This window comes from Vipera ursinii, assembly GCF_947247035.1.
Source record: "Vipera ursinii genome assembly, chromosome: 3".
Classification (NCBI taxonomy): domain Eukaryota; kingdom Metazoa; phylum Chordata; class Lepidosauria; order Squamata; family Viperidae; genus Vipera; species Vipera ursinii.
The window spans coordinates 117,083,994-117,135,170 of record NC_139516.1 but is presented as its reverse complement, the minus strand read 5'-3'; the positions used below and the strand labels follow the sequence as shown (position 1 = coordinate 117,135,170).

The following is a 51,177-nucleotide window of genomic DNA, read 5'->3' as shown; positions in this document are numbered from 1 at the left end:
TTCCAGGAGACCAATTATACCCTATTTTTTAAAAAAATGTTAAAGATTAACAGACTGGATGTTGTCAAATGTGCAAGAAGGCTGATGGAGAGTCCCAAAGCATGCCGTGTTCCTTTTGCTACATTAAGACACGTGAAAGACTGGTAAACTTGCCTTATGGTACCTTATGGTATCTTGCCATATATTTCAACACTTCTGCCCCCTCGTCCTATCAAGATATTTGATAAACTGAAATCAGAATACAGAATAAGAATTGGAAGGGACCTTGGGAGATTTTCTAATCTAACCTCAAGTAGGAGACCCTATATACCATTTTGGATACGTGGCTGTCCAAACTCTTCTTAAAAATCTCCAGTGATGGAGCACCCACAACTTCTGGAGGCAAGCCATTCTACTAATTAATTGTTCTCACTGTCAGAAAATTTCTCATTTCTAAGTTGGATTTCTCTTTGATAAGTTTCCATCTGTTATTTCTTGTTCTGATCTCAGATACTTTGGAGAATAGGTGGAGCCCCTCTTTGTGACAGCCCCTCAAATGCTAGAAGACTGCTATCATCACCCCTAGTCTTTCTCTTCATTAGACTGGGCATACCTAGTTCCTGCAACCTTTCATATTTCAGTCTCCAGTTCCCTAATTATCTTTGTTGTTCTTCTGTACACTTTTTCTAGAGGCTCAACATTTTTTGTTGTACTGTGATGATTAAAAGATGCAGTATTCCAAGTGTGGTTCTATCAAAATAGTACAACATGGCACTATCTCTTCAGGTGACCTTGATACTATCCTGTTGATGCAGCCTTGGACTGCATTGGCTTTTCTGGCAACTGCAGCCCACTGCTAGCTCATACTTAAGTGGTTCTCCACTAGGACTCCTAAATCCCTCTCACAATTACCACTGTTGAGCCATGTACAACCTATAGCTGTCTTTTGATTTTTCTTGCCTAAATGTAGGACCTTACTTTTCTCACCTCTGAATTGCATTTTGTTGGATAGGGCTCAGTGTTCAAGTCTGTCAAGCAAATTCGTGAGGAATAAATGGGATAACAGGAAATATTATAGGCATTACTCTTATTCTTAAATGTTCTATAATATTCTATCCTGTAAAACCATTCCTAGGCCTTTTAGAAAAATAACATGGGCAGTGTAATTTTTTTTAATTATTGGTTAGTGACAAATAGCAATTCCAAGTTCTGTAGTTTTCTCCCACTTGATGTAAATTTCAAAACACCTAATGTCAAGGGGTCTTCCAACTTGGCCCTTTTATGACTTGTGGACTTCAGCTCCCAGAATTCCTCAGCCAGGATGCCTGGCTGAGGAATTCTGGGAGTTGAAGTCCACAAGTCATAAAAAGAGCCAAGCCGGAAGACCCCTGCCTTATGTACTTGAAAAAAACAGTACATATACACCCAAAAAGAACATGCACAGGTGTATGGTAGCAACGTGGTATGTTTATAGTGCGGTTCTACATTCTTCTATAATCCCAAAGCCTGCGAAATCGACCCGAAGAAACATTAAGTTAGAATTGTGACATAACAAAAACCCGTATCTGCATGGATCAAAATCGGCAGCAATAGTTTCTCCACTGCTCAATGCTGCATAAGTGATACCTGCATTCTCTATTGCAGGGGTCTTCAAACTCGGCCCTTTTATGACTCATGGACTTCAACTCCCAGAATTCCTCACCCAGGTACGCTGGCTGAGGAATTCTGGGAGTTGAAGTCCATGAGTCATAAAAGGGCCGAGTTTGAAGACCCCTGCTCTATTGGAATGACGAGGCTCATCTGCGCAAACCGTTTGGGGTAAGAGGTGGAGAGAAGGGCATTGCCTGGCAGAATACTATGTGGGGCCGGCGCGCCAACCCGCGACTTTGACTGGAAGCAGGAGACTTGTGAGGCCAAGCCAACAAATCTTCCCGGACTAGATACCCTGAAGCAGAGAGACTATGGCGGGGGACAGCGAGCAGCAACCCCAGCGCTGTCGCGAGTTCGTCGGTGGAAAAAAGCCTTTCCTCATTGGAGTTAGCGGGGGAACAGGTAGCGGCAAGGTGAGCAGTTCCACTGCAAGGTGGATAATAAAAATGCAGCAATATTCCAGAAGTGGGCAGCGCGCCTCTTAAGACCCGCTAAAGTTCCTCTCCCAGATGTTGACATTACTGACATTAAGCACTAGGCTTGGGATTAAATATAGCTGCTCCCGTGGGTGAATAGTATTTTTTTTACACTGTGTGTGCGTGCGTGCGTGCAGTGCTTCTACCACGTGCGCAAAATAATTTAGTTCTCAAATTAATCCCGTGCACGTGGGGAACAAGACGCGAGTAGACCAAGTACATCGCGATTTTGCGCTTCGCAATCGCTCGAGAGATTCCCGAGAATATTCGGTGCAGGAAGGGGCGCAAAGAAGATCCAACTGCCCTTGAGATCCTGCAAGGCGACTCCATCCCAAAACGTGCCTTCGAGTTTTCACCGACACTTGGTTCTCTTACAATTTCCCTTTTTTTAAAAAAATATGTTTTATTATTTTATTTTTTTTACATAATCACCTTAATATTTGGTAAACATCGTGTTGTCTGGGTTTCTATTTAAAAAACAATAACAATTAGTTTCTATAATTCTATAGTCCACAGAATAGCTTTGCTTGTTCTCTTCTTCCAAAAATGTTCTCTTTTGCCAATCCTGAATTAATACAATTGTTATAATTTAAGTAAATAACAATTAAATATAGACATTTTTCTAATATTCCTGCCAATAATAACCACATTGATATAAAGCTTTTCTAACTGATCATCTTGATTTCCCTATCATAGATCCTGTTTAAAATTCTTATTTAAGTTTGTTTTTCCCACAATATTAGAAACATTCTTGCTGGTTAAAGTTTTCATACTAGTATTTAAGTCTTTTTCCTCATACAGGCCATCCCAACACTTTTCTCATATCTTAAAAAAATTAAAAAAGAAAGGAAAAGAAATAAGATAGTATACTTACTACTTAAAATACACATATATCCCTCATAGACTAAAGTACATTTATATCCAGAATTTTTCTCTTCTTTTTAACCATGTTCAAGCATGTTTAATCTTTAAGAGTTCCATTTAATAAATCCAATTATCTAATCCTTTAGATCTAATCAAAACATTTTTATCCATTCACAGTTTTCTCAAGATCAATTTCACTTGAGTATCTAAAACATTTCCTTCATATGGACCATCCCAACATTTTTATATTTCTCCTGTCCAAAAACCAAAACACAAAGGAAAAAAGAAGAAATACTATATTACTTGAGGGGCTCATCCCTCTTAAACTAAAATTCATTTATATCCAAAATCTTTCTTTAACCATATTCAAACAGATGTTTAATTTTCAAATATTCCCTCTGATAGATCCCATTATCTAATTTCTTGATTCTCACTTTAGCCTTTTTTCCCCAGACATCTTTCCTGATCAATATGTTTCTCTCTTCCCATAGTCTTATATATGTTGTTGTAGGTGCAAAGGGCAAATCAGGTGAGATGTTTTTATAGGAAGTTTTCGCCCCTTCTTATTCATTGAAATTCTTTTCCTTTCTTTCTCTCTTAATTTCTCTTATCATTTTTGTCTCTTAAATTCTGTAACCCATTTTGTCAAATCCTTTTTCTTGTCCTTAGACTTATTTTGTGATCTCAGAGTATAAATTATCTTTTCCATGTCCATTATTTCCTGTAAGTTTTTTTCCACCTGAGTTGAGTCATACTTCCTTTCATTGTTAGGTTCCATCTTTAAATCTCTCTCCTCTGGTTCATCAGTTGTCTGTTTTATCTGCTCACTGTTTATTTTTATTTTCTGAGAGGATTTTTGTTGTAAAGTTAAATTGAAGATGTATTCATTTATATTTTCAAAGTTATTTTTAATTTCCTCATGGTTTGGGATCATACTTTCCTCCTGGAAAGTATTTGTTTTTTCTTAGTTTATTCTTTCTGCAGATCTGTTTTTCCATGATAGCCAAAAATCAGGGTTTTCCTTTGTCTGTAGACAGCTTTAAAGTCACAGTTGAATAAGTATTTGTAATCCAGAAAGGTCAATTTTTTCTTCTAAAGTTTATAATTCTCGCTTTGTAGGTAGCCCAAGATGTTTTTTTCTTTTTTTTTGTCACAGCTGTTCTCTGTTTTTAAGACATTGAAGGTCACCACCAACCAGTTATCTTTTCCTGGGCTTTGCCAATTCCTATATTAAAGTAATTACAATATTTTCATCCACCACTAGATGTCAGCACTAGTTTGGTTTTCAGTTTTCAAAATAAACAGTTATTTTCTTCTATTTTCACGATTTAAAAAAGAAATCTTAAACATTCCACCAATCTCAAACTTATCCAGATTTAGGTCTTATATTCATTTCATTTCAGTATATTTCTGTCCCCACTTAAAGGTTTAATTTGCCGCTTCTGTCTGCAGGAGGGTGGGACAAAGATCTCCCTCCTTCTCACTTTTTTAAAATTTTATTTTATTCAAATACAAATAATACAAACATAATACATATAAATCTAAATAAAAAACAGTATAAAAATACAAATACTACAGTGCACCCATACCCCTGGAGAACATTTTTATTACCTATATTTCTTCTCATATAACAACTAACAATATACAATATATTTTAATTGTGCCCTTATCCCCTCCAAAACAGCATATATTCTTCAGCAGGTTTATTCCCTTTGCTTTCCACCAAGACTGTTTTTATAAAATCACCCCATATTTCATTATAATTATTTACTTTAATCATCCCTTTTTAAATTTAATTTCTGTTGTTAATTTATCATTTATTTATATTCTTCAGCAGGTTTATTCCCTTTGCTTTCCACCAAGACTGTTTTTATAAAATCACCCCATATTTCATTATAATTATTTACTTTAATCATCCCTTTTTAAATTTAATTTCTGTTGTTAATTTATCATTTATTGCCATATTCCATATTTCATTATACCACTCATTTCTTTGAATAACCCAATTCCGTCTCCAATATTTAACCATCACTAATATAGCTGCCATTATCAGATTTACAATCAAATTCATTTTTTGCTTCGTTTATATCTTGTTTTTCTACCAGTAACAGTAATGCAGCCCTTGGTGACATATCTAAATTTACCTTCAAAAGTTCTCTAATTTCCCTAAACACCATATCCCATATCTTTTGTGCACTATCACAATCCTACCACGTATGTTTATATGTTCCAATCTCTTTCTCGCAGCTCCAGCAAATATTTGTATATTTAACATCAATTTGATTTAATTTACGTGGTGTTAGGTACCACCTCCATATCACTTTATATCCATTTTCTTATATACTCTTCTGTTCCAAATATTTTTCCAATCTTTATCATCTATTTCTCCTAAATCTGTTTCCCAGATTAATTTTAAACCTTTTGCTTGATCTTCTAGGTCAGTTAATATTCTGTATATTTTCCCAGTTCTTCCTTTACCTATATATTCTTCATTTTCCTCACTTTCTTTTGTAATCATTTCAAATTTTGTTTTGTCTATCTTTCACCTCGAATTTTTCTTCCATTTTTCTCCATTTCTCTAACTGTATTCAACTGTATTCAACCAGTTAAATTTAGTATCTGATAAAACATTGTTTAATTGTATTATATTTTTTATCTTGTTCTTTCAGTCTTCCCATTTATATATATGATTTTTTTAAAAATTTTTTTAAATAAAGAGCCTTGGTGGAGCAGTGGGCTAATGGCTCCTTAGGTAACACCAGCTGCCTGCAATTAGTGCAGGTTCGAGTCCCACCAGGCTCAAGGTTGACTCAGCCTTCCATCCTTCCGAGGTAGGTAAAATGAAGACCCAGATTGTTGGGGGCAATAAGCTGACTTTGTAATAATGCCACTGGGGGGGGGCAAAAGCCCTAATAAGCAGGCATATACATAGAATGAAGGCTATTGCTAAGCACTTTGATTTATGCTTAGATTGTAAGCCGCCCTGAGTCTTCGGAGAAGGGCAGGATATAAATGGGATTAAAAAAAATTTACTAATCCAATCTTAGAATCCAATCTTAGAGAAATTCTCCATTTCTACCACTGGTGTTAAAGGAGAAATTCCTGGCATTAACTGATATCTCCATTTATTCCATAATTCTATCAAATTTTTTAAAAAGGGATTTTGAATTCTCTTAACAATTTTTTAAATATCCTTTTTAAACCAATATGTTTCTATAGGATTGCCTATTTCCCTTAATTCCTTCAATTTTATATCGCTCCATAATAAATCTGTATTTACTGCTATAATATCTGAGACCACGCCTTCTCACTTTTGAGGCTTTTTGCTTCTTGGGTTTCCCCCCCCCCCCTAGGAAATCAATTATCAAGTAGAAGAGAGAAAATCACTGTTCTTACTCAGTTCCAAGCACGTTGTTTACAATCAGCTTAAAATAGTACTTTGGGGATTTGGCTGCTTGTAGCTTGGGCTAGACTCTGAAATTAAGCTAGCCTTTTTCCTGTTGGTTTCTGGAGGGCTTTTCCCAGACCAATCGGATCAACCACCATCTCTCTGCACTTGGTGGGACTTCCCTCCTTCTTTATTGCCTCTATGTGGTTACCAGGCCTATTTAGGCCCTAATGGGCCCTAACAGACAGAAATTGGCCGTAGGATGCAAATCCCCGTGATCCCTCGGCTGCTGCACTACCGCACAAAACTAGAAGCCTCTCTTACAATTTCTGTAATTGTTAACTAATACTGATATCTCAAATGCTTTGAATCAAGTCAAGACTTGATTTTTCTTTTCTTTTCCCACGGAGGATTTTGTATTCATTTTGAAAAATGTAAATGGACTTCGGATTTGGATGATACAAACCAGGGAGCAGACTCTTTAAGAATTTGTGGGGTTTCTCCCATTCTTTCTCATGGACTAGTTTTCTCCCACAACTTCAAGTAATGAGCTTCTAAGTCTACGGCTGAAAAGATTCTAGTTTTGAGAAGTTATTAGTCATTATTAGTTACTGGGAAAGAAGGCAGAATATACTCCAGTCACAACTAGGACTACCAAATATTGATTGCAAAAATAAGGAGAACTACTAGATTTTTCCAGATTTTTGAAGCTCATTGCTGGTAGCCTTAGTCATCAGGAAAAGGCATTATGAAAAGGGGTGTTTCAGAATTTATTCTGAATGCAGTCTCTTGGATATTTATATGAGAATTTCACACACTGAGATATTCCAAACAAATGATGGTTCTGATGTGAAAACATTACTATTTAACTTGAAGGACACAATATCACAATTAGAGAAAAATAAAAAGTTTATAATCAGTAAATATAATAAAAGATATGAGTTCTGAATTCTCATTCAAAGTTTTGCACAAAGAATTGGAAATTTGTTAATAAGTTCATCATTGTCTTTGTTAAGCTTTGTACAGAACTATCTCCTCATGCGTCTGTAACATTTGGAGTTATGGGTTTTTCATCTACAAGTGGTATTGTATTATCTTTTGCTTAGACATCTTGCTGAATTGAGAACTACAGGCTCGCTGAATTTGTGTGCTCCTCTGGTTCACCATTTTTATTTTGTGACTTTACAATTTTCCACAGGAGCTTCTTGAAGCCAACAGACAAACTGATTCTGGAGAGTTAGAGAGTTGCCAACTGTGGTACAGATTTTCTTTCTTCATGTAACCATGCCAAAGTCTTTGCTCATCCTCTCTTCCTTATATTTTTTACAGTCCTCTGTTTGTGCCAAAATTATTCAACTGCTGGGACAGAATGAAGTAAACCTCCATCAGAAACAAGTTGTGATTCTAAGCCAGGACAGTTTTTATCGTGTACTCACCACAGAGCAGAAAGCAAAAGCCCTCAAAGGCCATTTCAACTTTAACCATCCAGGTGACTTGTCACTGATTGATAAGGGAATGGATAAACATAGACACATCTTGTCTTTTAATTTTCTCAAGACAGACTTGGAAAATTGAAATGTTACAATTCTATAATCTGCTTTCTAAAAATACAACTCTGTTGAGAAGTGGCCCAACCATGAAAAGCAGCTACCTGGGCTAGAAGACTATGGATGGCTTTAAAGACTATCATATATTAAAATTAAATAGAAAGAAAAATACACAAAATTATGAATAATCAGATAAAAACTCACAGGACAAAACAGGCACATTTCCAGCCTTCAATTGTTCCAAAGCAGTAAATGGAGACATGGGAGGTTTGGGGCTGTGTGTACTGTTATAAAGTTGTAAGCATTTCCATTTAATACCATTTTCAATGACTCATTCCCCTGAGGAAAGGCATTAGTATTTCCTTTCCCTCTGCAAGAAAGTGGGATAAGTAGTAGGCACCGTTTTCATGGCAGCTAAAGATCTGCGAAGACTACATAAATTTAAGGAGGCTCAGTATAAAATAGATAATTTACCTGGATGCTAGCTCTCCATCAGAAGGTCAGTCACACATTGAAAGCCCAACAGCTTATATGTTAATTACATCTTTACATATTATCTGTGATTCTCTTTACAGATGCCTTTGACAATGAACTAATTGTCCAAACACTTAAAAAGATCATGGATGGGAAGGCAGTTCAAATACCTGTTTATGACTTCATTTCTCATTCTCGGTAAGTTTGCTTTTTGCACATCCCATTTCACAGCTCAGTACTTGCGATATAAAACATTGTTCTTAAGATGCTCTGCCCACTAGCAACAGAGAATGCCACTGAGCACTTAGTGGAGATTTTGCATCTTGTTTAAGCCCGCCCTTCCTTCTGGCTTTTGGCTCAGCTGGTGATAATCCAGCTGTTCCTCTGTGCTATTTAGCATGAATAAAAGATCATTTGGGAATTGGTTTCAGTAGCCTCATGAGCTTAAGTGTTTATCTCACCATAGGAAAGCTTTCAAGATTTCTGAATCGCCTGTGTGGCTTGATAATGTTGAACAAAATGAACTGGAACAGGCTGTGCTAGTATTTTATGTAGTGAAATAAATGCAGAAGAAATTTTGAACTTAGCAATATTTGGCTTTAGATAGGTTGCCTTTTTCTAAAAAAAATAGGATTATATCTTGATTGTGGGGATTCATTCAATTTTTAAGGTTGATATGCTAGTTGTATCCTTTCTTAGCTAAAAGATATTTGTTCACAGTCACATATATAATGCCATGTTGACATTAGGTTACAGTATATTTGAAACTCTTCAGGTTCACTTATGAAAATTATCACTGGCATATTTTCTTCCACTAATTAGTAGTATTGTGGCCACAAAGAAGTTGATCACTGCTGTTTTCTGTGTTAAGAGTCACAGCTCCTCCTAAGTAAACTTTTTTGAAGATTATAGTCCTGGATAATACTTTATATTGGCCGTCTTGGCTATCTCTTGAAAAGTAAGATATATACTATACATACAATGCTATTTCTAATTGTTGCCATTTTTTTCTTCATCACTTCTTTGCCAGAAACCATGGGACTATAATTTGGTCTTAAAGGGAAAAAGGTACTTTGAAACACATGATTGTACTCATGTTGGCAATTTCTTAAAGCAGATGCATTTTCCATGGGATTCTCTGTACCTGCCATGCAATCCTGCAAAAAGATGCATTCAGTTTAAGAATTGCCAGCATGAGCACAGTCGCATGCTCCCTTCAAATCCAAAGTGTTGTCTATGGAGATTCTTAGTCATCCAGATCACGGTTGCCAAAAGGGGCTTTTTCCAAAAGGCATTTGGATTTTCTTGTTTTTTTTTCCTTTGAAAATGTTTCACTTCTTATCCAAGAAGCTTCTTCAGAACTGCAGTCAGTAGAGAAGCCAGCAGTTAAATTGCAAGTCACAATCATGTGATGTCTCATTTAACCAAAACGGGTGACTTGCTTGATGCTGTGGAACTGACAGATCTGATCTGGTCATAAGAGGTCTCACAATCCTGACCATTTTGGCTCTGTTCCTGCAGGCCACCAAAGGAGTTCCTTCTATGCATGGAGGGGAGTTGAACTCTGAATTCTTTCAGCCAACCCGTAGACCAGAGGTAGGCAACCTTGGCTCTTTTATGACCTGTGGACTTCAACTCCCAGAATTCCTGAGCCAGCACAGCTGGCTCAGGAAATCTGGGAACTGAAGTCCACGAGTCATAAAAGAGCCAAGGTTGCCTACCCCTGCCCTAGACACAAGCGGAGCTGAGTAGAGGGTATAGAAGTCAGCACAGTAAGGTATACAGCATGTACAGGTTGTCCTCAACTTACAATAGTTCATTTAGTGACCGTTCAAAGTTACAACAGCACTGAAAAATGTAACTTGTTATGACCATTTTTCACACAACCCTTAAGGCATCCCCCTGACCATGTGATCAAACTTCAGATGCTTGGCAAATGGTATGGCATATGTATGACCATTTCTGGGTCCCAGGGTCATGTGATCACATTTTTCAACCTTTTGACAAGCAAAACCAATGGGGAAGCCAGATTCTCCTAACAGCCGTGTTACTAGCTTAACCACTGCAGTGACTCACTTAACAACTGTGGCAGGAAAAGTCATAAAATGGGGCAAAACTCACTTAACAAATGACTACCTGTAGTGCCTCAGGCAGTTGGGGGAGACTTTGGGAGGTCCAGTACAAGCCATGTCAGTATCTCTCCATTCAAAGGCTGAAAATCCTGCTTGGATTCCAGCAGGGAGAATTTTCAGCTCCTGAGTGGATCCTCTCAAGGCTCCCACATGCCGTGAGGCACCCCACGTTCCTTACCTCAGGGTCGGACTCTGTTCACCTAACAACTTGTGAAGTTGCTTAACTATCTCAAATGAGATTGTTAGGATTGCAGACATTGAGCAAAGTAGGCAGTCTAGGCTTTACTCAACAATAGAGATTCCAATCCCAATTGTGGTTGAATGTCAAGGATCACCTATACCTATATTATTAAGAAAAGTACTTCTAAACCTTTTTGGTGATTCCAAATTTTGATTTAAGTGTGAATTATTAAAGTTTCTTACCATTTATTACTGCCTTCCTTCTGTTTTGTAAGTAGAGACCTGTCATTTGCCTCTCTAGAACATTATCAAGTGCCATATAAATTGGCTATGACTAAAAATTTTAATAGGAAATGTATAATATTATTTTACAATCAAGTCAGATCACAATTTTACTATGGACATAGACCAGCATATTGTTTGACATTAATAAGTTGGACAGCCAATAAATGTAAATAAAAAAACCCTAAGTACTTTGATACTATAATCTTAGAGCTATTTATTTTACTTATAAGCCACTACATCAGTACAAATGCATGGCAGTTTACAAAATAATCAAATAACTGTTAAAACATCAGCAAGCATAAATGTTAAAATAACCAAATTAACAATATTAGCTTGATTATAGAAATATTAAAACATCAAATTTTAAAATAAAAAAATAATAAAATACATAATTTTTTAATAAAACCAAAGGAAATAATAATAAAGATGGCAATAACAAAATATTCCATAAAATGGTCGTTAGAAAACTTTAATTTTCAGTAGTTGTTGGAACAAGGATGGAATGAGCAAGCCTTCATTCCAAGGAAGAGGGTATTGGGGAAGGCTAGAGCAGCAACTCAGGAAAGACACTTCTTAGCTTGCATTCCCCTTACTCCATGAAAGTGGGGTATGATCAGAAGCTTCTCTCAGAAAGAATGCAGTGGCTAGACAAATTCAGGAAGAAGGAAGTCTTGTAAGGTATCTTGGTGCCAAGGCATATACGGGTTATAAATAAAAAGCAGCACTCTGAATTATATCTGGAAATCTTTTGTGAACAAATGTTACAAAACACAGTTGTAATGTTCTTTTGGTGGATAATACCTACTGGTAAAGAGGATGCTGCATTGTACACCACTTTCAGTTAACCTCCATCTACTATGATACTGCACCCTGACCAATGGATGTCTTCTGGGGTCTTTATGTTAAAGGACAGAACACCACACACATTAAAAACTACAGTATAAGGATGATCTTTATTGCCCAGTCAGTACCCCTGACCAATAGAGAGAAAAATGACTAAGATAGTGTCTCCAACTCTCAACCCCTACAAGCAATCGAGTAGATTGATTGATTTGAACTTACTGTATATAACCACTCATCTCACAAGAAGTGACTCTGAGGAACATACAACAATCAGTATTATGCTTAATGTTATTAAAAAGTGCTGAGAGGTTTAGTAGGACCACAAGATGTATAGTACCTCAGTCTAGGTTCTGACAGAGGTCAACCACCACTGCAATCAATGCCATTTCTCTTCCAGACCCAGGCCTGGATGCTGACTGGAAGACATCCTGATAATCCATTTCTTCTAGCGCATTCTATATTTGAAATCCTTGCTCAACAATTTTCCAGGAATGGTTGGAGATTGGACAATAATGTTTAAATATGAACAGTTCTAGGAAGGGCCTCTTTAGGAGGGGTGCACTATCCAGATCCTTGAGGAGCCTAGGGTGATTCATCCAAATTGTACTGTTTGCCCTCAGAAGATTCAGATTGCAGTCATCTCATCTAGAACAGAAAATGTTTGACCACTGCAAAGGGCTAGATGTCATCCAGTTCACATCCAGATCATCCTGCAACCAGAGCAAAAGCAAGGCCCAGTGTGTAGCTGCCTTCACGTTGGCCTCACATTTCTGGGTATGCCTATGATTGCCAGGGAGCTCAGGAAATGCCAGGTCCTCATGGACATGGAGATTGAAGTACCCAACACCAGCCCCAAGACTAGGTCCAGCAACCTGGACAGGGATCCTATGGAGCATCAGCGTTGCCAGTTCAGTGGTAGGGTCTCTAATTTGTCTCTACAACCCAACTTAATGCACATGCATGCTGTACTACCGTAAGGGCAAAGCCCTTGTTTACAGCAAGTCCTGTTTATACAGTAGTGTCAGATTTCTTTCAGGGTGTCTTGTTATCCTTGCCAGGTTAGGTCTTTGTAACAGACAAGATTTGGCTTTAAATGGAGGTGGCATTTTCCCTTCTATACTGAAAAGAACGGGGAAGGGAAGGGATGGTGTTCTGGTACAGGCAATTGTATTGCGAATATAATTCCTTGTTAAGACACTTATTGGTCTGTTTAAGTGAATTTAGTCACATTTAACGGCCCTTTCCAGACACTGAACTCATAAAGCACCTGGTTCATCTGAAATACCTTTATTTTGCATGTAGAAGGTGGTTACAGCAGAGAAGGTGTGGTCAGGTGAATCTGGTCGGTGCTTTAAGGTCGAAAGACAGTAACAGGATTACTGTCTGCATGGCTTGTGTTCAGATGTTACAATGGAGGATGGAACACAAGGGAGCAAGGAGAAGGAGGAAGTCCAACCCAGAAGGGGTGGATCCTAGTACAGCATCATGAGCAGGATGCACAAAGGGGGAAGGTACTGGCAGACCCAATTAGCATATTATAATTTCCCAAGAACAGCCACGTGGTGGCAGCACAGATGGGTAATGAGACCTTTCCATGTTTGTGCCCCTTTTGTCCACATTTGATACAACTAAGCTTGCAGGGGGGAAAGTTCATGAAGTGGTAGCATTTACTAAAATAAGGTAGCAAAGGTAAGATTTAAAAACCCAAAATCTGATACAACTCGAAGACAAGTCTGGTTAACAAAGGCAAAGATTTATTGAAAAGAAAATTGAAAATAATAAAGAAAATAATAAAGAAAGCGTTTGCAAACGCAGCCTCTTAGACCCTTCCCAAGTTGGATTGGGTTCAAAGAGCACGCTGAGCAAGTTTCAAACCAGGCATTTATACTTTCTTTTCTCAATACATGCCCCCCCTAAGAAACTTAAGTTAGTCTTTGAAGTCATTTACATTTCTAAAAGATCTTCTTTGAACTTTTACATCCAAAAGGCTTATTGTAACAACTTCCTTACATCCCTTACTACATTATCTTGTTTTACTCACCACCTTGAGATGTTCCTATCCTTTTTAACATTTCAAAAGAACTTTGTTGATTGCCATGTGTGAATTCTCTGTCTAAGCAGGAAATAGATAGCCCCACATCTTAGTGTTACATTTGATACAATTCATTGGTGTTACATTTTATACAATTTATTGGTGTTACATTTTATACAATTTATAAAAGAATAACCTTTATTTATTTTCCTTTACAAATAACACACGCTTTCTTTGCCTGTGTAGTTATTTAGCATATTTCATCACCCTGACTATTTGATTTGGCTCTCAGAAGCATTAGCTGTGAGTGGTTAAAGTTGCAGCAATTGCCGTTGCCTAGGACACAAAATTGTTCCCCAAATGTCTATTTAAGTTAGTTTTTAATTTATTAAGACATACAGCAGTCAAACAAGCCCCAGATAAGAGTTAGGGAGAATGGGCAGGCTCATCCCAAATGCAGATTAAACCTCAGAGAAAATAGCTGCGACAGCAAACAGGTAAGCCTTTGAGCACATCCAAAATAAAACAGCGCACTCTATTTGATTTCCTAATGGAATCTGTACCCAACTGATCCATTCCTGAGTCCTGGAAGATTTACACTACACAGTCTTTGAGCGGGGTGCTCTTTCCCCCCAAACTCACACTGAACTTCCTTGGGAAAATTAAAAAGAACAAAAAGCCTTGAAGGAATTGCTCCTTGAGGTTTTAACTTCAAGAATGTGAAGGGTGGGGGTGGGGGTTGCTTGTTCAGAAATTTAGCTAAATAACCTTCCTGAGTTTCTTTATTAGCAGAGGACGATGTTTTATATGGAATTTGTTTCACTATTTATGCCTGTAACCACAGTATATAAACAATGCTTTCCCCCCCCCATAAATATAGGAAAGTATGTATAGACAATGTTTCAAGTAATGCATTTTTCCCTATAAGGTAAAGGTAAAGGTTCCCCCGCACGCACATGCGTGCTAGTCGGTCCGACTCTAGGGGGCGGTGCTCATCTCCGTTTCAAAGCCGAAGAGCCAGCGCTTGTCCGAGGACGTCTCCGTGGTCATGTGGCCGGCATGACTAGATGCCAAAGGCACACGGAATGCTGTTACCTTCCCACCGTAGTGGTCCCTATTTTTCTACTTGCATTTTTACGTGCTTTCGAACTGCTAGGTTGGCAGAAGCTGGGACGAGTAACAGGTGCTCACTCTGCTACGCGGCACTCGGGATTCGACCCGCCAAACTGCCGACCTTCCGATCGACAAGTTCAGCGTCCTAACCCACTGAGCCACCGCGTCCCTTCATTTTTCCCTATGCCCCCACCCAAATGATGGCATCATTTTGACCAAGTTTTATGAGCTTTGTATTCAGACTTGGCCCTTTTCTGTGTTATTTTTTTTTCATTTTCTTTGAATGGATTTAGTTACATTTCACAGCTTTTCTTTAGTTCCCCTTGTGGTGAAGGGCATATTAAGAAAAAGGTTTGAGGGAGGGCATCAAATGTATAAACAAAAGGCACCATTTGGTCCCAGAGTTGGTCAAATATAACGGAGAAACATAGAGTTCGACATGACTATAAAAGTTTACAGGTTCTCCTTGATTTACCATCTTAGTCGAGCTTGGAATTTTAAACGTGAGTCACTGCAGTTGTTAAGAAGATGCCCATGTCACACAGCAACCACAATGCCAGTTCTTCTCATTGCGATCATTAAGCAATTGTGCAGTTCATTAAGCGGATGGAGTGAGAGTTGCCTGGCAAAGGTGGGCAGGCAGGCAGTGAAGAAGGGCTAGAGAAAAAAAATGCTTGGATATTCATGATCCCAACCTTTTTTCTAGCCCAGTGCTGCAGTTCCCCTCCCCTCTGTACAGAATGGCTGCATATGGCCAGATTGATTTCACCCAGCGTGGGGTGAAATCAGTCTGAGGAACTCTCGAAAACATTGGCTAAAGAAGTCTGTGTGCCATGTGGAATTTTGGCACAGGGTGCTTGCAGTTGGCGAGGTTTGCAGCCAGTCTGGCTACAAGCATCCCATACCGCTAGTGCCTTGTGGCAAAATCCTCTTGGCTTTTGCCATGGACTTTTTCAGTCAGCATCTTTGAGAAAGGCAGGGCTGCACGGTGGAGAGACTTTGCCCTGTGCAGAATGAAACCACTTTGGCTGGCATCCCTTCTGCTCTCAAAGGCTGGCTGAAAAAGGTCTGTCCCCCAAAGGGGTCCCAATTGGCCTTTTTCAGCCATCCCCCAGGAAGCACATCCAACGTAGAACTAAGGAGAAATTTCCTGATTGAGAACGATCAGTAGAATGGCTTGCCTCCAAATGTTGCGGGTGCTCCATCACTGGAGGTTTTTAAGAAGAGATTGGACAGCCGTTTGTCCAGAGTGGTAGAGGGTCTCCTGCTTGAAGTTGATCTAGAAAACCTCCGAGGTCTCTTCCAACTCTTGTTATTATGTTATCTGGAGGGTTGCTCTCAGCCAGCAGGGGTCTAAGACTTTTAGGTTACCACCATTGGCCTCTTAGCCTCCAGCCACTCGCCTCAGTCCATTCACAGCCAGCTTTCCTCCTCTGCTGACCCTCCCCTGGACATTCTCCCTGAGCAATGGGCCACTGCCCCTCTGCCCCTCGCCCTTCGGCCTGGCCCATTTGTCCAGACACCGTTCGTCCTGGGTGTTTCAACCCATGGGACAAGAAGCCATCAGCCAATTGGGTGGCACGAGGCAACAATGGCGCTGGGAAGGGAGAGTGAGGGGGCTGTGAGGGGATGCGATTGGTGACAGGTTATGGGAGAGAGCAAGATCTGCTGAGGGTTGGGCAGCAGGCCAACGTTGCTGCTTGTGTGACGGCAGGCAAATGCTGCTTGCTCACTGCTGCTGGAGCTACTGAGGGAGCGGCAGGGCACTGATGGTAAGCGCAGCTGCTGGGGGTGCCTGGGGAGGGTTGAACGATGCTGATGCGCAGTGGGAGGGGCAGCCAAACTGCCTGCTCAGCATGAGGCCAGAGTCCAGGTGAGGAGGCGATGGGGAGGGTGGTGAAAATGGGAAGCTGCCGTGGACAGTGAGCAGGCAGCAGTGGACAGGGGCTTCCCATTTTGACCTCTCCCACTACCATAGCCTCTGCGCCTGGACTTCAGTCTAAAACTGAACAGGCAGTTTGGCTGTCACCCCAACGTACCCTGGCACCGTTCCACCCCCCCCCCCAGGCACACCCAGCAGCCACGCGCAAGCAGGGTTTGCCTGCCATCTGCCCCCCCCAGATCTTGCTCTCTCCCGTAACCTATCACCAATTGCATCCCCCTCACAGCCCTCTCACTCTCCCTTCCCAGCGCCATCATTGCCACCTGCCACCCGATTGTCCTCCGGCTTCTTGACCTGTGGAGTGAAACTCCTGGGACAAACTGTGTCTGGGCGAATGGGCCAGGCTGAAGGGCCAGGGGTCCATTGCCCAGGGAGAATGGCCAAGGGAGGGACAGCAGAGGAGGAAAACTGGCTGTGAATGGGCTGAGGCAGGTGGCTGGAGGTGAAGTGGGCACAGCCAATGGTGGGAGACTCAAGGTCACATTCCAGCCAGCAGGTATTTAAATGGGAGTTAGCATACTATATTCCCAAATAGGCAGGAGCTAAGGACCCAATTCAGTAAGAGGAGCAGCAAAGCTTTGGTTGCTGTTTCCCCAGCAGGTGAGAAAATAAAAGGCAGGATTCCATCTTGGGCTTTACAACTGGGTGTCATGGGTCTAAATCACAAAGTAGGATGCTGTTTCCTCCTTTGCTCACTCACCCAGTGCTGCTTGGAAGCAAAATTACTCTTTCTGTTACAATACAGAGCATAGATTAATATGATTGGAAGAGACCTTCTAGCCCAGGAGTCTTCAAACTTGGCCCCTTTATGCCTTGTGGACTTCAGCTCCCAGAATTCCTCAGCCAGGCATGCTGGTTGAGGAATTCTGGGAGGTGAAGTCCACAAGTCATAAAAGGGCCAAGTTTGAAGACCCCTGTTCTAGCTGAACCCTCTTCTTAAGCAGGAGACCTTATACTATTCCAGATGTAGTCGTTGTCCAATCTCTTCTTGAAAACCTCTAGTGAAAACTTCCACAGTTTCTGGAGGCAAGCCATTCCACTGTTTGGCCTGTTCGTCTAGTCTAGTCGTTAAGGTACTAGGCTAGAAAGCTGGAGACCATGAGTTCCAGTTCTGTCTTAGCCATGAAAGCCAGGTGAGTCACACTCTCTTAGCCCATCTCGCCTCACAGGGTTGTTGTTGTGGGAAAAATAGGAGAAGGAAGGTAGGTTGGATATGTTTGCTGCCTTGAGTTATTTGTAAAAATAATAAAGGTGGGATAACAATAATAAATAAATAAATTTCCACTGTTGGGAAATTTCTCCTTAGTTCTAGGTTAATGATCTTCCACCAGTTACTTCTTATCCTGCCCTCAGGTGCTCTGGAAAATAGGTGAATCCCCTCTTCTCTGTGGCAGCCCCTCAAGTACTGAAAGACTGCTGTCATGTCACTCCTAGTGCTTCTCTTTTTTAGATTATCCCCTCATCTAGATCATTTATGAAAGTGTCGAAGAGTGCTGCTTGTTTTGTACAAGTAGAAGAGAATTGGTTGTTTTGTTTCTGAATTATATTTGAATCGTTTTGTGTATGTCTGTAGCAAAGAAGAAACAGTACGTGTGTATCCTGCTGATGTGGTACTATTTGAGGGCCTCCTAGTCTTCTATAATGAGGAAGTTCGGGATCTTTTCCAGATGAAACTATTTGTGGACATAGATCCAGACACTCGGCTCTCCCATAGGGGTAAGTTGTAGGATGACCCTCTCTTATAGCATTAGCCCAAGATCGAATGAGTATACATCTACTGGGCAATACTTCTCATTGGTTATGTGAGAACTGCAAGTGTATCCAGAGAAATCAACACAAATGACTATTCTTGAGACAACTTTTAATTCACAGGAACATTTGGCCAATGTGTTTTGTTTCAGATTCAGAATTCTGCGTTCCTGAATTTCTGTTGATCCGTTTCAAGTCTCGCACAGTTTTGCTGAAATAAAATCAAAAACAAAATACGTAGATGTTTCAGGTTGTTTTCCTAGGATAAGTAGTAATATTCAGAATAATACTTTAGGGTGGCAAAAAAAACTGGCTGAAGCTTAAGCAGCAGAGAAAGGCATAGAATGCACCATTGACTGCATCAGGTGGTAAACAAGGTCATGCAAAGAATGTTCATATATACTTAAGTTTAGCATAACAATCGGCACGGAGCCTTTTGCATGTTTAAGTCAAGCATAATTCAGTAGAGAAAAAGATGTTTTGCTGAGTTAAGGTATGCATGTGACTCTTGTCTGTAGATTGTGGAGTTTTCAGAGCATTTTGCAGACTACAATCTTATAGCATAGGTATCTTGAATAAACAGTATCAAGAACCAAGAGCATGCACAGACTGCTCACACCCAGGTTTAGCAGGTCAACCAGTATAGAGCTGCTCTGCATTTTAAAATGCCTTCTGAAGTTTGCATAAACAAAAAGACTCAAGGGAACATTGAATACAATGCAAAGATGACCTTGGGGTCTTTTAGTTTAACCCCCTGCCAAAGGCAGGAGACCTTATACCATCCTGGACAAATAGTTGTCCAATCTTTCCTGGAGCTTTGGGGAATGGTATAAATGCTACTTTAGAAAGGGGGTTGGACTAGAAGACCTCCAAGCTCCCTTCTAGCCCTATGATTCTGTGAATGCATTTGATTAAGAAAGTCAAAAATTCCAAGAACCAACCAATCAGAATTATTTTTTGCTTTTGGGATGTGTTGAGATTCAGAAACTCCAAAACAGCCAATCAGAACAACAACAAAAGCTGGCTTTTGAACTTTTGGGGAAAAGATTGTATTAGCTAAAATCATGTTGATTGAGTCATAATGAATTTTGGTGCATAGATGAACTCTTTTTTTAATTAGAAAATTTTATTAAATGTACATTTGAAAACAAAAGTGGACATGATTCAATTTCCCTGGCTACAACACTGCTATTAGTATTACCTTACGTTACAGAATGAAAAACAGTAACTTAAAATACATTCTGTGAAAAGGACAGAGTCATATAACATCTGTAAATTTTTTGGTAAACCATCTTTCAGTCGTCAACGTTGTATTTACATATCTTTCAGTTGGGTCCTGATATAGGTGCTAATAAGAAGTCCTTACGTTATCAACTAATCAATCGATAGTCATCTCAGCGATCCTCCTTATCCCTAACCAGTTGTACAATTTTTGACAAATTTCATAATACTCTGTTTCAGTTTTATTTTTAATCTCTAGAGTTAACCTGTCCGTTTCAGCGCAGGATAAAATTTTATCTATTATTTCTTCTTCCATTTTTGGGCATATGCCAATTTTGCTGCGGTTAAAATATGCAATAGTAAGTAGAAAGATGCTTTGCTGAGTTTATCATTAATAATCCCTAATAAGAAGGTTTCTGGTTTTAAATCAATTTTTTGTAATAATATTTCTTCCAACCAATTTTTTATCTGATGCCAAAAATTTTGTGCTTTTGAACATTCCCACCACATGTGATAGTAAATCCCTGGAAGCCTTCTGCATTTCCAGCACGTCGGTGAGATTTTTTTACCTAGTTTTGCTAGCCTTGTAGGGGGAAGGTGCCATCTATAAAACATTTTGTACAAATTTTCTTTATAGGAGGTGGCTAGCGTTAACCTCCTGTTTCTATCCCATAATGATTGCCAATTATCTAGGTCAATACTGTAACCAAAATTTTTGCTCCAGATTAACCTTGTTTCTTTTACCTGTTCTTCTAACAAATCTTGTTCTAATAAATATTGATATATCTTTTTTATCATTTGATCTTCTGTTCTTAGAAGGATTTTATCTAATTGTGTATGCTCTAATTTTATCCCTGGTTCTTTTTTGTCTTTTCTGTATCGTGACTGTATTTGTAAGTATGCCCACCATTCCAACTCTATACCGTCTTCTAATAGTCTTTTCCTTGTTTTCAGGTCTCCATTCTTGTCTAAGATATCTTTATATGTGATTACTCTTTCTAAATTTATGAATTTGGGGTGCATGAATATCTCTAATATGGATAGCCAATTGGGGATTTCTATATAATTAGATTTTTTTTTAATTTTTATCCATACATCTAATAGTGCCCATCTAATATGATGATTCTGGAAGTACTGATGAGCCTTATATTTCCCGTTCCACATTATGGCATGCCACCCTATTTGCATGTCATGGCCTTCTAATGCTAGTAGTCTTCTGTTCCTTAAGTGTATCCAATCCTTTATCCATACCGATATTGCTGCTTGATAATATTTTTCCCAATTCGGGAGGCTGAGCCCTCTGCGTAGATGAACTCTTGATGCTGATTGATCTTTTTGATTGTGGAGTTTTGAAGAGTGTTTGAGCATTTGAAGATCCTAACTGCATAGCTTTTTTGAATCTCAACGGAAATCTGCACACATGGACATAAACAAATAGACCCAACCAAATCAACAGACAGCATTTCTTGCATTTTCATCACTTTTGTGTAAATTTGGGCATAAAGGGCAAGCTTTTTTTGATCAACTTTATTAAGTTTCAATGAGGGATAAAATAGAAAATATCAGAAAAGGAAAAATGGGGGGGGATAGTAGTGCATATGCATGCTTTCAAACACAATGTTTAATTTTATTTCCAACATTTCATTTGCTTTTCTTCTTGGCAGTATACAGTACCCCATTCAAAAAAAGTTCAGCTTATAGTTAATGGGTGGTTTATTTTCTAAGAAAAGAATTATGCTCAGAATGGCCAATTTTGTGCTTCTGAGTTTTGTTACTAAGAATAATGGCTCAAGTGCAGAAAAGATATCTGTGTAAGCAAGACAGCTGATGTCAACAAAATGTGTCCTTTGTTTGCTGTGGCTACTGCCCTGATGGCTGAAATATAGTTGTTCAGCCAGCAATATGCTCAGACAGCAGTGTGATTAATCTGCTTTGAGCTATATCAAGCAGCTATGCCATCATTACAGAAATACAGAATAACAGAATTGGAAGGGACCTTGAGATCTTCTAGTCCAACCCCCTGCTCAAGCAGGAGACCCTATACCATTCCAGACAAGTGCCTGGCCTGTCTCTTCTTAAAAGCCTCTAGTGATGCAGCATCCCAACCTTTGAAGGCAAGCCATTCCACTGGTTAATTGTTCTGTCAGGAAATTTCTCCTTAGTTCTAGGTTGCTTCTTTCCTTGATGAGTTTCCATTGTTTCTTCTGGTGCTTTGGAAAATAGGTTGACCCCCCTCAAATATTGGAACACTGCTATCATGTCACCCATAATTCTTCTTTTCACTGGACTAGACAAAGCCAATTCCTGTTACTGTTATTCATATGTTTTACTCTCCAGCCCTCTAATCATCTTTGGTGCTCTTTTCTGCACTCTTTCCAGTGTCTACATCTTTTTTTATATATGGATGTAGTATTCTAAGTATGGTCTTACTAAGGCCTTAGAAAGTGGGATTAATACTTCACGTTATCTTGCTTCTGTCTCTTTGATAAGCTTTTTTGGCTACCGATGCTTACTGTTGGCTCATATTTAAGGGATTGTCCACTAGGACAAGATCTCTCTCAAAGTTACTGCTGTTGAACCAGGTTTCACCTAATATGTACCTGTACATTTGCTTTTTCTTGCCTAGGTATAAAATCTTACTTTTCTCTACATTGATTTTGTTAGATAGGGTCCAGTGTTCAGGTCTCTCGAGATCCATCTGGATCGTGAGCCTATCTTCAAATCTGCCAAGATCCTTTTGGATCCTGAGCTTGTCTTCTGGGGTGTTGGCTATTCCTGCCAGTTTAGTGTCACTTGCAAAATTGATGAGTTCCCCTTCTATTCCCTCATCTAAATCATTTATGGAGATGTTGAAGAATAGTGGGCCTAAAATGGAACCTTGGGGTACCCCGCTGCTTGTTCCTTCCATGTTGGTGTACTTCCATTGAGGACTACACATTGAGTATGATTTGTTAGCCGCCACCTCCAGCACCATGTGCTGGGAATCCATATTCAGAAAGTAACAGCTCTTTCTCCTCTAGACCTGTGTCTTCAATCTCAAATTGCTACTGGAGGAAAGTAAACTGACTGCTTGATGGATCATCAACACCAACACTTCTTCAGCTTGCGCAGGCTGAAGAGAGCTCTTTCCCAGCATTGGGTCCTTTTTTAGCCTCTCCCATCACGTTACCAGCTGGTGGTACCATTGTTTCATCAGAAAGAACAAAGTACTAAAATCAAGGTTCCTTACATCAGTTGTTCCTCCCCTCCCTTGACTTGCCAGACCTTGGCATGCCTTTCCTTTCACCAGGAAAGTTTTCTTGACCTGTGTGACCTCTTTCTATCTGACCTCATTCTCCTTGATATAGGGAATCTTAGTAGGGGTGGTATAGTTGGGAAAATTCTGAAATGCAAGTCGTTTAAAAAAAAGAAAGGAGTTTAATATGATTTTGCATGGGTATAGCAAACGGCGATGTAAATATATTAATTGGTAGAATTAAAAATAAACAAGCAGATCTTACTGAAAGAGCTTTGAGGGGGTGAGTGAAAGCGGTAACTGAAACACGAAAAGGGACTAGTTTAAAAAGTAAGAGAACAGAAGAATTTGCGGAATTCTTTTTATCTGGCCTGCAGTTGTTCTGTGAATTTCTGTGGCTGAACATGAACCTGAATCTTCTCTCTTCAATCCTAGTCTAAGACTAAAACCATTACATCATAGTAGCTCACTTGTCATATGAGGGCTTAAACGTAGTGTGTTTAGCCTGTACTGTGAATGTACTGTAGCTGTGTACTATTGTTTTTCTGTTGTCATTCACCTATTTCATGTTTCTTTACTGTCTGCAGTTCTCCGAGATATCAGTAAACGAGGCAGGGATTTAGAGCAGATCTTATCACAGTACATTACATTTGTCAAGCCAGCCTTTGAAGAATTCTGCTTACCTGTGAGTAAAAGGTTTTTCCCTTCCCTGGCATGGGAATTGGAGGTTTAGAGAAGAAGAACCCTGGTGGAACACTTGGTAGATAGATGTAGCAGTATTTCTGGAAGTCCTTTTATGGACTTCATCTGCTCTTGAAATGGCTGGCATGGACACCAGTAGAAAGGAAAGTGCAAAAATGGGGATTTCTAACTCCAGTTGCAGTTTAAGGGGAGAAACCCATCAACCCATCTTCTCCCAGAGAAATTTCCTCTCTATAGTTCCTCTAACATGATTTTCTCTTTTCTGGCAGACCAAGAAATATGCTGATGTAATTATCCCTAGAAGTATGGACAATGTTGGTGAGTATGGGATAAGGTGAAGAGAGAGTTAGATAATGGAAAATTGGAGGCATTCTGTAAGAAAAGCATTTGTCTCTGTCATTCTAAGTTAACAAACCTCTAGATATTAAAAAAAGAAAAGAACTGAGTAGACATGGCACTTTAATCTATTATATACATATGTACAGATTTTTTTAAAAAAAGTTAATACAGGTAGTCCTTGACTTCAATGACTGTTCAAAGTTATGATGATATTGAACAAATGACGGTTACAATTGGTTCTTGGAGTTCTGGCTGTCCTAGCACTTCTGGGGTCATTCAGTCTGGATGCTTGGCAACTCACTTACAACTGGTTGCAGCACCTTACAGTTGCATGATCACCACTTCCAGCCAGCTTTCCCAGATAGTCAGTGGGGAAACCAGCAGAGAAGATTGCAAGTTGCTGGAGTAAGTTTCCTCCACTCTGCAGTTTCCCCCAGTGTGTCTATGCTCACACCCTGATCAACCACTCGTGCACCCCACGCATCATCCTGTCAGCACTTCCAGTAAACCAGATAGAAATACAACTAGATGGGCTAATTTTATTTTATAGTAAGGCTACATTAACATAATCTCGCAAGTCTGAAGGTACAAATCTCCCATTGCCACTTTTATCTGCCTGATCCATTAGGACGGGTCTTTCTTAAGTTTCTTCCTCTGATTGTTAAGCCATTGGGGGCTCTCCCCCCTTATCTGCTTGTTTCCTAGGCTGCATCTTTTCCCCTCATCCCTCAAGGTTATTCTCAGCTCCAGACCCTCACCACAACTCCCATGCATCCTTGTGCACCTTCTCCAATCCTTGCCACATCTTTCTTGCACAACCTCACTGCAGAATGGGACAACTCACTGTAGGACAGACATGTCAAACTCGTGACGTCACGCGACGTATCGGAGCTTTTCCCCCATTGCCGGCAATGGGGTGGGTGCGGTTTCGTTGCGACGCGTCTGGCCAACGGGCCAGCAGTTTGACTCCCCTGCTGTAGGACAATCCAACAAATACAAAATTTAAATTTCAATGGAACCATGACCAATAATAATAAAATCAAGTCAATCCAGAAATACAAGAGTTACAATAATTTTGTTGAAAACGTGGTCACCAATAATAAAAGTAACTGAATGAAATAATTAATACAGCATTGAATTGTCCTGTGGCAAGTAGTCCTGCAATGAGTTGGCCGTGGTAAGTTGTCCTGCAGCAAGCTGGCTGTGGGGAGTTGGCTACAGTGCGTTGGGCATAGTGAGTTGTCCTCTCTGACCCTTGCCTCATCTCCCATATCCCTCTTTGCATGGTTGTTCCAACAATCCTCCTGTCAGAAAATCTGGGTGCCCCTAAAAGTAGACTTTTTCCAAAAATAAAATTTCTAAGTTCATTGTTATTTTTCATATCTATAATTCAGGGTATATTTTAATAACTTAAACTTCTAAAAATACCTTGTGCCAATCAAGACTACTTTATCTCGCCACTGATAGGTTCCTCACGAGTTCAGGACCACTGTTTTATTCTGTAGATTTATAACAGACCTGGGCATTTTATGGCCCGCTGGCCCCCAGGCCACATCCAGCCCTGTCTCTGTCCAGCCTGCATGAAGTCAATCAGAAATTAGAAACCAAATGTAAATAAGTGTGTTGCACGGGTGGGGAAAGAAGCTGAGTTGGATCCAGCTCTGAGCAGTCGCTGTGTGCTCTTTGTCAGTTGGATGCTGTGGGAGGGTGAGGAGAGAAAGTGTTTTTCTATGCCTGTGCAGTGCTCACCTCTTGCCTGGAGCAGCCTGAGGTGGTGGCAATCATTGTATGAGGCTCAGCCACTCACCACCGCTCAGTCGAAGTGCAGCTTTGCAGTGGGTGGAATGCAGTTGGAAGCTATGGGTTCGGCCCTCCACAGCAGTCCCAGTTCCTCATGTGGCCCCTTGGGAAAATTTATTGCCCACCCCTAACCTACAATGAAGCAGGATGATAGTCTTAAGTCTATTAGATTTGTGCTCAACCAGTTCTCTCCCCCCCCCTGCCAGAGTCACGGCTTCACTCAGTGCCCAGCAATGTTTCTCTGTAGAACCTTAATTAGCATCCATGACTAACAGTGGAGGTGTCAGAGACAAGATTTGGAAAAATGGCTTTGATCGCAGATACTCAAAATCTTAGTAATAAAGCTCAGCTAAGGTACATTATTATTATTATTAATTTTATTTGTATACCGCCCTTCTCCCGAAGGACTCATATAGCAGTCTCTGCAGCAGTCCAGATTACTGTACACAGAGTTTAAAGATTTTGCTTCTGACTATCAATTTCAGCCTTCAAATCACCTCTTTTTTCCCTCTACCTAGTGGCCATCAATTTGATTGTGCAGCACATCCAAGACATCCTGAATGGCAGCCTCAACAAACACCAGCTCAATGGGTACCTGCATGATTATATTTCTCCCTGCCAGTAACAGCCCTCAGAATCCAGCAGCCGCCCACATTGATCTCACAGCAAGAGAAAGGCCTGCACTGCTATGCCCCATAGTTGCATTCTCTGAGTCCTTGCCCCTTCCCCTAATTGCAGTGCTTCATGGCTCATTAAAGTTCAAATTATGGTTGCCTGCAATGGTTTTGCTCCAGCCTTTTCATGGAGGAACGGCAATATCTTTCTATATGGTACTACAAATAGTTTCTGATATGTAGTATCAGCCAGTTTAGCTGCCATGATGGTGAGACATATCTTTTTCCCCCCCAATATTTTATTAATTTTTATAGTCACAAAATATTTTATCAGCAACATATTGTCTGGGTTCCAATGTTTAGTGTGTCCAAAGTAATTTTATAGTCTTCTCTATTTTCCCCCCAAAAGGCTTAAACCGCCGCTTATTCTGGGAGAAGGGGTAAAAAAAGAAAAATAAAACCCCTTAAGTTCTGGGAATTCTTTGCTTTTGGGTCACTTCCCCCCCCCCAAGAACAGGTTTTACAATCGTAGGGGAAGGAAAACAGTGTCACCCAGGTCAGACATGTCGCTCACGCTTGTTAGATGCTTTCCCCTCCGGCAGACAGCAGCTTTCTCCTCTTGGTCCTGGATCAAGGAAGCCCTCAGTGTAAATGAAAAAGATTAAATGTAAGGTAAAGGTAAAGGTAAAGGTTCCCCCGTACATGCATGCTAGTCGTTTCCAACTCTAGGGGCCGGTGCTCATCTCCGTTTCAAAGCCAAAGAGCCAGCACTTGTCCGAGGACGTCTCTGTGGTCATGTGGCCGGCATGACTAGACGCCAAAGGCGCACGGAACGCTGTTACCTTCCCACCATAGTGGTCCCTATTTTTCTACTTGCATTTTTACGTGCTTTTGAACTGCTAGGTTGGCAGAAGCTGGGACGAGTAACAGGCGCTCACTCTGTTACGCGGCACTCGGGATTCGACCCGCCAAACTGCCGACCTTCTGATCGACAGGCACAGCGTCCTAACCCACTGAGCCACCGCGTCCCTATTAAATGTAAAGAAATAATCAATTAGAATAAATGCAACCGGAATTTAAATCTGTTTATGTTACAATCCAGAGCACAATGAGTGTTCATTTCCTGATATAACAGAAATACAGAATTGGAAATGAAATTACATAAATTATGGCTTGGCAGGGCTGCTTTTCTATGTAAATACAGAGATAACAGAAGTGTAAATGATTCTTCCACTAGAAATGCCACTAAACATGATGGATTGTAGGTTCTAATCTGAAAGTCAGACTCCAGAGGTGCTATCTACTGACCCCATGCGTAAAGCTGCTCAGAGACCATTTACTTATTTTTCTCCTACAACGGAAGCGATTGGAAAGAAAATCCCAAATAACTTCTCTGCTGGAGGCTAGAACTTGTGCTGCAGAGGCATAGATGTGATAGGCGTGTGCGAAAGAAAATCAAGCTTTGGAAGAACTTTAAACACAATTCTACATATTGAACAAAATTATGGATTTTCATTCTGTACCCTAGTGCAATATATTTTTTTGAGGACACAGTGACTTGAAACTTCAGCTTATCTGACTAAAACAAAAGTTGAGATGACAAAATCTGCCCTCCAGGTGAGCAGGTCAGTGGATCCAAACCAGAAGTTAAAAGTGTGATTCAACAAAATGTGCCAAAGGAGATGAATAGAGACAGAGAGTAGGGATTTGGTAGTGTTACTTTAACAAAAGTAATGTTATGGGAAAGAAGGAAGAGTTCAGGTAAGTTGTAATTGGATGGACAGTGTAGTCAGTTGTCAAGAGTGTCAAGCTCATTTCCTGAATAGCTGCTGATTGCTAGAAATTTTGTCCTCAAAGTTTCCTACTGCCTGTTGAGAGAACTGAGTGACTATTTCCTTCCTGAGTGACTATTTCTCAAAGGAGATCTCCTTTGGCACATCTCTGCTTGAATAAAGAGATTACAAGTAGTCTTCTACTCATGGCCACAAATTGACCCCCCCAAATTTCCATTGCTAAGCAAGATAGTTACTGTGAGCTGTGCTCCCTTTTTTGCCACAGTTGTTAAACAAATCACTGCAGTTTTTAAGTGAGTTGTGTAATTGTTAAGCAAATCTGGCTTCCCCCATTGACTTTGTTGGAAGTCAGCTAGAAGGTTATTAATGGTGTTCACATGAGCCCCTGGACAGTACAACTCTCATAAATACATGCCAGTTGCCAATCCCCCAGATTTGAATCACATGACCGTGCAAATGCTGCAATGGTTGCAAGTGTGAAAACTGGTTACAAGTCACTTCTTACTGTGCTATTGTAACTTTAGATAGTCACTAAACAAATGGTTGTAAGTCAAGGACTATCTGTATAGAAAACACTTGAAAAAAAGTTAAAGGATCAGAGCAGCAAGTGAACATACCTCAACTGATGAGAAAGATTTATTAATTCAATAAAGGAAATTGTAATGGCTGATATGTAGAAGAAGCAATTTAGCATAACAAGACAATCAAGATCAATGTACAAGAATGACAACAATAAGCAAATGAAGCAGAAGTTACTTTGCACTGCCAGAAGTGAGAAACGGGTTTTATAGCCACACAAAAGACATAGATTTTCAGTCTTTTGGTAGAAAAAAAAAAGATACTCTAATCTGGTGGGATGACATCCATGTTTATAATATTTTATTCCAAAGGATCAAAAGTAATATATGTAGAGAGGATTGTACTGTATATTAAAAGTATTCAGGTGTGCACAGAAAACCAAGTGAATGAATTTAAGAGAACTGTTAAAATAAATGGAAATACAAATAAAAGCAATATTGTGTTTGGTGTTCAATTATCGCCTGCCCAACCAAAGAGAAGTGCCTTCCAAAAGTAAGTTCAAAAAAGAATGACGTAGTTGCGGACTTTAGTTATCCTGACATAAAATCTGAGACAAAGGAATAGTTCTGCTAGGAACATCCTCACTGCCCTAGGAAAACACTTTCCAATTATAAACATGCAACAAAGGCAGGTGTTCAGAGCTTTAAAAAGACTAATAAGAGCTGGTGACACCCAGATTTTCAGGGGAATGATGTTCCACAAGGCAGGCGCTGATACAGAAAAGACATAATTCATAATTCACCCCTATGCTATGCAACATTAACCAGTACAGATTTAAGTGATGAATTAGAAAAAACAGGAGTAAGTGAAGAGAAACTTAAGGGGATTGGGGTAAGTAAAGGGAAACTAAACTATAAAGGAAATTAAAGCTAAGTGTAGTCAAGCTTGTATCTTGAATTTCAAGAAAGTACATATGAATAAACAGAGTAATTATGAACAGGTTCCCACAGCTGAGAAAACTCATGGGGAATTAAGCACAAGGCGGTTCTCCTAAAAATGAGAACCCCAAAACACAATTGCAAAAAAATAATTGGGAACAGGGGGGAAATGGAGACCAGTAACATAGCAACAGCACCTAGACTTATATAATGCTCCATCATGCTTTACAGCCCTCTCTAAGCAGTTTTACAGAATCAACATATTGCCCCCAACAATCTGGGTCTTCATTTTACCAACCTTGGAATGATGGAAGGCTGAGTCAACCTTGACTCTGTAGTTACAAAAAACAAGCAAACACCTTCTAACAATATGAAGTATGGAAAAAAAAGTTACCTGGGGTTTAGACACCAAGAAAATACAGTCTTTGACTTATGACCACAATTGGGACCAGACTTTCAGTTGCTACATGATGCACTTACTAAATCATCATGTGACTGCATCCAAATTTATGATTTTTAACACTGTCATTAGGCAAATTACCAAAGTTATTAAGCAAATCACATGGTCGTTGAAGGAATCTGACTTCCTCGTTGACTTTGCTTGTCAGAAGCCAGAAAGTTGCAAATCATAATCACATGACCACAAGATGCTACTAGTGTTGCAAATGCAAGTAGATGGCCAAGCATCTAAATTGTGATCACATGACCATAGGGGAGGTTGGTGGTAACTTTGAGGATAAGTGGCAAGCCACTTTTTCTGAAGCCCTCATAACTTCAAACTGTTCTTAATAGTTCTAAATCACGGACTAATTGTATAGGTAGATGGGCTGGAACTATAGAGGTGTCAGCAAAGCTAAAATGAACTGAGGTTTACAAAGGAATTAAATGTTCAGATTAAGAGACAAGAATCATATTGGTTTCTCAGTCATGAGGAAAAATGCTAATAAATAAAAATCTCTACTTCTGCTTTGATTTTGGTTTCTTTTACAGAAGGGTAGGTGTTCAACAACAACAGAATAAAGCAAAATTAAATAGGTATTTGCTGACTACATTTCTATTTTCTTTGAGTGAACTCCAGGACTAGGATTAAATTCTAAGGTTCTGAAGGAAGTTCCTGATGGCCAGATCAAAATGTTTATGTATATTATTTTTAAGAAATTCTGGAGAAATTATGAAGAGCCTGACGACTGGAGGAAACCTAGTGTTAATTGTATTGTGAAAAAAGAGAGGAGTTGGAGAACTTGAGTCACTCTGAAATCAGTATTTGAGAAGATTCTAGGAAGGTTTATAAGGAATCTGGTTTATAAAGCTATGAGACTGAGCAGAATACCGCAAAGTTCTTTCCTGGGCCCTAACTTCTCACATTTTTATTAAAGTCAAAATTATAGAACAAATGCTTATCGAATTCAGGATGACACAAGGGATACCCAATATTGTAAAAAACATTCAAAATAGTTTCAATAGAGAATGGGTGAAAGTAACAGAATGAAATATATTTGGGGCAAATATGAAGTTCTTCATTTAGAAAACAAAAGGCAATGCACATACATATGGACCAAGTTGTCTTAGGGAGTAGTAGTATGGGGGTCGCGGAAGACAGATTTGCTATGGGCAGACCATTAGTTGCTGAGATTTGAACTTAAAATATCAATAAATCAGAATAGAGCTGGAAGGGACGCTGGTGGTCTCCTAGTTCAAACCCCTGCTTAAGCAGGAGACCCTAAACCATTTCAGACAAGTGATTGCCCAATCTCTTCTCAAAAACCTCCAGTGATGAAGCACCCACTTCTGAAGGCAACCTGTTAGGAAATGCAGAGATAAAGGATAGGGGGAACTTAATAATAGCACTTGTGGGAGAAATCTTGAGATAGTAGTTTACAGAACATGAATCAACAGAGTGATGTGGCTGCTAACAAGGCAAATGCAATGTTAAACCGCATCAATCAAAGTAAGATTTACAGAATTGATATAATAAGGTAAAGGTAAAGGTTCCCCTGCACATGCGTGCTAGTCGTTTCCAACTCTAGGGGCCGGTGCTCATCTCCGTTTCAAAGCCGAAGAGCCAGCGTTTGTCCGAGGACATCTCCGTGATCATGTGGCCAGCATGACTAGACGCCAAAGGCGCAAGGAATGCTGTTACCTTCCCACCGGAGTGGTCCCTATTTTTCTACTTGCATTTTTACGTGCTTTCGAACTGGTAGGTTGGCAGAAGCTGGGACGAGTAACAGGCGCTCACTCTGTTATGCGGCACTCGGGATTCGACCCGCCAAACTGCCGACCATCTGATTGACAAGCTCAGTGTCCTAACCCACTGAGCCACCGCGTCCCTTCTATTGATATAATAGCAATCTTCAAATACTCTGAAAGAATCCCACACAGATGAAGCTTAAGTCTTTCTATCATCCTAAAATGGAGAACACAAAGTTGTGAGTTTAATTTAAGGAATATGGCAAATTCTGATTGAGTACTGGAAAAAAAAATCCTAATAGAGCAATTGAAGAATGGGATCAATTATTCAGAAAACAAGTGGAAACAATTTCAATAAGGATGTGTTCAGGCAGAGGCCAGACAGTATCTGGGGATCTAATTCGGATATTTGTACTATGTTAGAGATGGACTACAAAGAACCTTCCAGTTCTATGATTCTCTACTTATCCTGTCAGGCAGGCAGATAAGGTTAGAAATGTGGGCAAAAGGAGTATAAAGGTAAAGGTTCCCCCGCACATGCGTTCTAGTCGTTTCCGACTCTAGGGGCCGGTGCTCATCTCCGTTTCAAAGCCGAAGAGCCAGCGCTTGTCCGAGGACGTCTCCGTGGTCATGTGGCCGGCATGACTAGATGCCAAAGGCGCACGGAACGCTGTGACCTTCCCACCATAGTGGTCCCTATTTTTCTACTTGCATTTTTACGTGCTTTCGAGCTGCTAGGTGGGCAGAAGCTGGGACGAGTAACAGGCGCTCACTCTGCTACGTGGCACTCGGGATTCGACCCGCCAAACTGCCGCCTTCCGATCGACAAGTTCAGCGTCCTAACCCACTGAGCCACCGCGTCCCTTCTAAAGGGAGTATATTTGTCATTATATATTACATGTATGATTTATCAGAAAATGGAAGAAAGGATAAAGGGACTGGCTCTTCTGGGATTAATTTTGATAAACAGGGGAAGAACTACATGCTGATGTAAAAATAACAGTAATGTTGGAGGAAGGTAACTGATTTTGAAAGCTGTTACAGTCAGAAAACTGAAATTGGTGTAAACTTTCTGAAATTTAGGAAAGTTGCTATCAAAACTTCAGAAAAAAAATTAAACAAAATCTGATAAGACATTTTGAGGAAAGGGGAAAAGGAGTTCAAACAGGATGAATGATTCTGAAAACTGAAAGGATAAAGGGATAAAAGGGGATTTAGCCTGGCTGCATAGGAAGTTCTTTAATAAGACTTAAAGAGGAATGTATAAGAAATTTAATCTTATAATTGGTGAAAAGTGCAATAGAGAATCAAACATGCAATCCAAAACAAGCCATATTTGCAAGGGTTACTAAAAACAATTTAAATTTTCTCCTGCTAAATTAGAGACAAGGAAATAAATGGGGTATAAGTTATCCGTACCACGAAATATTGACAGACGTATTTCTTCTCACTCACCTGATGTGTTCAACAGAGGCTGGACTGCTACCACCTGAGGATTATTTAATTTACACCAATCAGGGAGTTGGAGTTGATGTCCTACATGATCCTTTTTGGTTGTGAGTCTTTTTCCTACTCTAGAGAAGGCAGAACTTATAGCATGTTAGCATGTAATAAACCTGCAATCATTTGAACTGACCTGCTTCCTTATTTCTTGTGCCTGACAACTACTTGTTCCTATTTTGCCTCTGTTCTCTTCCACAAGTTGTTCAACCTGAGACAAGGAAAACAAATGGTGTAAGGAAAATAATGCAGCCCAGTATAAGCAAGATGTTTAAAGCTATGTATGATGAACTATGAATGAGTAGATGTCTCTGGCATAATATAAATTAAACCCCCAAATGCTTAAGGAATTTGTGGAAGCTATTTCAAAATCCTTTTAATATAATTTCTTATAATCTTGAATAATATGTATATTATTGATGTTCAGAGTTCTTATATTCTGCTAGTATAATGGCTCATGTAAATGTAGTAGTAGGGGTAATAAAATTCTATAGGGAAACATAACTCCCAGACATTTGATCCTACTGATAAACCCTTGCAAGAAGACAAATGGAGGTATGTCACACATAGAAGGAAACACAATACTCAAAGAAAGAAGTAGCACACAACTAACAACCCCCCTTTGCCCAATCCAACCCAACCAGAAGCAACCCCATTAAAACTGAGCAATTGATTTTTCCCCTTAGATCAGGGTTGTCAAACTCAATTTCATTGAGGGCCGCATCAGCATTGCGGTTGCCCTCAAGGGGCCGGGTGGGTAGGGTCAGGGTGGGCGTGGCCTGCTGGGTGGGCGTGGCCAGCTCTACATCATTCGCCTCAAGGGTGCCTATGGGGGCCTGGGCAGGAGTGGGACAGATCTGAGGGTCTCTGGCAGAAGGAGGGTCTCTGGGCCAGGGCCAAGGCAGTGGAGGCCGTTCCCTCACTGTTTCCAGGATGGCTTCGCGGGCCACAAAAAACCACTTCGCGGGCCGGATCTGGCCCCCGGGCCTTGTGTTTGACATGTCTGCCTTAGATGGAAATACACAGACCCGCAACCTCCCTCTCAAAGAAAACATGCAGACCCCTAGCAAAGAAACAACACCAAATATACCTAAAAGAGTCACATCAACAAACACACCTGAGATAAACAGAAAAGCACCCCAGACTGCACCCCCCAAAAAAGGGAGATGAGTGTTGGTAATAGGAGGTTATATTCTGAAAGGAACAGAATCAGCCATCTGCAGACCAAACATAACCAAAATAATTTGGCCTAAAGATTACTTCCCCTTCCTCCTCCTCCACATTGGGACAATGACACAACAAAGAACCTGACTACAATAGTGAGAGATTATAAGCAACTAGCCAATAAGGTTAAGAAGCTAGGTGCACAAGTAGTGTTCTCATCAGTACTCCCAATGAAAGGCCAACCCCCATTGAGGGAAAAAAAGAATTCTAGAAATAAACCACTGGCTAAAGGGTTGCTGTCACCAAGAAAATTTTGGTTTCCTGGACCATGGACTGCATTTCCTATGCAAAGGACTCTTGGCAAGGGATGGGCTGCACCTCATGAAAACAGGGAAAAATGTACTCAGAAAAAGACTGGCCCAACTCATCAGGAGGGCTTTAAACTAAAATTGAGGGGAAAGGGTCACCAATCTCTAGAACCCAAAACCAATCACAAATCCCAAGAAAACAAATCAAACAATGAGGTAGTCAGTGAGAAAAAAGACACACAACAATCAAGAGATGTAGGAAACATACACAAGAACAGGCATTAAAAGTCTTAAATGCTTATATACAAATGCTCAAAGCTTGGGGAACAAACAGGGTGAACTAGAAGCAATAGTACACAAGGGAGGATATGACATAGTTGACATTACAGAAACCTGGTGGGATGAAATTCATGAATGGAATGGACTGATGGATGGATACAAATTGTTCAAAAGAAACAGAACTACAAAAAGAGGAGGGGGAGTAGGACTATAGGTAACAGAACACTACATAGCTACAGAAATGCACATAATCAAAGATAAAATCTCTCTAGAATGTATATGAGAAAAAAGTGACATTGGCATAAGTGTATATTATAGGCCACCCAACCAATCAGAAGAAATAGATGAACCAGTTAACAAAAGTATGTAGGAAGCATACCACAGCAGTAATGGGAGACTTCAACTCTCCAGATATCAACTGGGAGGCAAACTCTGCAGTGAGCAGGAGATCAAACAGATTCCTAACTAACCTAGCCAACAACTTTGTCACCCAAAAGTTGGAGGTGAGAACTAGACATAAAGCTATACTGAACTTAATCCTTACTAATAAGAGAAGAAGTGATAGAGGGAATTGAAATTGCCAGAACCTTGGGTGAAAGTGACCACGTCATACTGGAATTTAATATAATGCAATCACTAGCAATAGAAAACAACCCAACCAGTGTCTTAAACTTCAAAAGAGCTGACTTTAACATTTTCAGAGAGAACCTAGAAAAGATCCTATGGATGAAAATCCTAAAGTGGAAAACAACCCAAGAAGCATGGGAAACCCTGAAAAACGTGACCATAAAAGTCTAGACCAGCACAATACCACTGAAAAAGAAAAACAAAAAATTCAAGAAGAAACCAGCATGGCTGCACAAAGATCTCTCTGACAAACTGTCAAAAATACAAAAAATGGCTGATTATCAATAGATAGCCAGAACATGCAAGGAAGGAAGTCAGGAAAGCAAAAGCTCAGAACGAACAAAGACTTACAACAGAAATCAAGGATAATAAAAAAAAAGTTTCTTCCAACACATTAACAACAAGAAAAAAGTCAAGGAAACTGTAGGTCCATTAAAGAGAGAAGATGGCAAGGAAATAACAGGGAACAGGGAGAAAGCAGAACTGCTTAACTCATACTTTGCATCAGTCTTCACACAAAAAGAAACCATAGCCCAACATACAAAAAACAAACTAGAAACGAAAATTAAAATAAGCAAGAAAATGAGAGAACACCTATCCAACCTGGATAAGTATAAATCACCAGAACCTGACAGATTACATCCCAGAGTTCTGAAGGAGCTGGCAGATGTTATCTCATAACCATTGCACCACATCTTTCATAAATCCTAGAGCACGGGGGAAGTACCTGAGGATTGGAAAAGGAGTGATATAGTTCCCATCTTCAAGAAAGGGGGGGAAACGGACCCAGGAAACTACAGACCAATCAGTTTAACATCAATACCTGGGAATATCCTAGAAAAGATAATCAAAAAACAGATCTGTGAACAACTAGAACCAAACAAATTTATAACTAGTAGCCAGCACAGATTAGTTAAAAACAGATCATGCCAGACCAATCTTATTTCATTCTTCGATAAAGTGACTAAACTAGTAGACCAGCGGAATGTTGTGGATGTAGTATATTTAGATTTCAGTAAGGCATTTGATAAAGTAGACCACAACTTACTCCTTGGTAAGCTAGAAAAAGGTGGAATAGACATCACCACCAGATGGATCTGTAGCTGGCTGGCAAACCGTACTCAATTAGTAGTCCTCAATAGCACCATATCCACTTGGAGAGAGGACAGTAGTGGGGTACCACAAGGTTCCATTTTAGGCCCAGTACTCTTCAATATCTTCATTAATGACTTAGTTGAGGGAATTGAAGGGGAACTCGTCAAATTTGCAGATGACACCAAACTGACAGGAGTAGCCAACACCCCAGAAGCCAAACTCAGGATCCAAAAAGATCTTAACAAACTTGAACCGTGGGCCCTATCCAACAAAATGAGTTTCATTGTGGAGAAAAGCAAAGTTTTACATTTAGGCAGGAAAATCAAAGGTACAAGTATAGATTGGGTGAGACCTGACTCAAAAACAGTAACTGTGAGAGGGACCTTGGACTCCTAGTGGACGATCACTTGACTATGAGCCAGCAGTGTGCAGCAGCATCCAAAAAAGCTAATACAATCCTGGGTTGTATAAACAGAGACATAGAATCAGGATCACCCAAAGTATTAATACCACTTTAAAAAACCTTAGTAAGACCACACCTGGAATACTGCAGCCAATTTTGGTCACCAAATCACAAAAAAGATGTTGAGAGTTTGGAAAAAAAATCAGAGAAGAGCAACTAAGATGATCAAAGGCCTGGAGACTAAAACATATGAAGAACGGCTGTGGGACTTAGGTTTGGCTAGTCTAAAGAAAAGAAGAAATAGGGGAGACAGTATTCCAGTATTTGAGGGGCTGCCACAAAGAAGAGGGGATCATGTTATTCATCAAAGCACCAGAGGACAAGAAACAATGTTTGGAAACTGATCAAAGAGAGAAGCAACCTGGAATTAAGGAGAAACTTCCTGACAATGAGGACAATTAACTAGTGGAACAGCTTGCCTCCAGAAATCGTGGGAGCTCCAGCACTGGAGATTTTTAAGAAGAGACTAGACAGTCACTTGTCTGAGATGGTATAGGTTCTCCTGCTTGAGCAGGGGGCTGGACTAGAAGACCTCCAAGGTTTCTTCCAGCTGTATTCTATTCTAAATGGTAACAATGGCATCATTCTATGATATGCATTTTATATTGAGGCAGATCAATATCAAAATGAGGTCAAAACCAATGCTGATGTAAAGAAGAAGGAATTGCATTTAAGCTTTTAAAGAAAGGCAGCCAAACTGTAGTCCTAATGCACTTGGAAGGTGTTCTCCCCAAAATATAGAATTTAGGATAGAATTATTGCAAAAGCAAAGAGTCCATTGTCAAGAAAACTGCTGAGGTTTTAGAATAATAATCCAAATCTCTCATATCCAGTCTAGATAGATAGATAGATAGATAGATAGATAGATAGATAGATAGATAGATAGATAGATAGATAGATAGATAGATAGAGATAGACAGACAGACAGACAGACAGACAGACAGACAGACAGACAGACAGACAGACAGATATAGGTGAGAGAGAGAGATGATAGATAAGACAGATAGAGAGAGGTATAAATGCCCAATATTTAGAGCATTGTACACTCAGATATGGAAAATAAAACAACCCATAAGACTCTTTTGGGGAAATCTAATCCCTATATACCTGAAGAATACTTTACAATACTATTTGCTCATTCTTATATATTCTGCAAACATTCCTGAAATGATATTCATTTTATGAAACTTTATCCAGTATTTCTTAGTTATACATCCTATATATATGAAAATTAAATAGAAGGTAAAAACACAAGATTTTTTTGGGGGGGAGGACTTTAAATTTTGGAGCTTTCTATAGGACCATCTTTGCTGTTAAAGCTCTTAATATAGGATGAAAAAGCAAAGCTGGAACTATAGTTAATTATTCTCTTTCTCCAAGATTCCAAGAACAATTATATAGAAAGTAGCTAAATTATATAGAAATAAGCTAAAAGTACATCCTTGAACATCTTATAAGCTAAAATTCATAACTACATTATTTTCTTGTTTAGATATGATCATCACATTAAATAGAGTTGGGACAAATCAATGACCCTAATGAATTTTCAAAAAATGCAAGAGAATGTAAATACCCACTAACTTTTCATTTTCATAATTTAATGTAAAACTATGTATTTCTTCTCAAATATGAGGAGATAAAATACATAAAATACATTTAAGCTGGGAAGAATAATTTTGGAAAGTTTCCAACTATTCAAATGAGAGCCCTTGAATAATGTCTACCCTTGCAAAATGTTATCTGTTTTTTTTTGCTCATGTTACAAAGTAATGCTTTTGTTCCAAGGTGTTCTTTGAATGCCCTTTTCCCCCCACCCACAAGCAAAAATGTCACAGCCCAGCAGAGATTTGAGACACACTGGATTTCAAAAGTCTTCATTTTTATCCATATTTAGTAACAGTTGAGATCACCTTGTTTTACAATGCTGATAGTGAGCTAGATTGCACCTAACTGTCTGAACATCTTAACAGATTCCATCTCAAATGTAAATATTTCTCCCCTCTCTCCCAAAAAAAATATTGAAAAAACATGCTATGTGCGTCCATTAAGTTTGTATAAAAAACAGAGTTAGAGATGGTATATGAAAACAAAAGCATTTCTTAAATACTTAGGTTGTTGCCAGTTATTTACCTTGGATTTCACCTACAGCTTGGTAAAACTCTATGGCAAAGTTCCTACACTTACAATTACTTGAACACATTGAAACACATGCAAAAAGTCTTAATTTTGTTAATCCAAATAATTAGCCCCAGAAAGAAGTTGTTTAGATGAAGGTCCTGATTTTCAAAATTCAGCACTATGGACAGTTCCTTGTGGACAGAGCTGCTCTTTTTTATACTGATGAGATTAAACTGGCAGCATTTTCTTTTTGTAAACATTCTCTTCATTCCAATGAGTAGACCGATCATTTTTATTATCAATTAAAATGCATAGCTATAATGTGGTAATATGCCATCCCTACCTGTCCCAAACCAGCAGAAATCAAGCAACATAATAGAAGTCCATAAATATCTCATAAGAACAGTCTTTATAATCACATTTAATTGGTTGGGAAGCAGCATTAGCCACAGGCACTGGAAATTATATTCATGTTCATTATATTTCAAGGTTAAGAATAGAAACCTTCTTCTTCATGAGAATGCCCCTGAAGTGTGGAATAACATTTCTTCTTCCAAAGTCCAGAAATTCAACTATTCTACAGCGGCACATAATTGGCTATTGCCACATAACACTATATTGGAGAAGCCCCCTTCACACTTGCAATAACAAAAGTCAGGTGAACCTAAAAGGTCTTCTTTGGCTCAGATATCCATTCTAGAGCAGCAAAAGTCCTCATTTAAATCATTTTCTATTTTGGTGGTATCACTACCAAAGGCAGACCTCTCTTTGGCCTCCACATGAGGACCTGGGCATCATTGGCATTGGGTTTCACTAGTGCATTTGGTGGGATGGGTTCCATTCTGCTCAAAATCTTGGGCTGCTCCTGTTGAGTTTTCCCCACAAGGCGGGCTCGCTTGCCCAAGAGCTGCATGGGATCAACTTCAATGTCTACTCTCATCCTCCATTTTATAGTCTGCAAGATTATTTTCTCCTTAGTGGTCATATTCATGGCCACTAACCATGTAGTAAAACTTTGATCCCGTTTGATCCTAGTCAATAGTGGCACATTGCTATCGCTCACAGGGACAGCCCATGTCACACTAGGATAAAAATTGTCATTCATACTGACTGAAAACCTGGAAACCTTATTGGTAGGACCAATCAGGGTAACTGTTTCTGTGGTGTTCCCATACCAGGGATAGCTCACTCCATCAGAGTCACTGATGGCTTTTACACGTCCTTCTCTCAAGTCTGGAAGTTCCCAGCTTGACCTAGAAAGAGCAGAAGAGAAACATACACTAAGAAAGATTTAGCAACAGTTACTAAAAAGTCACAGCTTGCTAGTCTCTTATTCAGATTTTTTTAAGAAAAGAAAAAAAGTGAGCAGAGAAAAAATTAGTACAAAGGCACTGAAGCGTTTATAATATTAATTATAATATTAAAAGTAATATACAGCCATCAAAGCTAGTATTCCTAAATATCTTAATGATTTGTGAATTGATTCAATTGCTTTTCAAAGCCTCACTATTTATTCTTTTTCTTTTTCTGAATTTTCTAACATGCTACTTTATTGGAAGTTTCTGGATTTAATATTATGAGGGAGGAATTTATCTCTTTATCACTGTCTTGACACCACAAGTAACATTATACATCTCTGTTATTACACCTCTATTATATATAGCAATGTTAGCAATCTAAAATTTACACAAATATGAGCTGTCACTGTTGTGACTACTGCCTGTCGATGGCCTTCAGTTAGGCTGAAACAGGAAATAAAGATTTGTCCCATGTTTGGGGCCTAGCAAGGTAATCTAAATAGTTAACAAGCATTATATATATATATATATATATATATATATATATATATATATATATATATATATATATATATATATATATATATATAATTTATTGCTATTATAATACTGTTTTAAGGAGGCTAAAAAATATGAAGAGCAATTGCAGGAGTTGGGTATGTCTAGTCTAGTGAAAAGAAGGACTGGGGTGACATAATAGCAGTGTTCCAATATTTGAGGAGCTGCTACAAAGAAGAGGGGTCAACCTATTTCCCAAAGCACCTGAAGACTGTACAAGCAATGGATGGAAACTAATCAAGGAGAGAACCAACCTACTAATAAGGAGAAATTTCCTGACAGTGAGAACAATTAATCAGTCCACCAGTCCAGAAGTTGTGGGTGTTCCATAACTGGAAGTTTTTAAGAAGAGATTGGAGAGCCATTTGTCTGAAATGGTATAGGGTTTCCTGCTTCAGCAGGGGGCTTGGACTAGAGGACCTCCAAGGTCCCCCCCAATTCTGTTCCTATCGTCTAACTATGAAAGTTCCTAAACATATAATTTTTTTCTTAAAGGAATGGCTCCAGCTTCACAATACCTTTGATTACTTCTTTCTGTATCTTCGCCAGCTCTGCAGTACCGTATCATAGGCATTTTGATTACTTTTCTTTTCCTATTATACCTTTTCTAATCATCCCTACCATTCATTTGCACTTTCATAGCTACTGCACAGCTATTTATATTTTTTTTATCAAACTACTCTTAAGATCTTTTTTTGGCAATCTCTGCTTTCTCAAACCAGACCTTTTCCTGTGACTAATGGCTGGAGAATTAGAAGAGAGTTATGGAAGACTGTTTTTATATATAACAGCTGCACAGTATATGCACAAAAATGGAAAGATTCTGAAATATCTACAGTGGAGGAATGGTTAGTGAAGATGACAGTATTAGCAGAAATTGCAAACTTATTTGATTAGAGAAAGAACAGTAACTATATTAGTGGCTGGAAACCCCTCATAAACCTTTTGCTGAAAAAAAAACACAAAAACCCCCAAATGATTTATGGATTTGATGATCAAAAAGGGTAGACTATGGAAAAAAGGAAATTATGTTGTAATCTTACAGAGCAAGGGTAAAATATAGATGTACTTGCAACTGCTGGAAGCTACATCTTTATAACTTTTTGTTTTCTTTCTTTTCTGTCTGTGGAGATTCTCAGTCATCCAGGTCATGGTTGTCCCAAAGATCCTTTTTCACAAGGCAACTGGACTCTTTGAAGATGTTTCACTTCTCATCCAAGAAGCTTCTTCAGCTCTGACTGGATGATGGGGAATTGAAGGATTTATACTCCTTGTAAACAGCTGGTCATTTGCATTCTTTGAGTCATTGATGCCACCTGGAGGCTTATCTGTGTCATCAGGGTCACCTGAGTGATGCAAATGGGTGTGGAGCCTTCTTGGAACTGTTGAAAGGAGTGTGTTGTAGACTGAAGATAGATGATGTCATGTCCCTCCCCCTCTGTTGAGGGAGGGCTGTTCAGTTTTGACATAGATGGCCTCTTTGACTCCTCTTTCAAACCAGCGGCCCTCTGGGTCCAAAATGTGGACTTTGCTGTCTTCGAAAGAGTGGCCATTCCCCACCATCCAGTCAGATCTGAAGAAGCTTCTTGGATGAGAAGCAAAACGACTTCAAAGAGGAAAAAAGAAAGTCCAGTTACCTCGTGAAAAAGTTTTCTTTCTCTGTTTTTTTCTTTGTATTTTTTTCACCTATTCATTACCTTTGTTTTCCTTGTTTTTCAAACTTTGCATTTTTATTCTATTAAAATTTATTTTTAATAAAAATTATACACAAAAAGGAAGCACTGCCTTCTCAGAGCTCATCAGCATGTGCACAAAGTGTATATATCGCTCTAGTATACTTCATGTTATGATTTATTTACACTAAATCACTATTTTATTTTTGTTTCAGGACTTTATAACTTTATTGATGTCAACATGCATGGAGCCACAAACTGTTCACTATGGGCATTTACTAGTTTATTTAAATATCTTCATTCAAGTAGCTACATTATCATTATATAATCCACTCACATACTTTCTCCCCAATATTTCTAATGAACAAATAACCAACTTATTGATTCCCTTTTCCTCAGATAGACAGCTTTCCTAGCCATTGCAGGAGAGCTGAAATAGTAAGAAGGAATCTAGTAGCATATAATCAGTGCATGAAGCAAGCAGCAGCTTACAAAACCTTAAGCCTTCGAACTAAGAAGTTGGAAAAGAAGTTAATGAATGCTATTTAATAAGTACTGATGTGATATTTATATTGCTTGTAGTCATTTTATAAGAGTTAAAGTGCGATAGATTTAATAGTTTATTGTTGTTTGCATATGGTAATTATGATTGTTTCTACTTTATACCTTGTATTTAGCTCTGGGAAGTTGGGGAGGGGAGAGGGGGAGGGAGGGAGGGAGGGGTTGGGGAGGGTTGGGAAGAGGGGAGGGGGTTGGGAGGGGTTTTGTTTTGTTTTGTTATAAATAAAATGTACTGTAAAACTTTTCAATAAAAAAAAGAAGTTAATGAATGCCTTCTGATTTTTGCCTCCTTCCTTGAAACTTTCAATCTCCCTGACAGATGGGAACTGATGTTGGGATACCACTGTTGCACCCTTCTATACCCTTCTATACCTTGTGCACAAGCCTGTGTCAAATATCTACTATAGGCTGTTCTACTACTCTTCTGATTGCCAGAACTTATTACATTAAGCACATCCACACAAATTTTGAGTAACCAAGGTATTTGCACCAAGCATAGTCTCTGCTGCTTCCCATCTTACTTCTTGAGTAAGTTTATTTGGAAAGTTATGAAAGTTCAGGCTGCACGGTCTTCTAGTCTAGTTGATTGAGTCTCACAGATAGTCTTCTATTGATTTGGTGTGTTTTCAGTTGTGACATCATCTGCTCATGCCTGTGAAGTTGGGCACTCTCATAAGCTGGTTTATTTTCATAGCCAGCTTCCCTCAATTTCTCTTCAAACAACAATAAGACTATGAATTAAGTAAACAACCGTACTAGATTATATCAAAGAGCTTTTTAGACATACGGACTAATGGGGTTTAAGTTTGAACAGAGAGTAAATCATAGGTGGAGATTACAAAGAATGGTGATATACTGCAGCACCTATAGAATTGTTTTTGAAGCAACAACTTGGAATGAGCAGAAGCAATGCTTGTGAGCCAAAACTTCTATTATCTCTGCCACTGCTTCAGTTCCTCCACAGCTTCTTATTGTTCTCTGTCCTGTCCTCTGCTTATGGTCCTAAACAGCCCCTAGCAAGAAACTACCCTTGGAAACTCTGGGACTTAAGTTGCTATTCTGCTCAAGTTCAGCCAGAACTTTAATTCATTGTATTAGGCTTCTTTGGAAAAGAGATGACCTGTAATCTCAATAAACTATGCATATCCAACTGTGCCTTGCCAGCCTCCTCTATCACTTCCCTTTGTTGGTGGTTCAGAAATTATGAAGATGTGGGGGGAATGTAATGATTTGAGCCTTTTGCTCCAGACCAACATTATATCTTGTACTCTTAGCAGCTTCACTTATCCTTGACAATGTCTGGTAAAAAGATAACAAAAAAACCTTAGGAAACAAAGAGAACGTTGGCACTATTTCTTAATTTGTGGTCTAAATGTGCTGCTCTGCCAGATTGCCTACTGAGAAGGCATTTAGCATTTTCTGGAGGAAGAGCAGTATTTTGAGGAAGTGCTGGGACTTTAAAATCGGAAAATGCCTATTTGAGGGTTTAGGTGTCTTTCATACCTGAAAATGGCAGCAATCCAGCAATCAAGTTAGAGAGGGCATTCAGTACCGGCCCCACCTCTGTGAAACAATACATCAAATCTAAGACAAGCATGTCCTTTAAGAGTCTTTCTACATGCCTCTCTGTATACCGAAATGTTGTTAGCTTCTGTTGTGCAACTGATTAGATTCTATCTCAGCTGTGGAGCAGGAGGAATGCTGTGGAAACACTTCAGAGATATTAACTTCTGAGTCACAGGGTAGGTGACTTCCCATTTGTAAGATCTTCTGCTTCAGCCTGCCTCCAGCTGGCTAACTTTCCTGCTGCTGAAAACAAGATGCCAGATACCTTGTCATTATTTCACTGGGCTTATATTGGATATATATCTGCTTTTTCTTTCTCCTCCCCAGAAAAAAACAAAGATATGGGGTAAGGGCAGAGTGGTGGAGGGAGGAAGTTCTGGTAGGTTAATATATGAAGTGAGGATTGTAAGAGAAAGAATATTCATTGGCAGTTCAAAAATATTTCTGATGGTTTGGGGGTGAAATTGTTATCTCTGTGAAAATGCCTTAAGTCAGTAACACTAAAGAATCAAATAGCACAAGAGGAATTTTATGTGGCAACTGGGGAATACAATACATAGACGCTTTGAAATAGCGCAAGTCTGAGAGAAGGACATACAGAATGAAGCACAGCAATGTGTAAAAATACATTAGAAAGTGCCCTGAAGTTTGTTTTTCGCATCCACCAGGAAAAAAAACCCTTCTCTTTGATGATCAAAACCAAGAAGTAATCTTATCTATCCATCATATATGTATCTTTGTAAGAGCAGACACATTGATAATTGTGAAAAACTGGAGACAAATGAGTTCTTTAATTCTAACAAAGAAATACCAAAAATTATGCTGGTATTTGCTCTATAAATTTCACAGTCTTTTACAGGATATCCATGAAAGCCAGGCAGAGAAATCATTAAGAAAAAAAATACCATTAGGAAGCATGATGGTCAGTTCAGAAGGCAATTTAATGTAAAATTTAAAAGCCATAAAAAGCCAAGGTTACATTTTGGAACAAAGTTTTTGCTGATAGATGACTCCCAAAGTAACAACAAATATGCTTTTTTTCTGAGAAAAACTATGGTTAATTCTTCTACAAGGCCTATCAGACCAACTCAGTCTTTACTATCACAAGGACAAAGTTATATCTTTATATATTTTTCTCTCCTGTTGATGTGCTCTAGTATTTGCATAAATTGATAGAGTTTGGTGATTAATATAGTGGACTTTAGAATAATTTTAGCATATCACTAATATACATGTACCAATATCCATAAATGTATTTTAATATCAAGGCTAAATGGGTTTTCTGTCAGAAATATATGTTACTGAATTGATAAAGCTCATCTCAGTAACTCTTTTTACGGGGATATCTTAAGAAGCTCTGAAATAAAGTGGCATTGAAATGTCAACTATTATTGTCAAGAACAGAAAAGGTTCTGAGTGCATGGGGAAATATTGTACAGTTACCTCAAAAATTCAAGCAACCTAAATACACAAAAATCAATTCCAGGGTAAGATTAAATGATGTGTTCATACTCTCAAGGGTAAGTTGGTAATTTTGGCAATGAAAGCACTCTGTCGAGGATTCATTTTTGGGGGAAGGAGAAATGAAGGCCAGTGCCATGGTGATATAGTGGATGTTAAAATCTGCTTGACTACTTTAAATGGGTATCACTGTGGAGCCATGTTCCTGTTGCTATATAGATGTTGAAACATCAAAGAGAGCAAAATATTAACATAACTAAACAACAATGGGCCAATCCACTTTTTCATGAATCTTCCCTACTGCATTTCTATTTATTTAGCTGAAGTACCAAGGGAGCTCTAGACGGAAGTAGCATTTCTATGGTTTGAACGATTTTATTCACGGATCAATTGTTTCCTTGTATTATTTGTCATATAAAATATAAGGAAAAATACAGAGAGCAACTTTCTGTACTTTCATTCACTCCCTCAACAAGTGGCAGTGAAAGAAAGCTCACTGGAGATGGTGCATCGAAAGCGTGCCCTGCTATATTTAATGCACAAGCCCCAGTGAGGGCTGAAGCTGTGAGTGGCAGGCAGTGCAAATGCCTAGGAGAATGTCTCCTCCACCACACCTATTAGATAGGCAAAAGGCAGCCAAGGGCACTGGTGCCCAAGGGAAGTTTGTCGTCTGCCACATAAAGAAGAGTCTTCCCTCTGACTGAAGGGGGGGGCGGCGAGGGAGAGCAGCCATATTTGCCGGAGGGCACGGCAGAAGTCCACAGATGTGCTTTGCGAGGAGACCAACTGCCTAGAATAAAGGGCATCTGCTCTCGCCAAGTCCTTGCTCTCTCCCGCGGGACCGCCTCTTTTTGGTGGCGAATCGGTTCCTATGGATACAAAATGATACCCTCTGAACGACTCTGGTCGTTGGGGGCGGACGGGCAACCGCAGCGAAGGCGTCGCCCTTCGCTCGCTCCCGCGGCTGCTCTGTTCCCCCACGCTCCACTTACATGCCCAGGTTGCTGTAGGTGTTGTAGAACTCCATGTGGTTGCAGGCCTGGATCCAACCCACCACCCAGGTGTGACGGCGCGAGATAGGCGGCATGAGGACGCGAGCGGCGGCGCGGAAATAGGGCGTTCGGTAGCGCAGCACGATGGGCGATGTCTCCTCGATGGCGGTGGCGCCCGGCTCGATGGAGGCCGAGACGTCGTAGACCACGATGTTCTCCCTGCGCACCCGCGCCTTGCACGCCACGCTCTGCAAGCAGCCCATAGCCGGGCGGGACCTGCCCCCCTAGCCTCCCCAGCCGGGGCCCCGCATCCGGCCGACCTCAGGAGCAGCCAGCATCCGAGCAGCCCTCCCGCTCAGGATCATTTCAGCATCCGGAGGCTAGCACACATCAAGTCCCGGAGGCGAGGCTTCAATGCAAAGCGCGCCTGGCCGCCGGAGGATTCTACCTGTTCCTAGGCCGGGGGGTCGCCTGGCTCCCCCTAGTTGCGCTCTCCCCACCTTCCTCTAAGCTCCGATCCGAGCAGTGCAGGCTGGGGCAGCGCCGGGGGAATTGCGGGCCCGCGCGCGTGTCTGGAAGGGAAGGGGCTGGCTCACCCACCAAGTCCTTAGCACCAGGGTGGGTCCGAGGACACGTGCCGGGGAGAGAATGACGTGACGGGCAGGCGAAGAGAAGGGGTCTCCGCGGCAAACGTAACGTAGCCGACAGGATTGCTAAAACCTTATTTTGCGTCGCGGCGGTGGCGTGTTTGGCGCGGATAGCGCATTAACGGATTAGCGGGAAGCATACACACACACACACACACACACACACACATACATATATATGTGTGTGTGTGTATATATATATGTATATATATATACATATACATACATACATATACATATATATACATATATCTATATCTATCTATCTATCTATCTATCTATCTATCTATCTATCTATCTATCTATCTATCTATTCTTTACGAAGGGTACAACACCGGTTTTATTTTTTTTACAGATATTGAATTTAAAGCCTGCAGATTTAAATTGGGACGCAGGGTTCATCCTAAAGTGCCTCCATCGTGCCTGAAAAATGGCCAGAAGGGTTGATGCTTTTTTTTTTTTTATTCCAGGGATTCTGCTTTTCCTAGGCAATTTGCCAACGGGTTAATCAGTGCTTTCACTCTGCATATTCTTCAGGAACAATTAACGTCAAATTCAGGGTACCTTTCAAAATTTCTTGGCTCCTCCCTCGGAAGGCTACTGCTAAGCTTGTAAGCCGCCCTGAGTCTCCGGAGAAGGGCGGGATATAAATGGAATTAAAATAAAAATAAAAAAAATAAATATTAACAGGGCTACCTGTCCTTTTTCCAGTACTTTTCTTTTATGAACAGTTACAATTGCCAACAGATTCCCCAGCCATAGCCATTTGGTATCAAGAGTAAGAAAATAATTCTACATATGGAAAAGACAGAAATGGCCATGTTGGTTATAAGAAGGGGGAAAAAAATCATATTATGACAACATGAATACAGCCACCGAGGTTTTAAAAAACTCTTCCTGAGGCAGGGGTGTCAAACTTGCAATGTCACGTGATGTGTCGTGACGTATCTCGACTTTTTTTCCCATTGCTGGCAATGGGGTGGATGCGGTTTCGTCATGATGCAGCTGGCCTGCAGGCCAGCAGTTTGACACCCCTGTCCTAATGCAACATGATTGAGGGGTTCTTGGTGCTCTCTGAGCTTGGTTGTTTTCATACGGACATTTCATTACCAAACTAGGTAATATTATCAGTGCAGGAAAACAACCAACCTCAGAGAGCCCCAAGGATCCCTCAATCATATTGCCTTAGGTCAGAGTTTGTTAAAACCTAGGTGGCTGTATTCATGTTGTCATAATATGATTTTTTTCCCCTTATAACCAGCATGACCTACAAATATTCTATCAATAACATAATTTTTAAAAAAATTAAGTAAAGAAAGGAAGAAGGATGATAGGGTTCAGGATGGACCCTTTTTGATTAATGGTTTCAGTAACTATGAGTCTTTTTGACTAATGTTGCTAGTTCTTGGATAAAGAAAGCAAGCTATGTAATGACTAATAAGAGAATTGGTTCAAACCTATTATGGACACTGGCTTGAAGTCATTATACCTCATTATGATGTAAAAACAACACCTCCTGAATATGAAGATTAGCATTAACAAGATCATATCAAGAATGCTAAGGAATGTTACATGCTACATACTGAAGTTACTAAGCATGTGTGCTACATTAGAGATGTGTCAAATGATGTTAAGCAATGAAAGTACCAATTTCAAACTCAATATTTTTGAATTGTAAATAAAGTAATCCTCCACTTTTTTATGCTGCTCATCTCCTCTCTTGGGGGGAGGTTCCTCTCCGTACTTATGAACATAAATAAAAAAGATTTTAATCAACTTTCTTTTTTTTTATTTAAAAAGTTTTACAATACATTTTGACTTTAATCCCCCCCTCCCCCACCCCTATCTAGCCCTCCCTCTCCCTCTCCCCCATTCCCTCCTCCCCCCCCCCCGACTTCCCAGAGCTAAATACAGGGTATAAAATCAAAAAACAAACATAAGCACCCCTATGTTATCAACAATAAACTATTAATTCTATCTCCCTCTAGCTCATATAAAATGAATACAAACAATATTAATATTACAAATAAAGTAAAAAAGAAAAAGAGAAAACAGAAAAAGAGCTTTACTCAGAATAGATTTTCTTAATCCCAGTCCTTATTCATATTAATTTCAAAAAAAAAGAAAAAAAAATTCACCTACTATTTGCATTCTCCCACCTTTCTCTAATTTCTAAACAAATTCTCAATTACGCGCCAAAAGCGCCTATCTCTGTTAACCTTAATAATCTCCAACCAAACTAAACTATGATCAAAAATAGTTCTTGCATGTATCACGCCAAATGTCTCGCAGTTCCAGATCATCCTTGAGTTCAAGTAAAAAGAATAAAAAAAGGTTTAGGCAGTCTCTAAGACAACTTGTTGTTAATTAGGAGCTTGCGTACCCATATTTCTTAAGTTCCTGTACTAGAAATGCAAAATCTTTCCTTCTCCTTAAAATCTTCGGAGGAATCTCTTTTAAAACCAAGACTTCTTGCTCAGCCACTACCAATTTAGTATCATAGGCAGCTTGAATGACTTCATCTCTAATTACTCTCTTTGTAAAATAGACCACCACATCTCTGGGTAACTTCCTCTGTCTTGCAATCCATGAATTTACACGAAACATTTTGTCCATATTTCCCTCAATTTCAGATGCTGGCTGGCCCAGTACCCCTTCCAGAGCCTCAGAAATCAGCTGCTTTAAATCTTCTTTACAATTCTCCTTTAAACCCCTGATTCTAATAGCATACTGCATCTGATGATACTGAACAAGGCTTAATTCTCCATCCATTTTATCCCTTATATCTTCATTTTCTAATACCTTTGCTTCTAATATAGAGTTCTTTTGACTGAGATCCTCCACTTTTACATCCAGCTGCTGCAC

The 51,177-nt window shown here is 39.7% G+C and overlaps 2 protein-coding genes across 2 annotated transcripts; one reads left to right on the top strand and one right to left on the bottom strand.

Moving 5' to 3' along the window:
* Window positions 1–1,940: 1,940 nt before the first annotated feature.
* Window positions 1,941–26,576, top strand: UCK2 (uridine-cytidine kinase 2; the record flags this gene model as incomplete). Its single annotated transcript, XM_083357706.1, has 7 exons — window positions 1,941–2,042; window positions 7,687–7,846; window positions 8,480–8,576; window positions 18,479–18,621; window positions 23,698–23,795; window positions 24,082–24,130; window positions 26,470–26,576. 7 exons carry the CDS (start codon window positions 1,941–1,943, stop codon window positions 26,574–26,576), a joined length of 756 nt encoding a protein of 251 aa, XP_083213832.1.
* A 13,710-nt stretch (window positions 26,577–40,286) lies between these two features.
* On the bottom strand, window positions 40,287–47,928 carry FAM78B (family with sequence similarity 78 member B; the record flags this gene model as incomplete). The annotated part of the gene is made up of 2 exons (XM_083357566.1): window positions 40,287–40,809; window positions 47,666–47,928. The coding sequence occupies 2 exons, from the start codon at window positions 47,926–47,928 to the stop codon at window positions 40,287–40,289; spliced, it is 786 nt and encodes a 261-aa protein (XP_083213692.1).
* Window positions 47,929–51,177: the final 3,249 nt, after the last annotated feature.